This window comes from Homo sapiens, chromosome 12 (genome assembly GCF_000001405.40).
Source record: "Homo sapiens chromosome 12, GRCh38.p14 Primary Assembly".
Taxonomy (NCBI): Eukaryota; Metazoa; Chordata; class Mammalia; order Primates; family Hominidae; genus Homo; species Homo sapiens.
The window spans coordinates 91,025,249-91,097,337 of NC_000012.12; the positions used below are offsets into that span (position 1 = coordinate 91,025,249).

General features: G+C 34.6%; 1 protein-coding gene across 1 annotated transcript, besides 1 other annotated feature; it reads right to left on the reverse strand.

Annotated features, from left to right (window-relative positions):
• Nucleotides 15,889-16,429: an enhancer, noted in NCBI's record as "OCT4-NANOG hESC enhancer chr12:91434914-91435454 (GRCh37/hg19 assembly coordinates)". NCBI's record gives its function as "activates a minimal SCP1, AML or CMV promoter by ChIP-STARR-seq in primed H9 embryonic stem cells {active_cell/tissue: H9 hESC(primed)}" and the evidence as "EXISTENCE:reporter gene assay evidence [ECO:0000049][PMID:30033119]".
• On the reverse strand, nucleotides 25,243-32,776 carry KERA (keratocan). The gene is made up of 3 exons (NM_007035.4): nucleotides 32,496-32,776; nucleotides 30,148-31,041; nucleotides 25,243-26,270 (listed from the first exon to the last, which is right to left on the reverse strand). The coding sequence occupies exons 2-3, from the start codon at nucleotides 31,031-31,033 to the stop codon at nucleotides 26,098-26,100; spliced, it is 1,059 nt and encodes a 352-aa protein (NP_008966.1). The 5' UTR covers nucleotides 31,034-31,041; nucleotides 32,496-32,776; the 3' UTR covers nucleotides 25,243-26,097.

Sequence of the window (72,089 nt, forward strand, 5' to 3'; positions counted from 1 at the left end):
AATTCCTGTTTTAATTGAGTTTACTTTTCAAGTTGGGGTAACACACGAAAAAGAATATTTTAAATAATGATATAGTCTATAAAAAAAAAAGGTTAAAAGAAAAGTAAGTTACTGAGAGGGTGAATTTTTATATTTAATGTGGCTGGGTAAAATCAATATTCCCTTCTTGAAAATCATTCAGAGGCAACATGAGGGATACAAAATAGAAACATTAAGTCTCTTCTATAAAAATAAATGAAAAAAAGCACAGATGTATTAGCAAGAACCCTAACATATTAAAGAGAAGAAAGGATTGTCCAAATAGTGCATACCAATAGGGGTATAGAGAAAGTATCCTTGTGGTTGCAGAACTTAATTAAAAAGCCATAAGCATGGCTTACTGTTAAGTAAGTGGCACAATCCTAAGATTCAAAAGCAACAGTTTCTTGTTTGCCAAATTGGCAATAGGGTGCCTGGACTGATGGGAGTGGGGATGCTTCTCCAGGGCTGGCTTAGTTTTAAGAATGAAAAGATGCAGAATGGTGAGTGGGAAATCATACAGACAACACACAGGCAGGTTAGTCCAAGGGGGGATGAGAGATTCTTCACATCATTGTAAGCTGCCTGCCCCTTGTTAACCTCAATATTTTTTGATAAGTAAAAGCTAATAAATGTTTCACAAACACCAGCCTAGGGAATAAAAAACATTTCCAGCCAGCCTGGAATATAACACTGGTACATCCTTTGGAAAAACCTCCTTCAAATAATCAGGCTAGCAGAAAAATATGTTATTCACACATGAGTTATCATAATGGAACCAGCAACAATATAAACTCTAAAAACTCCAGGCTGCCTATTCTAATCCCTAGAGCAACCCCTAATAATACAACAGAAAAGGCTGGATGACTAAAAAGTAAATAGATACATTAAAATAGAATTTTAAAACACACTCAAATAATCAAAAAGAAAAAAATGAATAAGGAATAGAGGATAACAAAAAAACAAAAATAGAATACAAGCAGATCATAAAGAGCAAAAAAGTCATAGACCTAAAATTAAACACATCAATTCCTTTAAATGTGAATCAACTAAACAATTAAAAAGCAAAGGCAGAGGTTATCAACGTAGATTTTTTCAAAAAAGGAGAAAATACTACATAATAACAAAAAAGAATGCACTATTGGCAAACTCACATTGAAGCTGAATTTTTTAAAAAAGCATTATACTGATTTAAAGAAGCCTTATTTTTATTAGTCTGTTTTACGTTGCTCTAAATAAATACCTAAGACTAGGTAGTTTATATAGAAAAGAGACTTCTTTGGCTCATGGTTCTGCAGGCTGTACAATCATGGCACTGCATCTGCTTAGCTTCTGGTGAGGCCTCAGGAAGATTTTAGTCATGGCAAAAGAGAAGGGGAAATGGTGTGTCATATGGCAAAAGAGGGAGCGAGAGAGAGAGACAGGGGAGAGTTGTCACACTCTTTTAAACAATTAGATCTCACACGAACTCATTACCACTTGTTACTGCAGGGAGGGCACCAAGCCATTCTATGAGGGATCCATCCCCATGACCCAATATCTCCCACTGGGCCCCACTTCCAAAATTGGAGGTCACATATCGACATGAGATTTGGAGGGGACACACATCTAAGTCATGTCACTTATACAATGGATATATATTCTATGATTATATTCATATCAAATTCTAGAATAGGCAAATTCTCTCAGTCTGTTTGAGTTACTATAGAAAATACTTGAGACTGGGTAATTTATAAACAACAGAAACTTATTTCTTATAGATCTGGAGGCTGAAAGTCCAAGATTAAGGTGTCTAGTGAGGGCCTTGTCTTTGTTTCCAAGATGGTGTTTTGTTGCTTCTTCCTCTAGAGGAGACAATTGCTGTGTCCTCACATGGCAGAAGAGATGGAAGGAGGTGAACTCACCCCCTCAAGCCCTTTTGTAAGGGTCTCGTCTCAACCATAAGGACTCCACTGTCATGATTTAATCACTTCCTAAAGCCCCACCTCTTAATATTACAGGTTGAGTATCCCTCAGCAAAAACTGTTAGGACCAGGAGTGTTTTGGATTTGGGATTTTTTTTCAATTTCAGAATATTTGCATATACATAACTGAGGATGGTACTGAATCTAAACACAAAATTTATGTTTCATATATACCTTATACATATAAACTGAAGGCAATTGATATAGTTTGGATATTTGTCCCTTCCGAATCTCATGTTGAAATGTGATCCCCATTGTGGAGGTAGGGCCTGGTGGCTGGTGTTTGGGTCATGGGGGCTGATCCTTCATGAACATCTTGGTGCTGTCCTCATGGTAGTGAGTGAATTCCCATTCTATTAGTTCCCACCAGATCTGACTGTTAAAAAGAGCCTGGCACCTCCTCTCCTCTGTCTTCCTCCTCTCACCATGCAATGCCTGCTTTCCTTTCCCTTCCATCGTAAGTGGAAGCGTACTGAGGCCTCCACCAGAAACAGATGCTGGTGTCATGCTTCTTGAACAACCTGCAGAACTGGGAGCTAAATAAACCCTTTTTCTTCATAAATTATTTAGTCTCAACTATTCATTTATAGAAATGCAAATGGACTAAGACAGTAATTTTATATAACACTTTTAATAATTTTGTGTATGAAACAGTGTTGACTGTGATCCATCACTTGAGGTTAGGCATCAAATTTTTTACTTGTGGCAATGTGTCAGCACTCAAAAAGTTTCAGATTTTGGAGAATTTCAAATTTCAAGTTTTCACATTAAGGATGCTCAGCCTGTATCACATTGACAATTGAGTTTTAACATACAAATTTTGGAGGATACTTTCAGACTATATCACAAATAAATCTATAATAGAAAAAATTAGAAGAGTGGGTGTTTATAGGAAATCAAGGGCAAGAGACTGGGAAGGCCAATGAAGGAAATTTCTGGGCTGTTGTTAATATTCTATATCCTAGTAAGAATTTGATACGCAGATGTATATGTGTGTTAAAATTCAGCAAATGCACACTAAAGGTTTACATATTTCATTGTATGCAGACTTTAAAACAAAAGGAAAAATACCCTAAACTATAGATAATACTATAATATATAACATATATCAATATATAGTTATTACATATGCTGATATAATAATAATATCAGTATACCCATATCTGAGATTTATTTTGAGAAGTGACAAAAAAATGAAGTGGTTGATGGATGGCTAAAAGAATTTACATATGATAAATATAAAAACAAGTAGGTTAGAATGTTAGTTCTGAAATCGTGGTGAATATATGAGTATTCAATGTAAAATTCTTTCAAATCTCTAGTATATCTGGAAACTTTTGAAGTAAAATGTCATAACACAGGCCAACATGAAATCTATAGGAGGATAAAATTTTGAAGCAATATTGATAAACTCAATGTCCAAATGCATTTTTGGTGAATTAAATTGATATGGAAAACAGAAATAAATATTAGGATTTAGAAAATTTGAAGAACAAAATTGTAACAGCTAGCTTTATCACAACAATGTTACATAACAACCCACTGAAAATTTCATATCTTAAAATATCAGTTATTTATTATCATGGATCTGAGGTTGCCTAGGACTCCTTCGGGTTGCTTTCGGTGTAATGGCTTTGCCCTACCTTGGACGGATAAGTTAGATGGAGTATGCTTATTTCATGAAAATGGAAAAAGTACAACAAAACAATTGGAAATTTGTGAGATTTCGTAAGGCCTAGCTCCAAACTGGCAGACTGTTACTTCTGCCCACATGAAATTCACCAAAGCAAATTATATGACCAAGGCCAAGATCACCTGACAAAGACATACACTCTTTTCATGATGAGGCCATGAAAAAGATGAAGACAAAGAGAGGGAAAGAGGATTGGAGCTAACTGTGGAGTCTACTACAAATACAACAACATAACAAACATAGAACATTGCACCCCAAATAGCAGAATACAGATTATTTTTAGTTTCATACATCATATTTACAAAAATTGATTATTTGTTGAGCTATAAGGCATGTCTGAAGACATTTTAAAGCACCAAAATCATGTGGAATATAGTCTCTGACTAGACGAAGTAAGCTACAAATCAACAACAAAACAATAACTAAGGCAATGAGAAATTAGAAAATACATTTCTAAATGACTCATGGCTCAAATGAAAATATTTTGAACTCAATTATAACAAAATACTATATATCAAAGCCCATGGAATGTAGCTAGTCATTAGTAGGAGGAAATTAGTAGCCTAAAGTGCATATATTTAACCTGAAGAAAAGATAAAATATCAAGGATGTAAATATTTATGTAAAGTGTTTAGATACAAGGCAGAAAAGTTCATCAAATGAAAGAAGGAAGAAAACAATGAGAATATAAAATTAAATAATAAAGTAGAAAACGAAAATAGAAAAAATCAAGAACACTTAATTTGGTATTTGAAAAACTGATCAAATTGGTAAATTTCTTATGAATTTGATCAAGAAAAAATGTGAGAAAGGAGACACAAGATGAAGGATGAAATGGAAAAAAAATTACAGTTCCCATAGATGTTCAAAAACTAAATGAGGATTTTTAAGCACATTTATGTCAATAAATTTTGTTCACATCTTTCATCATTTAGCTAAATAATTTTCTATGTATGGTTATGCTTCTATAAAAATGTTTAAAAATAAATAAAATAACAACCTTGATAAAGTAATAATTAGTGACCTTTACTGAATGCTGATTTTGTGTCAAAAATATTTCTAATGTTTTGATTGACACATATCTCATTTAATTCTCACTAAACCCCTATGAGGTAGGTAAATTTGTTATTTCTACATTAAAAATAAGAAACCTGAGGCATAGAGAGTTTAAGTAATTTGAGACTAATTTGACCTAAGTCACAGAACTAAGCAGAATATAAGCAATCAAAGAAAAAACAGCAAGACCACAGAAGAGCAGAGCTAAGGAAAGTGAAAACATAAAATAAAATCAGTACCTAAATGAAGACAAAGTGAAAGCAACACAAAGCAAAGCAAAATAAGTATGACAGATAACAATAAGGGACAGAGAGGAATGAGGAAAACAGATGTATTAATCTGTCACAAACAAAGGGAAGATCGTGATTCCATAAAAAAGACATTGTGAATTAAGCAAAGAGGTTGCATCAGTTAAGGATTCTAATATACTATATGTAAAATACGGTTTTTATGTGAAGCTGTAGTAACAAAATGCTTCACCATCTCTAACTTTCTGTTCATTTTACAAGCAGAAAAAAGATGGAAGCAACAAAACAATGGATATGGTGCCTATATCTGTAAATTTTAACATACTCTGAATGTTGTCTTCAATTTCCATCTCATTGGTCGGACATCACACAAGGAAACACTACTGCATTGAAAATTAGGAAATGTAGCAGGTGGCGGGTATTGGATAGAACATTGCCACACCAAAGAAAATTGCAATTCTCTTTGTACAGAAGGAGAGAATAGATATTGGAAAGAGTATTAACAGCCACACTTCAAGTTAAAGATAGAAGTTAGCAACATGGATGTCCCTGGTGATAAACAGTTCCAGTAATATGGTAGGATTAGGAGCCAAATTAGAGTTACTGGGGTTAAAGGAAGGGTAAAGAGAAGTGAAGAAGTGTCAAAAGCATGCGAGGACAAAATTTTCATGAAATTTTACTCTAAAGGAAAGAGTAACTAAAGAAAATCTGAAGTACTGGATGAGCTTTAAGCACTACACAGTTATATAGACATACAATGTTTCACTTTTATTTGTTTTGTTTATAATGTTTTGAATTAAAATTTGTTCCAAAATCTCAAAATATGTTTATATATTCTCAAATATGAACATTAATATGAACACAAATGTGTATATGCATAGACATTTCTGACTTCAGCTGCAAAATTTTCTATTTCTTAAATTGCAAAATTAGGGAAAGTATTCATGAAATGAAATAGAGATCATGACTTATACAAAAAACAATTTACCACAAATGTTACCTTTGAGAATATTAATACAGCAGTGGCCTGTGGCCTGCTTGTTGACTTGAAACCATGTGGTCTATTGGGGAATCACTTTTTATTTCTCATTTGTAGAAGGGAATATGTGATCCCTACGTGAGTATTTTGTAAATATTATGCCTAAGAAATGAAATGATGATGTGGCACTGCTGCTATTTTAAAAGATTTGTATTGAAAGTGGCAAATTTTTAAAAATTGGGAAAAGTTGATAGTGACAGTTGGAGTCTTCTGTTGCTGTTTCCCACTGAAGGTAAGGGCTGTGGAACATTTCAAACATGTGGACTAGAATTGGGAAGTAGGGTGAACTTTTTATGAACTTTCTGAAAAAACTGTGTTTAGACAAGTGTTTATGATCAGTAGGTAGATCAGTCCAACCATATCTTTTATTGTAAGGAATGCATGAAGAATATTTAGTTGAGGAAAAATAATTTCCTTTTAATTTTACTGAGAAATTCAGAATTATTGAATATTTAATTAATAACTTAGATTTCCAAGTTAAGCCTTTTCTAGATTTAAAGACAGAACAGAAGGAAACATTTGTTCTGTTTTGTGTTTTGTTTTTTGAATGTAATACTTTTTCTATGACTTGGCATTCAAATCGTGATGCCCCAATTGTTTTGCTGAAAATACTTAAAGATAAGAAGGTTAATTTTACCCAGTTGGTATCCTATTTTGTATTAAAACCAACTAATTAAATATTTTGTGTTTTACTCTTTATTTTTCTATGCATTATTCTTCTCCTGTGCAACAATACTCAGCATTAAGCTCAAGATGTTTATGAGTCCAATAAATATTAGCTTATTTGATTTAAATATTGACATATCTTTATTGAACACTAACATTTGAAGTTATAAGGTCATTCAGAAGTTTAATGCACATTGGAGTTTAGTAAAAAATAGTAATATAGTTATTCTGTATGAAATTCATTCCATCTCTTCCTATGTTTTAGTGGTCATTTTTGCATAAGGGTTATCTTTGGTTTCCATAAAAATTTATAATTCTGGAATTGTTTAATTTTATGGAATGAATCACAGTCAGTCCAGGAGTCCAAAATGTTCATTTTAAAGAGACAATTTGTTGGATCCAATTATCTTACCTCTCCAGTCCAGCTAATTATTAACCCTAATCAAGTAAAGCTACACACCATATTATCATATTTATAAAATGTCAATATCTTATAGCTGTAGTTGTAATAAGTATTAAGGCACCAATGTATAAACATATTAAACAGAAATTTGAAAAGAGTAATGATATATTTGGCATTTGTAATAGAAATATAACCAACTGACTTTATCTAAAATAATATTTATTCAACTAGATATGACAATAATGATATTGGCCAAGCCCAGAACAACTTGTAAGGGAAGCAGGTTCACTCAGGGCTTTTATGACAGTGAAAGCCTATGCCAAATTTTGTACAGTGGGAAACCACTCATAAGCAATGTCTAGTTTTGTACAGTGTGACTTCTCTATGCCTAGTTTTGTACAGTGTGACACCACTCATAAGCACTTATTACCAGACTATGACTGAATGTTGCATCCAAGAAAAGCATATCCACGAGAGACTATGAGGGTGCTCCATGGAAAATGCTCTGAACAGCAACATAATCGTTGTCAGAATCTGAGTTAGGTACTACAGTGTATGGTTGCTTTCTTTTCTTTTTGTTAATGTCTAATAATTATTTCCAGATCTTTTTCTAGATATAGAACAATCTTACTTATGAGAAACCTGTTGAATATGGTTCAGGAGGGCCTGAAACTGGTCCTGCCCCCACTACTACAGGTATGACACAAAGATTCGTTCAGAGATGGGCTCATAATATGTTATGTCCATCAGAATCCTCCTTGAGGATATTATATTGAAGCAATTGGAATATACATTCCCTTCCATCTAGGTCACTATATGAAATGCAGTTCTAGAACTGGTAGTGTCAATCTAGTCCATTACATGGAACAAACTTGTTTGAGACAGAGAAAGAGATTATTTAAGCCCCTGTTACAACTATTCCAGAATTCAATAATAAACTTTTACATATCAGTTCTGTACACCAATAAATTGTGGTTTCTGATAATGCTAATTTGCTCTGGGTTTCTATTAACTGTAACTGCATGTATCTCAATTAATCCAGAACCTTTATTCATAGGCAAAGTGATCTGAAGCTTAAAAGGCACAGAAACATGAGAAATCATAAGAAGCGCAAAGTGAGGAGGAAGCAGAAGCAATTCAGGAAATAAGTTGGTTTTGGGGAAGGAATGAAGAACAGATGTCTAGAGATAGTAGCTATAAATTAAAGGCTAACCAGTACTGAATTATCTAAATCTTCTTAGAATCTAGTTTCAGTCTTTGTGATGCCTTGTACAACTATGATTTTTCTTATTCTAAGTTTGCGTGCCTTAGTTTCATATTTCCTCACAATATATTCCCCATTGGATCCTTGTAATAAGCTACCCCTGACCTCACTGTTTGCAGCTAACTTGAAAAATTATATTTTACTTGCATCTACAAGGGATAAATTAAGATAAATTATTTCAAAATTTTTAACAAAATACTCAAAATTTCCATGCTATGAATTGGTGTCGGTTATAGAAACATTTCAAACAGAGAAATTGTCGTTTTTTCTGAAAAATTTTATTTGATGGCAATCTATAAACAATACATTTTACGTAAAAATTCTCAATCTTAACAACTAAATTTATATCAGCATTTTTGTTTACATATTCTTTAGTCAAAATGCTATGAGACAAACAAAATTTTCAATTTGACTCAAATTTATGACTGCTAAGGTAATATTATGTAAATCACAACTCAGAGTCTAGAGGCAGGCCATGCACCAAACTCTGTATGATATATCACTCAATAGTGCAACCAAAGGCTCAGAATATATACAAATACATTTTAAAAAACAATGTGAAATAAACAAGTACTTACAACATACAACTTACTGAAGACCACAAAAAAAGAGAAAGAAAAGAAAAAAGTGAAGAAATTGGATGTGTCCGAGGTACGGTTAAGTTGATATATAATACAAGCTGGAATTTTGCTGAGTTGGGAAGAGTAAGAAAGGAGACCCCGAAAGAAGGAATAACAGAGTAAAGAGCCCCACATCTGTACATGTATTCCACCAAAATTATTTTCTAACTACTGAACTGCACACATACAGGGGAAACTTCAGAGAACTTAGTGAAAAGCAACAGCTGGAAGACTGAGATAAATGCATAGTTTCAACTGATGCCCACTTCTAGAAAATCAGAATTTTGAGTCTGAATCAAGCAAGTTAATAATTTATTCTACTAGAATACAAAAAATCTTTTAAAAAAAGGTAAACTGCAGTCTCTACAATGTGTTATTAACAATATTCACGATGCAATGAAAAGGTAGTAGACAATGGAAAAAATAAATTGCAACCCATATTTAAGAGAAAAAGCAGTCAACAGAAACCAATGGTAAAATACCTTGAATATTAAAATTAAATTACAAAAACTTAAATAATTATAGATAAAAAAGTTTGAGAACTTGAGCAAAATATGGTCATAATAAATAGGTAGATAAGGGATCTCTGAAAAAAAAAAGACACTCTAGAAAATAGCCCAATGGAAATTTTCCAAATGAGCAAAACAATATGTAGTATTAAAAATGTTGCTATATATGGCAGAATAAATGGTTACGAAGTTTGAGAATATGTGAATTTTAAAAATATATCAGATTTGAATAGCAAAGACGGAGGAGAAGTTGGAAATAAAACAGTAGTCTCAGTGATTTTTGAGATTATATCAAGGGGTCTAAGATATTCATAACTGAAATCCGAGAAGGAAAGGAGAGAAATAACGAGTTGGGGAGATGTTTAGAGGACATAGTTGTGTCCTTGGGACACAATACCACAGGTTGGGTAGTTTAAGCAACAGAAATTTATTTTCTTACAATTTTAGAGACTAGAAGTACAAGATCAAGGTGCTGGCAGGTGAGGGTAGGTTTCTGTTGAGGCTTCTCTTCCTGACTTGTAGATGGCCATCTTCTTGCTGTGTCCTCACATATGGCCTCTTCTCTGTGCACGTGAGAGGAGAGAGAGAGAGAGAGAGATCTGTGTTGCTTCTGTCTCTGTCTCTCTTTTTTTTTTTCAAGGCCATCAGTCTTATTGAATTAAGGTCCCACACTATGACATTATTTAATCTTTATTACCTCCTTATAGTGCCTGTGTCCAAATATAGTTATATTGGGAGTTAGGGCTTTAACATATACATCTGGGGAGAATATAAATTAGTCCATAACAGAGGAAAGATGCCTGAAATTTTTTCTAAAGGTGGTGACAAACAGCTACCATCATATCAAAGATTCTCAGCAAACCCCGAGCAAGATACATACAAAACACACACACACACATACACACACAACTAGTTTTATTAAGTGATAAACTGTTAAAAATAAAAAATAAAGAGAATATCCTAAAAGAAGACAGAGGAAAATATGTCAGATTTGATATATTATCTATAGGGGATTAACAATACAAATAACAACAGACTTCTGATAAAAAACAATAGAGGTCAGCTGATAGCGGGGTGACATCTTTAAGTGCTGAAATGATGTCTACTATGAAGTTAATATACAGAAAAAAATAATTATCCAAAAATAAGGGAAGTAAGCCAGGCAGAAAAACACAAATATCACATGTTCTCACTCATATGTGGGAGCTAAAAAAAAAAATCAAACTCACCAAGATAGAGAATAGAATGATGGTCACCAGAGGCTGGGAAGGGTCATGGGGAGACAGGGATAAAATGAGGATAGTTAATGAGTACAAAAATACAGATTGATAGAATGAATAAGATCCTGGATTTGGTAGCACAATACCGTGACTACAGTTAACAGTAATTTATTATATATTTTAAAATAACTGAAAGAGTGAAATCGGAATGTTCCTAACAAAAAGAAGAGCTAAATACCTAATGTGACAATTACCCTGATTTTATCAGTACACAAAATATCACATGTACTTTATACATATATGTAACCATCATATACCCACAATAATTAAAAATAAATGTAAAATAAAAGTAAAATAAAGGCATTTTCAATAAATTTTCAAAACGAGTAGGTCGGCAGTGTTCAGTACTTCTAGAAGAAGTGCTAATACTTTTTTTCAGTCTGAAAGAAAAGTTTGAAGCTGCAGAAAGAAATGTGGCACATCATAAATGAAAAATATATACATAAGCATGCAACAATATTTTATTCTACTTATTTAAAATAATTATATATGACCCTAAAGCAAAAATTATAATGCTCTTCTGTGGGAATTATAACATATGTAGATGTAATATATGTGATAACAACACACAAAAAAATGGGGATAACTGGAACGATACCCTCTGAAGCAGGAATCTAGAGTTTAGACATGCTACACTTCACTTCCCCCATCTCTTTGATTGGTTTATACTGTATCACTGCTTCTCTTTGTAGTCTGTGAAAAAGTCATTCAACTTTCAAGTCATTTGACTCTATCCAATGTACCTTCCTGAGAATTTTTAGAGTAAACAAGTGCTGTAGGCTTCATTAACACCAATGATGTACTTGTTCCATTGTATTGTAACTACCATATATGACAATCCTCTGGAGACTCCTTGAGAACAGGCACTATAATTCCATTGTTCTGTGTACATGCTGTAGCTTTTACAAATATATCTACTTCCTGGAAGACACTAAATGTTCAATGACTAAAGAGATGATTAAATGAAGGAAAAAATGATTGAATGAAAATATGCATCATTGATTAAAAGAGAAATTAGCAAGAATAAAGAACTTTTAGGGAAAAGAAGCTAAGTTTGGGCATACCAAACTGGTGGTGCTTAAGTAGCAATCATGTCAAGATGTTACAAAAGCTCTGCAACATGGATTTGAATTTTAAGAGAAAGGCAGAATTTAGAGATATAGCTAGTGGTGATAATTGAGACTAATCGCATTACAGGAAAATAAAGTGCACAGAAAAGAAACACTCTTAGAAATCTCTTAAAAGTAACCTTCTTTTAGCTTTAATCATATGGCTGCTAACCTCTGGCAGCCTAAAACTCTATCCAAAATTTATGTATTTCATCCAGCAAAAAAGATTTTAACTATATAAACTATGGTTGTCAATGGAAAAAATGTTTTAATATGTTACAGAAGGCTTATTGCCTAACCAGACTTGCTCTGGCTCTTTATTTTCATAAGTTAACTTCCTACTGTTTAAAATGCAGCTTTCTCTCTCCATGAGTTCTTTATTATCTGCTTTCATGATTAACATCTGGCATCAATAATATGGTATTTTGGGAAACAATTTTAATCATAAGTCTTTCTTGAGGATCTGGGTTTGTTTGGGATTTTTTTTATTACTTACACATGCTATCATTCCTTTTCTTTCTTTCTTTTTAAAATTCAAAATTAAACATTGAGTAACTTTTTTCCAAACCTTGAGGTAATATTGCTTGTACTACATGAACTATAATGAACATTTGTGAGCTTGTCCAATTACTTTAACAGATGATTTGTCTTCTCCTGTGGAGAGATTTTGTTTTAGCAGTGATAATTTATTCACTTTACAGATGGTTTCCTGACATTGGAAAGACATTCTGTTTTCTATTTAATGAAAAAAGGTAAATGTGGACATGAAGATTTTGGGGCCCAAACTAGAAAGAGTAGAATTATTGGAAACCTCCTAAAAATGTATTCAATCAAATACCCTTGGAACTTAGAACTGGAAGAGCAGTTAGTTTCATCAGTGTTTCAAGCTCACCATTATTTAATAAAAAAAATTCTAAGGCCCAGACAGAAAGACTATTCCATTTTGCTATCAGCAAGTGGCAAGGCCAGAATGAGTTAAAACTCGGGTACCCTATTAAATTCTGTACTGTATCTACTACCGGGACAAATTTGCAATGCTATATACACATTAAAGCACATATTTTAACATGACATTTTTCAAACTATGCCTTCACCTCCAATTACTCTTGATGCAGTCATGTTCAACTGCCCATTTTATAGAGAAGAGAAATTGAATTGGTAACAATGGGAGTAATTATATAAAGTCCATAGCTTCCCCACCCCACACTGGATATTTCCAAGAGGTGTCCTACATAGTCTTTCAGACAGCCCCCACTGTGTTTCATCCTCAGTTGTTGAACGTGGTACATTCATTACCACATTCTTCATTAATTTTTCTGGCTTTTCTGCCTCAATTACCCCTTAATTTACTCCAGGGATAACTTATATTAGCTGTCCACACCTAAATCCTTGTCTCAGAATCTAATTTATGGATATATAAAATTAGGACAAAGGGAGAATTGGGAAGTAAGTAATTTATCCTTTCCAGTCTCTATAGAGAAATGGGAAATAGAAACTGGGATTTGGGAATGGATTTTAGTGTAGCTAATCGATGATTTTTACTATAGCATCTGTTATTAATCACACTTAACTAATGAAAGCATTATAGTCTAGATATGTTATAAGGAGTCTGAAATCAGACAAGAAGTGAGTCCGTGCTGTGACTGACAAATATAATCTATTATTTACTTGTCAACAATTATAGGATGTGAGAACACATTCCCTGTGGCTAAAATAAACTAGAAATAGAAGTGGGTCAAATTTCTTTTGTCTTATTTGATTCTACAATTTATTTTCTCTACTTTGAAGACTGAGAATTAACATCTTTGATTTCTTATTTATAATAATTTTACTGGCTTATTTACATAGTTAAAGTTTCTATTACTATTTACTATTCATGGGCAACATGAATTAGATCCATGTATACTTACAAAGTTATCTATACACTTTCCAGTTTACTTTTGGTGATTAAAAACAGCATTTTTTTCTTTAAATTTATTTTTCGTTTTAATCTCAGCTATAAACTCAATGACTATACTACCCTCTTAGACAAGGGCCGAACTGATTACAGGAAACTTATTCTACTAGGACCTAAGACTCTGGTAGGAGTTCTAGTTTCTGATTTTTTTAAATGTCATATAGGCATAGCATAATATTTTTGACAAATTATCTTCTGCTCACTTTAGACTAATTGTTTTCTTTGCCCTTTCTGTCATCTTGATGATTTTTGTAGCCACTGTATTACATAGCTTTTCACACTCCCTTTGACAAAGTATATGGCTCAATAAATGCTTATTAAAAGAATTGTGAGTAGAGGCTGACTTTCTACTTAGAGAAAAAGAATACCGGTCTCTGAATATTTATTTCTTTTCAAATATACTATTAGATGTCACCCTATCAGAAATTAGTATCACCACCACCACCACAAAAACAGGGGGGAAAAATAGAATTTTAAAAAGGAACAATTCAGAGAATTTTTTTTTTTTGAGATGGGGTCTCGCTGTGTTGCCCAGGCTGGAGTGCAGTGGTGCGGTCTTTGCTCACTGCAAGCTCCGCCTCCTGGGTTCACACCATTCTCCTGCCTCAGACTCCCAAGTAGCTGGGACTACTGGCGCCCGCCACCACACCTGGCTAATTTTTTTGTTTTTAATAGTAGAGACGGGGATTCACCGTGTTAGCCAGGATGGTCTCGATCTCCTGACCTCGTTATCCGCCCGCCTCGGCCTCCCGAAGTGCTGGGATTACAGGCGTGAACCACCGCGCCTGGCCCAGAGAAGTTATTTTTTAAAGAGTTTTATGTGCTTGGAATAAATACAATTTTGATAAATGACATTGTGTAATATGTACCATCTGGAATCAAAATACTTGCCATTTAATAAAATAGATACAGAATGAATATTAGGGCATTTTTACAATATGATTGTAGAATAAGTATTCTTCTGATTTTAACAAATCATACATTAAAACAAATTTTGTTTGCCAACTTTTTTTGGAGGTACATAAAATATGAGAAATTAAATGTAAAACTAATTTTTCTTGTGAAATTTTCCTTTAGAGTTGCCAATAATGGAGACCATACAATTCTTTCCAGATTTGCATTGGTTTGATTTTGTTGTATATGTGTGTATGTGTATGTGCATGCATGTGTGTGCAGTAAAATATGCAAAATGGGCTATCATTTTGGAACATTCATTCTCATTTACCACTGTGCACAATTTAAATTTAGTAAAATTACAACATACTTTTGGCATGAAGTCCCTGAACTAATTATATGGTATTTAATTGCAAAGCTGATTGGTATATATTTACATGGCATCTGTAAAGATCATTTCAAATGACTGTGAGCTTATTATATTTTCTTGTGAACATGTTCAAATTCATAACTCTGTTTGAGAAGGAAAACCTTGAATATTAATTCATTGCCCTCAGGCCCCTTAGTCACAGCTGTTTCTTTTATAAACACAGAAGCTTTGATGTGGCAATTCTCATTTTATTCTGTTGAGATCTTTCACCAAACATTTGGAATTATTCCTTAGGGCCAAAATATTCTGTCAGATAACTTAGAAATTATTGAAATATCTTGATCGTTAGTGCTGAAAATTTACACTGATCATTCTTTTAAAAGTTTGTTTGCCTAGATTGTGAGGGTAAAAAGCTTCAATTTTCATAAGCAATGGATTGGTTTTACTCACTTTATTAATTAGTTTTATTTCTATCAGAAATTATGTATGCCTATATTTAAAGTTTGACATATTTTGAAGGATTGATAACTGAGGTTGAATCTAGACATGACTGATGTGTTTTCCTTTTTCTGGGATGTCTTGCCTTTAACCTTTTGAAAAAAACAAAACGATTGTATCAATCTTCAAACTACACCAACTTAATGTTGTCTGTCCTGTAAGCACTAAAACTTCTAGCATGAATTCTTGTGTATAGTAGTAATAATTGATCTGCCAAAATATGGGTAATACACACATGTAATCTAATTTTGTGTACCTTTGTTAGTTACTCAAAATGTTTAAATTAGTAAGTAAAGGAAACACTACATTTTCGGATGCTGTCTTAGTCCTTCTGAGCTGTTCTAACAATACTTGAGAGTGGGTAATTTACAAAGAACAGAAACTCATTTCTCACAGTTCTGGAGGCTGGGAGTCCAAGATTAAGGTATCAGCCGCTGAAGGCCTGGTCTTTCCACTTCCAAGATGGCTTCTTGTTGCTGCATTCTCCAGAGGAGGGAATGTTGTGTCCTCACATGTTGAAAGTCAGAAGAGCAAGAGATCAAACACTGCTTGATGTTCCTTTTATAAGAATCTTAATACCAATCACAAAGGAGGAGCACTCATGGCTTAATCACCTCATAAAGGTCTTTAGAGTGGGTCCAGTTTGACTCTTGTGCTTACAAGCGGAGGAAATTTGAATATGCTGAGAACCCCCAGGGAAGTGCACATACAGAAAAAAGACGCTATGAGACACAAAGAAAGACAACCATTTGCAATCCAAGGAGGGAGGACTCAGGAGAAATCGAACTGGATCCTAAATTGTCTAGATCCTAATTTCTAGATCCTAAATTTTCAGAACTGTGAAAAAAATACATTTCTATTATTTAAGTCACCAAATCTGTGATTTTGTTATGGCCGCCCTAGAAAGCTAACACACCTACCATGTTAAAAAAATCTATGAATTCTAGTGTTTTGAGAAGAAAGAAGCACATTAAACAATACATTTGGAAAGCAGTTGTTTGGAGTTCCACAGATTTGAAGGAAAACTGGAAAGCAACTCAAAGTAGTTTCAATATTTAACTGAAACAAAAAATCTCACAATTAGAGGAAAGAGGAATCCTACTACTATTAGGCATTAGAGAGTGAAAGTATAGGGAAAGGAGGTGTGGGGGTGGTTGTTGGGTTATCAGTGGGACATTTGAGCAAAGTTTCTTATGTAGACCAAGTGGAGAAATAAGACATTTCTAAAAGCATAAAAATAATATTCACTGAAAGGTACTTACCTCTCAAAAGTGAAATTAATATCTACCTCTACATATGCAAGTCCAAATGTAGTCAGAATTCATTTAGGTTTAGTTAGCTCAGTTAAGCGACCCATGGTACCATACATAATCGCTTTCCCTTCTGTCTGTAGCTCTCTTTTGATGCTTTACTCCATGCACCTTTACCTTTAACTCCCTATTTTTAACACTTTCACAAACACTTCTCCTTCCTTTTCCCAGGACTCATGAAGATATTTCAAGTGGGAGGTATCAAACACCTGCATGGCATTAAGTCTTTAATCAAGGTAATAAAAAACAGAGAAGATGCTGTCTAAACATATTTGCCTCATATTCCTCCTAGAATCTCACCGAAGTCATTGTGCAGAATTTTTATAAGGAATAAATCCATTACTGCAAAGAGAATTGAAGGGGAGGTCAACGGTGGAAGACAGATTTCAACATCTCTTTGGATGATAATGGAAACAAGGTGGAAATGTGTTAATTCGTTAATTAGAGAGGACAAGGCTGCAGTTTAATGTCTGCTCAGGAATGAACACAGAAAAGGGATTCAATCTCCTATTGGAACCCAGGAGAAAAAAAACAATATTTAGATACTCATACTGTGACTGTCCTTTTTTTAATCTTTCACATTTTAGAATCAATTTATAGGAAATGTATTGCAAACCTCATTGATGCTTTAGTACAGTATAAGTTTGAACAACTTTGACCACGAATATAAAGGTATATCTGACAAAAGATGATGTCAAAGTAGACAGGATGGTTAGAAAATTACCTCCTCTCACAAAGAGAACAATTGAGATGGACTTGTAGAGTTGTTGCAACTGGAAATAGAAGTATGAGAGTTTTTTTTCCTCCCAAAGTTTATTAACTAAGTTAAGAAATTCAAGTATTAACACAGCTATCAAAATATAGAAAGAAAGAAGGAAATAGATAAGTATACGTGTGCTCAATGATCTTCCATAACAGAATCAACACAGGTTGCTTAAAGCTGCCAAATCAAGAAAGATAAAAACATATTATTAGCAGTATGTAGATAACTTCACAAAAACAGTAAATACTAAGAACTGTTATTTCTAGGGAGTAGGACTGGGATAGAAAAGGTAGGGCAGTAAATTACTGTTCTCACTAGAAGCTTAGCTATTGGACTTTTACAAAGCTCACGCATCATTTAGAGACAAATTTAACCTTAAATTGGAAATGCTGTACTAATTTCATAGCATTAGGTTTTCATAATTTATCAATTCCTGTCACTAAAAAGATATGCAAAATATGAATGAATTATTCATGATAGACTGTTATGATGTAATGACATATACTACAAAATTCAGTGGCTTAATACCCCCCCTCCAACAAAAGTTAATTTCTCTCATGTGGTACACGTTCTTGTATCAGTCAGCAGAGCAGGTCTGCCTTATGTAATCTCTCAGGCAGCCAGACTAATAGAATGGCAGACCTTCTGCCATCTGTCACCTGAAACGTGCAGACTTTCCCTCTCTCCACAACAGTGGAAAGGAAAAGAGAGTTGCACCTGAGCAATGCAATTCTTTGACCCGGAAGTAATATCTGTCACTTCCAGTTACTGCACAGTGACCAGAAATATTCTTATGGTTTCTTTGTTTTCTTTCATGAAGATGAGAAAGTTTAATTCCACGATGTGTCCTGAAAGAGAGAAATATGGTCTGAGTAAACACTGGACAGCTTCATTAAAATAAAGAAATTTGCATTTAAAGATTTTAGGTAAGTACAGTATTGTGATCAGTATTTGGAAACCTGTACAAACCACTAGTATATTATAAGGGAAAATAACTAATACATTATCAAGTCTTTTTCTCTCTATATATATTTTTTGCCAAACTTTTATGATAAAACTTTTGAGACAACAAACTTGAAAGAATTTTACAATGAATACCTATATACCAAGCACCTAGACTCTAATATTAGCATTTGACTATTCTAACTCTGTCACATATTGTTCCAGGTATATGGCCATCTAAAATCTCTTCAGTGCATCTTTGTTTAAGAAATTCAAATGTTAATAATACCAATAATATTAATGATAATAATCTTGTTCATCAGCACCTAGTATATTTAGGCATCTTAACTACACTATTACTCTAAGAGGACTCTCAGGCAAAGCATATTATTCTTTGCCTACTGTAATTAAAGAACCAATGTTGCAAGTGTTTAATTAACTTGCTCAGTTCCTTTAGCAGATAGAGAATTCAAACTCATTTGTATCAGAGTCAACAGTCTCTATGCTCTTCGAAATATACCTCGCCATCCTTGCTTTTTGATACGCTGGTGTACTAAGTAACTCAAAACATTTTGTCTCTTTCCTCTTAGCTATATAAAGACCTTGTACATGATCTTACTATGCAGAAGTAGCTTATCTTGTGTAGAAATCTTGTTTGTTCCATGTCTGTTTCCATTTCTCTGAAGGCAGAGTCTCTACCTTTGAACCTGAATCATGTACTTGGTTTATACTCCCATTAACCAACAGCTTTTTTTATGTCATTTTTAATGTAAGTGAGAGGCCAGAAAATTGAATATATGGCAGAACTCTTGCCCTATTGGAAACAAATCCTGGCACCATAATATAAACAATGGATAGCTTTTCAGATGACTTTTGCAAAACACAGTTCTGCTAGTCATTTTACGGTTCTGATCTTTTTCCAGGACAACTTTAACTTGTCTTAAGAAAGCGTTAAGAACTCAAGACAATGAATCTTTTTCTACACTTGAATTTTGTTTGCTCAGCTGAATGTCACAAAGAAAGTAATATTTTTGAGAGTTATAAAAACAAATACAAAGATAATAATTCTGTGATTTGCCAAATCATGTTATATTTGCTTCACAGTTTTTTCTACAATGTGCTCATATATTATTTGCTTTCTTTTCCCAGTATAGAAATATTCTCGGCAAAATGTCCTGAGATCTGTCACAGCTGCATAAAGAACATAAATTCTTTAGAATTTTTGGTAAATATGACATTTCACTGTTTTGCTAAGCCATAAATCACCTTCGTTATAGGCAGTGCTGCAGATGTTGTGCAAACTTTCATTCAATGAGACAAATAATTTTTAAACAAGTGTTTTAATAATTTCTATGTATTTATATGTATTATCCTATAATAATCCTTTAACTTTTTTTCAGTTATAATGACATATTTTATCATTAGAATTAGTATAACATAGTGGTCAAAAACAGGGCCTCTGAAGCCAGACTGCTTAGGTATGAATCCTGTATCTGCCTTTCAGCAGCTATGTGACACTGAACAAGACATTCAAACTATTTGTTTTCAACAGTTCAAAATTTTCATCATTTTGTGCTCTCTTCTTTCCTGGGTTCTAAAGTAAATAATGATCACTTGCATCAGAGATTCCTACCAAATCCGAGTTCCTTGATCTTTTGACTTCGTGACTTACTTCCTCTTAATTTTGGGAGTCCCATCCTATGACCACACCCAGAATCTTTTCATCTCTCAACATTGAGCCTGTTAAGATATCTTCAGCTGTAGGCTCCCAGGCTCAGGTTACTCTTTTTCTTCCAGCTTATATATGCCCTAATGCCTCTCATACCCGTACTTCAACCTACTGAGCCTTCAGTATTTTTCTCCCAATTGTCTGTCGCCTCCTGATCTCATTATTTTTTTCACTATCCAACTTCAACTTCATAGTTCACTAGCCCCATTCTATCACCCTCAACTTCACTTGTCTGTTTACCCATGCATTGCATAAAAATTTAAAACCTTTGACATGGATGAGTTCACCATTTATTTTTCTCAGTTTTTTATTCATAAAATGGTCTGATCTGGTGGAGAAAGTCTATGCAATTGTGTGTATCAGAGTCCCTCCTAATAAAAAAATTCCAACCTATCATTTATTGGGTATTTTCTATGTGTCAGATGATGAAAAGTTTTACATCTATTCTCTCTTAATTCTCACAGCAACTGTGTAAGATAGATGATATTGTTCTTTATTTTACAGATGAGGATGCAATTCTTAGAAATGTTAAGACATTTACCAAAGATCAAAGAGTTAGTAACAGCACAGGGTGGATTTGAAACTTCATCTTTTCCCTCCATAGCACAAGTTCTTAGCCACTGTACATGTAATTACCAATATATGTAGGTTGAAATGTACAATTTTACAACGTGCTTTCTACTTGTTTTTTTTAACTTTCTGTTCTTCCCTTCTTTTGGATTCCGTAAATAACTTTTCACTCTTTTTTTTTCCATTGTATTAGTTTGACAGTTATACGTTCTCTACCTATATGCTCTGGTTAACTTTGAACAAAAAAATGCATCCATCCTTTATGACATATAACCTAACTGTAACCAATAAACTTTACACTCCTCCTAGGCAATGCACCATTCTTAGAGCACTGTAAATTTTAAGTATCTTTATCTACCCATCAATCTATCAAATACCCATATTATGATAAGAAATATTAGTGCATGTATGTGTATATGTTTGTGTGTTTGTGCATATATATATACACACACATATATATACACATACACATGCACACAATAATAATAAATAACACTTAGTAGTTACCATGTGTGTATATATATATACACAGAGAGAGAGAGAGAGATTAATGTCTTGGCCCTTGGCTTCCAGATATAGAGCTTCTAAAACTCTTGTAGATGGGGGCAATAGGATAATCTTTTGTTCTAATATTTGGTTTTTGATCCCAGTTATTGACACAGCTCTTAAGATCTCTGTAATTTTCTGAATGATAGGAACACCTGATACAGAACTCCTAAATCCTTTGATATATCCTGGGTGATTGAAGCATCTTTTGTTCTAATGAGGCAACTCCTTGATAGCCTCTGGATGGAGGCTAGTTGCCCAGGAAACAACTGGCTTGCAAGGGTTTAAACTTTCATCTGCCATGACCGTCGGTGAGGAAAGAGAGGCTTAAGGTTGAGTTGACCACTAATGGCCAGTGATGCAATCAATTATGCCAACATAATGAAGCCTCCATAAAAACTCTTAAGCACGCAGTCCCAGAGCTTCCAGTTTGCTGAGCACCTGGAGGTGTCATGAGGCTCCATGCCCCTTTTTGTATACTTACCCTATGCATTTCTTCCATCTGGCTATTCATCTGTATCCTTTGTAATATCTTTTATAATAAATCTATAAATGTAAGTAAAGTGTTTCACTTAGTCTGTGAGCTACCTTAGCAAATTAATCAAACCTGATGAGGGGCTTGCGGAAACTCCAATTTATAGCTGGTTAGTTGGACATGTAGGTGAAAATCTACTATTTGCCTTTGACGTCTGAAGTTGGAGCCTGGGGCAGTTTTGTGGGACTAAACTCTTAACCTGTGAGACCTGACACTGTCTCCAGGTAGGTAGTTCCAGAATTGAATTGAATTATGGAATACCCAGCTTCTGTCTGCCAGAGAATTAGTTTTTGGTGGGTGGGGAGAAATTCCCTCACATTTTGGTGACCAGAGGTGTAGTGTTCTGTTGAATGTGTCAGAGTAGGAAAAACACATTTCTTCCCACTTCTTAAACACACACACACACACATTTTTACACTCAATTATTTTGATGATTTGCTGAATTCTTTGACACAAGTCTTATCAAATATGTCATCTGGAATTTTTTTCCTCCATACCATTTGTCCTATCTAGGTTTTTTAAGGGTATTTGGAGGAGTTAAATAAGATAATTCTGTTGCAATATTTTTAACCACCAAAAATCTATCTTAATTTTTTAAAACATCATTTGCAAATAAATTGCTCAGTCTATCCTTGTATATTTCTTTTCTTTGATTTGTGCCCTTTTTTCTTGCTTATGAATTAAGTTTATGATATTTACGTGGAAAGATTATAGATAATATTATTTTGTTTTGTTTTGTATTGTATTTTAAGTAGGTCCATTAAATGATGGATTGAACATTTATAAGAGCCATAATTTACAAAATGGCTTGAACTTATCTCCTAGTTATTACTCCTGAGTTTTAAGAATGATAGTCACATTGTACGTAACATCAAGAAAGAGAACAGTATATCATTTGAAAGCTTCAGGGAACCTATAGTAGCTTTGTACATATGTCAAAAAATTGTATGAAGAAAGTGATTCCATTACTCTTAGCTTCACATGTCAATACTCCGAATGATGTCTGTATTCTCCTAATCTGTCCCCTGTCTCTGACCAGTCTTACCTCATGGGAGTATGAATGTTTAAGTGCAAAATTCTTCCAAATTATTGAATAGATTAACAAAGTCTAGAAAATTATACCACATGTTTATATATTCATCCAGACCTCTTTCAATAACTTATATGACATCTTCTTCTGGATCAATCATAGTTTGAACTTGTTCAAACTATGTGTAAAAACAAACTCATAATTCTTTCTAAATGTATCTCTATTAGAAAATATACTGCCGTCTATTCTGTCATGCAAGCCAGAAACTTTAATACCCTCGTTCCTCTCACTCCCCTTTATACAATCTGCCACCAAGTCTTGACAATTTTACCTTCTAATACTTTCATATTTGTCCACTTACCTCTAATTCCACCACAACCTTATAATCCAAACTTCCTTTTTTTTTTTTTCTAGCTAGTACTGTAAGACTGAAGTTCTAACCAATCTCTGAACATTTACTTTTGGTTCCCTGCAAACTGTTTTATTCACAGTGCCAAGGAGAAACATACACATGCACACAGTAATAATAATAAATAACACTTACTTAGTATTTACCATGGGTCAGGTGCTCTTCAAGGGACTTTACATATTTCAACTCATTTAATCCTCACGGTATGGTAGATGCCATTACCTGTCTCCATTTTACAGATAAGAGAACACTGAGGCATACATAATTTAAAGGTTCTGCCCAGGATATGAAGCCAGTAAGTGGCAAAGCTGGGATTTGAACTCAGCAACTTTAGCTTCAATGTTAGTGTTCTTTACCACTGCATGATGTTACTCTACAATGAAAATAATCCCTTATGATTTAAAACTCTTCAGTGACTTTCAAATTATTCCTAAGGACTAGAATCTTTAAATTCGGCGTGGAATATTCTTCCCTTCTACCTTGTGCTGCTAAGTACTTTTAGTCTTTTATATGTTTCCTTAATCATTATTTCTTTAGGGAATCCTTCTCTCAAATCACTATTATTAATTCCTTCGCAGCATGCAGCTGTCTGTTAATATTTATCACATATGAAATTGTACATATTTTTTGTGATTTTCAGTTAATTTGTGTCTCACTGTAGAATAAACCATAAACAATATTATTTCATCTGTGTGTAATACAGTCATATATATGGTACTCAAGAAATATTTAAAGAAGGAGGGAAGGTAGAAAATTCTTAGAGTTGAAAAGTTCTTGGAGAAACATACCATGACAATGTTATTTCCACATAGGACTCCATTTTATACTCTGCCTCTTGAATTACCACTTATTCACTGTTTGAAGTCCAGAGGTGGGTAACTCTACCTCAAGAAAAGTTACTTCCATTGCTGGGTGACTTGGAACAATATCAGAAAATTCTTTCTTAACTAGAGCCAAAATATGACTTCTTATCAATTTTAACCATATGTTCTACTCTTCATTTTGGGGCTTCCTGGCATATGTTTTGTGCCCTTTTCAAATGGCATGTTTTCAAATATTTAAAGTTATGTTCCCCTTCACATATTTTTTCTCAGTCTAATGATATCTGATTACTTCTATTTTTATGACATAATTTTTATAATTTTATTTATGTGCTTTGAGGTCATTTAAAACACTTTTCTTTTTGTTAATGTCAATTGATTTGATTTATTACTTTCAGCCAGCATTTTAAAAACTATGTTCAAAGTTTGTTGATCGGTTCTCCTTTCTCAATCTCAAATAAGTTTTGGTGTAAAAATAAGTAGTAAGTTTTGTATAAGGTTATAGTAAGGATTGGTTCTTCTTCACCCTCAAATAAATTTGGTGTAAAAACGTAGTTGCACATTATATTATTTTCTTGGAAATTTACATTATAAAATAGCATATTACGTTTCTGAGAGGCTTTGAAGTAAACAATTGGACATTTTTAACCTAGTGTTTTACAAATATATATAATCATTTTTCTGTGGAAATATGCCAGATTTGTAGGATTTTAAAGAATACTGTTGGGAAAATGTATATAAAGGCATCCATTGATCTTTATGGAATACAGATTGCTTATAACATATGTTTGTAAAGTCATAAGGCTAATGTAAAGTACACGGTACTTTGTTACTTAATGAAATTCTGTTTTTCTTAATTCACAAAAATCAGAAATATGTCAAGTGATTAGAATAAAAACTTTTTTATGTTTTCTGGAAGAAAAGGAAAATGAAGGTAGGAGTAAACATATTTGAATATATTTATGCCAGAAAAATGAAAATAATTTTTACTATAACACATTTTTATTAAAACATGTTCTTTAATGAAGCTTGCTAATTTCTTTGAAATATTCTGTTTTGTTAGAAAGCATTCAATATTTTTATTTAGAAAATCCAAAAAACACAATCAAATATAAAGAACAATTTGCAGTTTAAGTGGATTTCAAATGTTAAAACACTAAGATTCCACAAGAAATGCATTATAATAAACATAAAATTTAGAACTTATAAGAATGCAGTGGACTATATCTAAAAACAACAGCTACAAGAAATGGTAATGAACTAGAAGTGACTGCTGTTTCATTATTTGATATTAAATAACAAGAATTCTTTAGTGATGAAGTATTTGATTCATTCCATACCCATTCTCAAGCTAAATATCAAACTTGTACCACCAACAGCTACTTAGCAATCTGCAATTGTTTTATTATGATTACAATTAAGAAATATTTTATTTTCTCATTTTCTTCAGGTCGTTATCCTCCTGTTTGATTATTACATTTATACTGTAAATTACGGTATCTGCATAAGTAATTTTAAACATACACAAATGTGTCCTTTTTATTGTATAAGAATGTAATTGTTTTCTTTAGTGTTAATAAGCTATGGAAGAGACCAAAATAAAACTATCTTTGAGTTGATAAACTATCTTAACTCTGTGTCTGTTTTATTAATTAAAAGAAAAGCAAATTAATGCAGGCTGTGATGCATGTAACTGGCAAAAGCATCTTTGAATAGAAAAAATACACTGCACAAATGAAAATGGTGGCCGAGAGCAATGGGGAATATGACTTGTGTCCTAAACCTATTAATGGTAACCACATTTCATGTCAGAAACAGCTCATTAAACTAATTTTAGATTTGGTGAGAATGTGTTTAAATAATGACAGCCTGCAGAAGTCTGAAGCAGGTCATTAAAGCCATTGGAATTGGTGGTTTGATTTCATTTCCATCCAGACGGAGGTAGCGAAGATGAGGTCCATAACTGAAGGAATCTCGTTCTGCAGGCAGCATGGATGGGCTGGGACATATTACAGAGACATTCACACCTACAGTGACAAAGAGAATAGATGAATGAATTGGAACACAAGAGAAACTAACAGTGGGAAGACCAAAAAACTAATGCCATGGTCCTATGGAGGGCTTAGTGGCCTAATATATGAAAATAGTGGTTATACAAAACATTTGTGTCAGTGAGAAATTGTGCCTATCTGTTTCCCCCAAACAAAAGTTCAGCAAACTTAACAGTCATCTCAGTCCATGTTCTGCTACTTAGTATAGAGCACTAGTAAGGAAATACTGTTAAGATCTGTGATAGAAACAAATGTGTATAAGACGTCACTTGTTTTCTAAATTTGCAGGTAAGATAAAGCACATTTAGATTGCTGTAGGTAGGATTTAGGGCATCAGAGGTGGAGACAACAGTTCAGATTTGGGACTGAAAGAATGGGTAAGTACAAGAGTAGATGGATGGATGGATGGATGGATCCTGGATGGGTAAGTAGAAAATCAATCTAATATAAAAGAAAATGCTTGAAAATTACCTTAAAAGATGCAAAATAGTGTGCATAACATGATTTTAAAAGTACAATTAACATAACTTTACATAAGCAATACAGAAAACAATCTTGAATCTTCATCTTCAAATTTATTTAATTGGAAACTAAAATTTTGCTAAGAATTGAATGACAAAGAACTCAAGCCAGAAAATATCCCAGCAGCCTTTTCATATGGTTAGGATGGGAGTAATTGTGCACCTGCCTTGGATCAAAGCCCTTGGCACCAATGACTATGCTGAGATTTAGGAACATACAGGAGAGAAGGCCAGTTAAACTAGCAAAATTCAGGGTACTCTGTAACAGCTGATTTCAACCATGAATCCATATATTACCTTTAAATTCCTTTTCAAAACCATTCCAAACAAGAGATCTTCCCTGATTAGACCCACTGAACTTGGGCAATGCCCCTCCTCTGTGGCCTATTGTTTTATATAGATTCATATTGTAGTGAATAATTTTATGTTTCCAGCAAGGTTGCTTTGCTTTGAATTTATGCCATTTTGTAAACTGAATTTAATAAAAATAATGACTCATTTGAATAGCAGTTTAGTTGTTATAAAATCAGGTTCTCTTTTTTTACATACATCCAAGTATCACCTGATCATCTCACAGGCTTTATCAGCCAATATTATTATTCTACATACCTGGGCATTTTGTGGGAATTCTGGTTCAGAGAAATAAGGAAATGCACACAACTTATTTCAGAAAGTAAGTGGCAGAGCTGAGACCTGGCCGATTCTTTCTAATTCTACAATGTGTCTCTTGCCCAAAAGAATATGTCCCTTTCGATGTGCAATCCCCTTATCCTCATCAAGCTCATGTCCCATAATCAATGTATGTCTGAATAAATGAATATAAAAAAGAAGTATTCTAAATTTAATTACATTTTCATAAATTACAGTGTTTCTCAGGGAACACCAGAAAGTAATGTAGTTGAGTAAATAACATTTTTACCTAATCTTAAATCCCTGAAAGTTTTCAGAAAAATAAATATTTCCATCATATTGCTTAAGACAAGTTCACTGTCTCATAAATTTTGATGTCTTTTCATAGAGGAGATATGTTTCTTAGAGACCACTTTGTTACAACTAGAGTAGATGATGTGGCTAGAAGAAGCAAGTACTTAAACAGTTTTGACACAGTGTGATATTATTATATCAATATTCTCTCCAGGGAAACTCTTATATTTATTTTCTTAAATATTGAAATGACAAAATTTGATATCTACATTAAAAAGTAAATAACTAGATTTCTCTTTGTTGCTTTTCTACTGATAGAATTTTTTAAAAATTTGTATTCATGACAATGAAGGAAAGTATTGTTATTATACTGTATGAGTGAAAAAAACACTTCAGACTCAGGTTCTGGCTATTGCATTTACCCTTTGTCCTTGGGCAAATATCCTCCCCTAGCTGATCTTCAGTTTCTCTCTTTCAGAAATTCCTAATAATATCACACAAGTTTCTCGCAAGGATTAAATAGTAGTTCTCAAATCGTGAGCCAGCAACATCAATACTATTAATACCTGGGGAGTAAACTGTGAGGCCCAACCTCTGACCCAGCAAGTCAGAAATTCTGGGGGTAGGAAACAGCAACCTGGGTTTATAAGATCTCCAGGTGATTCTGATGCACACTCAGATTTGAGAACGATAGAAAATTAGAAACCTATGAGAAAACACTTTGATAAAACTCTAAAATGTGGGTCTATACTACACACATAATACTCCATAAGCTAAAGTCTTATACTTCTCAACTGTGTTTTAAATACTGCTGCCTCACTCCTAAACACCCTAATTCACAAATGCTCAGGATGAAATGCATAATTTGTAAGCAAGGGCTCTATGTGGAGTCACTTGAAGTTTACTTCCCACATCAATTGTCCGTGGGGCTTTTAAGGAATGTACCTGTAATATACCTGTAGAAGCACAGAACACTCGTCAGGAAAAATTATGTATTTAGGTCAATATTGTTGTTGTTCTATTTGATTCAGCTAAACAGATTCATCTCTTAACATTTTTTTTCTGTTGCATCTTTTGTTTTTGACTACAGGATTAAACAATACATTTCATCACCATGGAAAAATAACCGCTATGATGGCAGGCTGCCATTTAATTCCTGGATTGTAGACTCAAGTACACTGTTATTTAACTCCCCCCACCAAAAAAACAAAAATTCTTAAATAACTGAGCAGTTCCCAGTGGAAAAATAGTCTGTTCCTATAAATGATATGTTTATGTGATTATTTGCTTAAAAAGCTTTAGTGAGTAATACCCAGGCAGCACAACCTTTTGACAAATTATCTTTGTTATTCTCTTACAAACTATCCTGACTGAATATTACTTTTGGAATGCATTTTCTTAGGTTGTCCTGGAGAAATCTCCCCAGAGTTATTTTTAAAGGGTCTACTCTGAGTTTGAAGATGCATAGATAAATGCCAGGCTAGGTATCGTACCCCTGTGGCTGGACCTATTTTTACACCAAGTCCAGCCTAGTCTCATGCATAATTGTGAAGAAGCCAAGTTTGTCTCTAATGTGTCCAACATCTGCTTTCTATAATCACTTCTTCTCTTGATGATGCCTCTGCCTCCAAAAACTTTGAATTCATCTCTCACTCCCTTATGAAAAGCTCTTTTCAGGAAAGGAGAGAGTATTCTACCTGACGATTGCCTGTAAGTCCCAAGGAGTTGCCAGCTACCAGGGAAATTTCTTTCCATTTTAATTAATAAAGCCTTAAACTATAGTAGTGGTTCTCAATGTGTAGTTCCCAGAACATCAACTGGACGGCTGTTAGAGATGAAAATTCTCAAGTCTCACTCCACATCTACTGAATCAGAAATTCTGGGGGTGGAGTCACCAGCCTTTACACACTTGTTTGAGACTCCCACTGTAATTAGCGGAGTTTAATTAGAGACTCCAATTAGGAGGGTTTCAGGCATCAGCTGTCATATAGTGTTTAGGACAAAGATGCCTTCCTAATGCCTCTTAAATCATATTTTCTTTATTACTAGTCATGAGGTTGTTTGTGCCTGGTATGGTTTCTTAAATAAGCCTACCCAATGGGGCAGAAATATTGGAATCTCCTGGAGTAAAAGAAGATAGAGGCATTCAGTTTCTCTAATGGATAATAGTCCTCTGTAGATGACTCAAGTCCACTTTTTAGTCTTCAGTTTGAAGATTTGGACTTCTTGGTTCATTAAGACTGTCTGCGTATAGACAAAATTTAATACTGAAAATTGAAAACACACTAAAAATCTAAAGGAACATTAGCGGGGGAGGGGGCAACACATTTGCTCTTCTTAATGAAAATAAAGATACATTTAATGACCATGAGCCCTTTAGTCAAAGACATACTCTGCAGGTTACTTACTTTTAATTTTGTTATGATCAAGGTGAAGGTGCTGCAGATGAGCACTGATTCGGGGAACCTTTGTGAGTTGATTGTGCGACAGTTGAAGATCTAGAATTGATGATACATCAAATCCTCTTGATGGGAGACCCTCATCTGACAGTTTGTTGTGATTTAGTCTCAAAAAGGCCACTTTAGGAATCACATTAAAATAATTTTCTGGTATTCCTTCAATGGAATTGTTGTCTAAAAACAACTGCATTGTATTGGCTGGTAATCTTGGAGGCATATTCCTCAGGGCATTCTTGGCCATGTTTAGCTGCATGAGATTCTTGAGTCCTTTAAAAGTGTCTCTTTGAAAGGCATTGTCCACTAATTTGTTGTTCTGTAGGTCAAGAAGGGTCAGGTTCTCCAGATTGCTAAAGGTCCCTTGAGGAATTCTGGACACCTTATTTCTAGCTAATTGTAATTGTTCTAAACTTCTTGGCAATGGAGAAGGTACCTCCTCTAGCTCATTATCTTCCAGAAATAAGAAGAGCAACTTCTTCAGCTGGCTTAGGGCTCCTTTTTCAATTCCGTAGTTGGTTATTTTGTTCTTGTTTAGATTTATCCATCTTAGCTGGGTGGCATTCTCAAATGGCTTTTCAGGAATGGTTTCTATCAGGTTGTTTTGAAGATAAAGATACCAAATTCTTGAAGGAATAGCAGGAATTTCTTTGAGACCTCTATTTTCACAATATAAAGCAGTAGGAAAACTGGGTGGGCAGAAACATTCCATGGGACACTCGAAGTCATGAATAGTCCAATCATCTGAATCATGTACTTCATAGACCTGCCTCACACTTCTAGACCACACAGTGTCTGTTATGAATAACACCCACATGATGAAACAGATTGTGCCTGCCATTATAGCACCTACAGAAAAAGGAACACAACTGTTAGATATTTGAAGATCTTGACCTTTAGATAATTTTATACATCAAAATGATCAGTAAACATTGCTTCTTCAGGGAAGAGGTGAAAATATGTCAACATTTCATACACAGATCTTAATTAATATACATTAGTTAGTAGGCACCATATGCAAAGCATTTTGCAAACATTGAGAATAATTCACCGACTTGTAGCTTTCTGGTTGTAACCCAAACACAATAAAAGCCGAGAAATGGAAAGAAAATTTTAGCAGCTCTAAGTGTTTTTCCATTTCAAGCTATTTAATTTAAAGAACTGAACTGAAACCAGTAGTTGAATATGAGAGTACAAAAAAGTGATCTTTTAAAAACTCAAACTGGGAATCTGTGTTGTTCCTGAGAGGAAAGCATATGCTTTTACTTTTACTCTTAAATGAGCAGAACATCTGGATGAGATTTCCTAGGCCTTTTGGCCCTTGAACCAAAGGAATGAAGGGATCAAAGAACATTTTAGCACTTTATGGTGAAGGAAGGTTCTAGGATCTGAATAAAAATGTAATTAATCTGTTATTCTCTAGCTCAACCTCTCAAGTAAGTTTTTTGAGGGTGGGGGAAGATGTCTATAATTTTAAGCACACAATTAAGTTGTTCAGCCAAGCTATTGAATTATCAATTCTCTCTCTCTCTCCCTTTCTCTCTCTCTCTCTCTCTCAGAGAATATGTATATTCTGTCTCTATATATGTATATATATGTATATATAGAGATAGAGTTTATTATATAGAGTTGAATACATTGTGATGTATAGCACAAGTACATGAGTATTGTATTCAACTATGCCATTATTATGGTTGATAAGAAACAAAAACAACCAAAAACATATTTAGGATACGGGTGGAGAATTTCTTTATATTCATATTATCAGTGTGGATAATGGAAAGTAGGTTAGCGTTTACTAATATTTGATACATTTAAAACACATAAACCCTCCCCACTGATCATCAAAGATTATTGGTACAAATAATTATTTTAACAGGAAATATACATATATATTTTAATAATTTATAGCATACATATGTTACATATATATTTATATATATATATATATATCAGTAACATTCTGACCAATGTACATTTATTGAACTGATTGATAATAGGATGAAATAAATTTTACTGATTCCTTAGGAAAAGATAAAGTCAACTTCATTTATGAAATGCTGATCATTCAATTTTGCCATTAAATTGCAGAAAACAAGTGCAGAACTGCTTCTGCAAGCTGTCAAATTTTCTAGGATTGCAGAACGCTGCTCTGGCCATGTTCCAACAAAGAAACATCATTTTTTTTTTTCTTTTTCAGAATAGGGTTTTGGTTTAGTTATTGAAGTTGTAACCCTGCGTCTGTTGAATAAGTACTTTGCATGCTTAACTTTAAGAGTTTTTAAAAGTGCAAAATAGTTTACCTTGCCTTCCAGGAATACACCGTTGAGTCCTGTGTCTCAGTCTGAGGTTTGCTAAAAATCAGTTAAGAGAAAAAAAAAAACTTTGACGAAAATAATTTGTTTTTACTTTAAGCTGTCAAGTCGTCTATGAGAAACAGTGAAACCTACTCGTCCCAGTCACCATGAACACCTTTGATCTATTGTTTCCACTTTGACAGGGCTTCAGAAGACTGCTTACCTCAGCCTTCTTGGATCTTCTTCTTCCTTTTCTATTGGTCACTGCTTGTACATGGTAATGGATTGACCCAGGCTCCACTGTCGTGTTTTTATGAATCCTCGGTAAAATATATGCACTAGTAGATCCAAATTTAACCCCTCCAACAACCACGGAATCTTAGTGCCTACACAGCCCAGCAAAGGAAATTCTTACTTTAATCCTAATAACTCATAAAAAAATTTCTAGGCAATTTTCATTCCTAATTCACAGTTCAATTCATTAGTATATGTTGTCATGTACTGATATCCAGACCTTATTTACCAATAGGCAGCTGAAGGCAGTTTTAAAGTATAACAAAAAGATATTTTAAAAGATTTTAAAACATTTTCCCTAGATGATCATTTCTTAAAAATTGAATACAAATAATTAAAAGCCAATGTCTTCTGTTTATATGGACATATTTTATCTGTTCCTGATATAAAATAGATGCTGTAATGTGTTTGACTAAGGGAAAAATAAATAAATATATGTATTTGAAAAAATGTAAATGTGATATCTGGAAAGCACTACCTGATTTTGGTGCTAATCTTGGTATTATGCTTTTTTTCAGAGAAATAATTTTTGTATCCCTATTTCCTATTATATTTCTTTTAACAATTTATTCCAAGTACCTGCTAAGGTGGGATAATTTTTTATTCATTATAATATAACACATGTTTTGCATATAGTCCCTTATGAGACATTCTGTTACACTGCTACTTTTTTCTTTAACACATATCTAAAGTAGTGTGTCCTCCACTTCTGATACTTGATGAAAAAAAATTATGCTTCTTGAGAAAAGATGCAAACAAAAAATATTTCATTTAGGTGTTATTATGTGGATTGATTGTTGTTTTGTTTTTCAAAATCTCTCTTATTCTAGCTTCAGTGAATGTTATATGACTCATTTAACAGCTCACATGAGTATTGTCAAAGAGCACCGTGAAGAGGATTAAGCATTGGATTCAGAGGACCTTTTGTGAACCACCTCTTTCCTCTCTCCTAACCATAGGAGGGTAAATTAAAGTTCAGTTTTGTCATCTACAAAATAGTAATGGATTGCTTCACAGAGTTAGGTCTAGTTTGTTATAAACAATTACAGAAATAATAGCCTTATTTGGAATTAGCCCTACACTCTCAACTGGAAAATGCATTTATATTAAAGGGTTTTTATAGATTGAGATCCTATTTTGACATGATTTTTTACTAGTCCTATAGGTATGTAGGTGTACTCACATCACATTTTAAGAAGACAACCAAGTGTTACTTGCTTTCTCACAACAATTGTCTCCTCTCTCTGTTGCATTTCTCCCTCTCCTTTTCCTAAACCCTCAGGATTTAAACAACAGATGATCTTCAAATCTGCATGGCCCTCTTCCAGCTATTGTCTTACTGTTGATTTTTTTAGCCAAACTGATTTTAGTCTTTTTATAATTTTCTTATACAAATGTTGCTACATGTTCATTGTAGGAAAATTAGAGTAGTATACTGGCTGCCTCCAATCTATTTCCTCTTCACCATTCCACTCATGATCTGCCAACCAAAATATGACTTCTAATTCTGCTTCCCTAAAATGGTTCTGACAGAAAATCAGCAATGATCCTCACATTTACTAATCTGTTGAAGTCTTTTAGTGTTAAGCATACTTGGCCTTTGACAATACTGACCCACCCCCTTTTATTAAATGTTCGTCTTAGTTGTTCTGACATTACTCTTTCCTAGTTTTTCCTCCCATTTTCTGGTGACTTCTCTCTGTCTATATCCCAAAGCTCTATTTCCTCTTTATAACATTATTTAAGAGCATTTCTAGCATTTGGAACCCTTTGAGATTCTGTCCTCTGCTTTGTGCTCTTCTTGCTCTATACACATTTCCTGCATGATTCTATGGTTCCAACCATCTCCTCCATCATGGTAACTCCTGAGTCTGTATCTGCAACCCAGCTTCTAGAAGACCTGCTTTCCAATGTGTGTGTATATCTGCTTTCTAGACATCTCCTGTTGCATGTCTCAAGGGCATATATGTAAAACGAAATTCTCTGTCTCCTTTTACTTCTAACTGCTCCTGTCATTTTATACTTTTGAGACTTTTGTCACATTCAGTCTCCCAAACCACAAATCTGGAAATCATTCTTAACTCTTCTCTCTCATTCTGTGCGCATATGATAATAATCACATTTTAAGGACTTTGGGAGACATGACACAAATAAAAATGATCATCTACAATGCTTGCCGAGTTTTAATATCATTGTTTCCAGACTAAAAACATAGAATTGTTTCCACTGTCAGGGTAATCACTATCTGTGTCTCGATTTTTCCTGTAACATTCTAATCTACTTTTCTTCGATTATTGATTCTTGAAGAGTGGGTACTTTAACTCTTCTCTGGAACTGTTTAAGTTGAATAAATTTCAGAAGTTAGTAAGAATGTCTGAGTCATATGAACTGATATAAAAATTAATAAAAGACTCTGACTAGTCCTATCTGATATTTCAAAAAGGTAGAAAGGAATCCTAAAGTTTAATAAGGTGGCTATGGCACAATCTATCTAGTGACAATTTGATATTTTAAATGTCTATGAGGCTTTGCACATAGCAAGTAGTCAACACATGTTTACTGAAGGAATAAATGAGCAAATAAACATATAAGGCACTTGTATCACTTTTATAGCCATGAGTTTTTGATCAGCATAATTGTGTAAGTAGGAACATAATGGAAAGCCTTAGATTTTGATATTTTAAAAATGTGAGTTTGAATTTTCCTTTGGCAACTTAGTAGTTGCTTGGCCTTGCATAGGCCATTTAACTATCATGAGCCTAAGTCTCCCGATAATGTATTTTCCCTGAGAAGTGCTCGAGGTCATCTTAAGATCAAATGAGATAATGAAGGTGAACATGTTGGATAAGTATAGACAATTTTCATAGTGAAAAATTCAAAGTTCAAGGGGATCTTACAAATCATTTCTGCAAACTTTGCTTTCACATATGAGGAAATGATGCCAGAAATTTATTTCAGAAGAGAATGTGATAGTCGATAATTTTGCCTTCCAGACATAAATCCTTTCAGAAATTTGATAGGAAATAAAGCTGTTGTTGTTGTATTTTTTGTAACTTCCCTCCTTTTTTTTTTTAGCATTTTTTGTTTTAAATTTACTTATATTGCTTCTACTTCTTCCTACTAAAAAGGAAGATACTTTGCTAAACTGTCTTTCACTAAGGAATTTAGCTTGTCACATTCTTGAAGACTATTGACATTTAGAAAAGAAGACAATGCATGAGTGGATAAAAGACATGAAATTTCAAATTTGCTGGCACTTGTATCTGACACATCTGTTTTCAGCGATGGTTGGATGGACTCCTTAGGTGCTCCTGGGAGCTTTGTTTATTTAGAATTGATTGAACTTTTGCTAAGAAAAAGAATTTTCTCTTAATAAATCAATTTCAGCTTTGTTTGACTAAACTTTGTTATATAATTTTTTAAATATAAAAGGAATCCACTAAAATATATATCTAACACACATATACACACACATATATATAAAATCTTAAAATGTCAAAGTAAGACATTTAAAATAGTGTAATGATAATTTAAAAAGTCAAGACTACCACAAAACTCATAATGAAGGTAATAATTACCAACCCCACCCATTTCAGTGTAAGCCCTGCTCCCAAGAGGCCATTATTTTTAACTTTATTCGAAAGCTTTTTTTTAGTATTTGCTTTAATATTCCAGCTTATGTTATTTTTTAATTTGTCAATTTAACCTTTTTAATTAAGTTAACATTTAACATGCTTGCTCAGTCCCATATATGCATATCACAAGCTTTTATTAAATGAATATTTAGTGCATACTTTTTTATACAATATAAACATTGTCTACTACTAAAACATTGCAAAAGTACTATAGATTCTTTATTGTAGCACATTTATTTGCTTTCTCTCTGTATATGTAACTGTACATAATACATTACATATACAAATATTTCATTCATATTTTCCAAAATCTCAAACAGAATTGTAAAATCATTTGAAAAAATTGTTTCCACTCAGTGAATAGAGGCAAATGGCATGGTGCTTAAAGCCACACCTGCTTGGGTTTGAATACATCTCTGCTATTTAGTGGCTGTGAGATCTTAGACAATTATATTTCTAGTTTTCTCTGCCTTAGTCTCCTCATCTTTAAATTAACAATAATAATAACAATGATACTAATATGTACCTCATAAAGTTGTGGTGAAGATTAAATGAGTCAATATTTTGAAACGACTTAGAACATTTTACAATTGTTGATTAAAAAAAACAGACATATTAGATTCATTTTTTTCTCCTGGGAGATAGTATTTCTCCTGAGATGTCATAACTTCCTACTTCAAGGCAATTTCCTTGCTGTTAGAAAGCAACCTAAGCTAATTTGGTAGATCACAGTTATTAGGTTCTTTATGTGACATTTCAGTTGCCTTATAGTTATCAAAGGCTATAAGAATCCTCTCTTACAACGTACGTGGAGGTGTTTTGATAAAAGTAAGTGCAACTCAATTGTATCTAATATAGTAGACATTTACTTGCAGCAGGCATTAAAAGAATTCATGTAGTAGGTCTTCATTATAAGTTTTCTTCCAATGTTAAGTAAGCTTCCCTAAGGTATAAATTAAAATTAACACAAAAATAAATCACACTGTTTCTCTTGAATTACTGCCTTTTAAAGTGAATGTATGGATATTATAAACCTCGCTTTCTGGGTCTGTCAGCGACGGTTATGGTCCTGGACTTCCCTTCACCCAGCTTCTCTGTCGGATTCCTTGTTGCTTCCACCATCTTGTGTTTTCTTGGTTAACACCACAATATTGGCAGAGTCTATCCTCTAATCGCTTCACTTCCTGTTACCTGGGATATGTTTTTGCCTTTTTTTTTTTTTTTTTTAAATTCACGTTTTAAAATGTGTTTATTCAGCCTACCCTCCTACCTGGTATTTTAACTAAATAGAATTTTAATTTAAAATAGTGTTCCTTCAAAAGTTTGACGATATTCGAAGAAGCAATTGTCTTGGAACTTTTCGAGTTGAGACTGAAAACGTTGATAAAATGATGGCCTGAGTCTTCAGAATGTGACCCCTTTCCCTCTCTGAAAACCCTTAGGATTTTTTTTTCAATCTTCACTTTCTGTAATTTTATAATAGTGTGTTTTGAAAGGGTGTATTTTACTCACTCATGGGGCATTCAAAAATTCTTCCAACCTGGAAGTTCATGTTCATATAGTCTATCAATTTTTTTATATTCTCTTTTTTTAAGGCTTAAAATAAATCTGATTAGATTGTCTAATTCTATCTAGTCTTTTCTAATTCCCTTCTCAAAATTGTTTATGATTTCTGACAGATTTCATCTTCTGGTTTTTAAAATTTTCTATATCGTATACATTTACTCTTAGTATACATCAACTTGTTCTCTGATCTTTTTTACTAAAGCATTCTTTTGTTTCATGTAATTACTATCTCTATTATCTCACTTAGGATTTTAACTAAAGAGTTTTGCTGGCAGTGCGAGGTTTTTGTCTTCTTGCAATAATTTTGTTTTCTTTGACTTTTTTCTTGGTTTTACTTAACCTCCAGAGATATTTTATATTAGAGTCTTTCCTCATATGTCTGTTAGTGCTTTGCTGAACATAGATTCATATTTAAAAAGAAAGTCCTTATTAAAATATCTGTGAGAATTGATAGCACCAATCAGCTTTACTCTAGAATGAGTAGGTATGGACTTTGCTATTTTATTGGGGCAAACCAATCCCCAACTCAATATCTATATGTCTTTTTCTTTGTGACTATTCAGTTTCTCCAGAAAAATGTTCTTCTCTCTCTCTACATGCATACACACACAGACACACACAAAATGTATATACATGCTTATTTACATACACACATATATTATGCAATTGTACACACATATATGCATGTGGGGGTCTGCATATACTGAATATAAGTTGACAAAGAAATGTCAATATTTTGCCTTTCACTGCACTTTGTATCACTATGATTTTTTATTAATACTGGTAATAAGAAATTTTTCTGTCATTATGAATAAATAGTAAATAACCTTCTGTTTACAGCTTACTCTTTGTGTCTAAACCATCCTGAGGCTATGCTGATTCCAAAACTAATATTAAACTAGTTATAAACTCTGCCACTTCTAAGCTAGTTATATTTTGATTCAACTGGCATATTTATAACTCTTTTGTGCCAGTTGCTCCAGGACTCCACAGGAAGGCTTTCACTAGCTAATTAAACAATAAAAATAAATACAGCCTTGTGATTTTGGGGAGAGCTCTGTTACCAGCTACCCAGATCACTCTTATCTAGAATCATTTTCTTCCTGCTTCTCAAATTCTCTCCATTTCTACCAAGTTAGCCTTAGAACCATTGGCCTTCAGGAGATATTACCACAGGAGGCTAGCAGCTTAGACGCCAATCAGTTTACAGCTCATCTCCAAAACACTTCAGATGAGCTCTCATACAAGACACAATGTCTTCAGAATGCTGAAAAAAAATACTGTTAGATTCATAATATCTCCAATAATGTTGAGATTTCACTGAATCCCAAATGTATTCTTGTATATCCTTATCCTTGTTATCCTTAACATCTTAACATCTTACAAAACTGCCCTTCCAGGCCATCCAAAATCAGAGCTATATTTTTGCAATCAGTTCCTGCGTATTATATCTTGTCAACTATCATCAGATGGTATTTATACTCTTTCAAGTTATAGAGAAAACCTCTATGAGGTCATAAGTGTGATTTACCAGAAAGGCAGCAGTGCCATAGGACTAGAATCCGTTTGGTCTCATTTCCATTTATATCATGTACTTGCTGAATCAGCACTGCTGGGCAATTCAGATTAGGCTAGATAGACCAGACAATACTGAGTTTATGGGCAGTTAACATCAAATTATTGTTCAGTCTCCCCTAAGGTCCGAAAAGGATAATAATTACTTACTAAAGATAGCATGCTTTTATTTTGGAAAGCTGGAGGTTGAATCCTCCTATTAAGGCTCACCACTGGCTGCATCTAGCTGCCATATATTCTTTGAATATCGTTTAATCAGATGAGTGATAACCAGTGAAATCACTGTGACCACATCTCTCTGGAGAACCACTTCTTGCCATGGGACAAACTGAAAGCTTATACTTTCTCAGTAGTGGATTCGCATGTGGTTGTATGTGGCCTCCACAATTCAAAGAGACTATGTTTCTAGTGGTAATGGATGTAGGGTTCAACAAAATGTCTCCACTGTGAAGGGATATCTCAACTTGTCCTAGACCCTAAACCTCTATAATAAATCAATGAGTTGGCCACTTACAGCCTTCTATTTTATTTATCTCCAACATTTCTGACATTCAAGTGAATGTCAGAAAGTATCTAGCTAATACAGTTTACCCTCTTGATTGTATCACACGATGTCCTGTAAGACAGTATTTCTGCAGACTAAAATATGGCACAAAGTCAAGGAATTAACACAATCCAGGAATAGTATAGCAAAATTGTATTGCTGTTCTTGTCTGGTAAAAGAAAGCATACTGCTTCTGGTCATTTTGTTTATTGGAATAGAAGGAACAGACATTCCTCAGATCATTTGCTTCATACAAGGCACTAAGAGCTGTAATGATTTAGACTACATATGGCACAGCAGTTGCAACAGGAGTTGCCATGTAATTAAACTTCGGAAAATTCATTTTTATCCTCTAAGACTATTTGTCCGCTGTACTGCCAGGCACTAGTTTAAATGGAAATCTGCTGGGAATCATTAATTCTGCACTTTTAAGTCTTTGAAGGTGGCACTGATATGTCTATTTTTTTACTGACATGACCTTGCTATTAATCCAATATTTTTATAGAAGTGAGGAGCTCTGAAATATTTGAGTTTTTTTTCAATCAGAATGGGTCCTTCATTTATGGCTTACAGAGACAGTATGAGAAATCTATCACTTTCAAAGCTCATTAATTTTAATTATACATACAATTACTTGGGAAATATAAATATGAAAAGGGTATAACCTAGAACAAGATAAATTATTCACTTGTCCCATCTTAACACCAAACAACCCTTATAAAGTGGCTGATGACCCCAGGAATTAGTTTTGCCTCAAAGCCATATTTTCCTCTTCAGGGACTAGGTTTAAAAATATATATAGTAGCAAACACTTGTGATATCATTACAAAATACATATTTAAGAAAAAATGCTCTATCCTTAATTCTGGCATTTCTAGGTCCATGATTTGACTGAGGTTTAAAAATTCAATGAAGGGCAGAAAGTCTGCCTCATATATTGTAATGACTCAATTCAGGGCTCTGATGAGTGGTTCTGGAGTTTTACAAATCAAATAACAAGATGGCGAATTTCACTTCTTCATTGCTAGAAATCTAATTTGCAATTGGCCATTATTAAGTTCTCTTTGTGACGGGTGATTCTGATTTCATGCTGATCCTAATACCTATAAATAAAAAATATAGTTACTTTGCTCATTGGCAGTCAAGTGACACTACTTGATCTCTTCCACTCCAGCTTTGCTCTTCTTCACTAAAGGGGATCAATTTTCATGACTCTGCCTTCTACCTACACTATGGTCTGAATTTTTGTGTCCCTTGGAAATTCATATGTTGAAATGTTAACCCCCAAACTGATGTTACTATGAGGTGGGGCCTTTGGGAGGTACTTAGGGCCTGACAACAGATAAATTGGATTAGACCCTCATAAAAGAGGCCTGAGAGATCCCCCATCTCTTCCGCCATGTGAGGACATGGCAAGAAACCACCGACTATAAATAACAAAGAAGCTCCTGTCTGACACTAAATCTGTCAGCACCTTTACTTTGGACTTTTCAGCCTCCAGAGCTACAAAGAAAATACATTTAAATGGTTTATAAGTCACCCTGTGTATAGTACTTTGTCATAGCATCTCAAATGAACTAAGACAACCAGCAACCCATGGACATCACTAAAATCTTTTAAAAGATGCTGGTACTCCCATCCCTAATATCGGTCTCAATGCTTGGTGAAAGTATAATAAATCCACTACAAAATTTCATTTTGAGAAAGTTCTGATTTTGTGCCTTTATAATCTACCAAAGGATCAACTTCATTTAATGTAAGATTCCATTGAGTTCCATTTTGTGATAAGTGGTCCACGAAACTATCAGACTCCCACCTACTTAAACTAGTATAATAAATCCAGAACCTCTAATATAATAAATCCGGAACCAGAACCTATAAGTATGCTCTTATAACTAAAGCTAGTCTGCTCTATTTTTATTGCTCTCCCTCCTTTGTTGAGTATCCTAAAGATCTGTCTTTCCTAATGTGTAGCTAGTATAGATTAGAAAATTCTTATAGTTCATTTAGAATAATGTTTTCATCCCTAGATTTTACTTTTTAATTGATACCCTGTTACTACCTCTCATATTGAAGATTAAGGGGATGGGGCATGACAAGAATTATGTTTCCCCTAAAGCGAATGAATGCCTGAGTTGAGGAAACAGTCTCTGAACAAGTAGAAATTGCTTTACAACTCAAGAAGAGTGGGGCTTTTCAGCAAGCAAAGGAGCTTCAGTGAGGATTGGGGAATCCTTGGCACACCAGTGCATCTGAATCTTGTTGTATAATCCCTATTCCATTTCTTGGGAGGGAGGTTCTGTTTCCAGATCAATGCTCTAACTTTTTATAAAGAGACAAGTTGAATAGTGCATTCATTACAATTCAGAATAGGCTTTTTGATTTGAGCTCTCTTCCTGCAATGGGTAAAAATAAAGCCTTTACAGTGTTAAAATAATTTTATAACCCCCTAGATTTATAAAACCCTTAGATAAAGCTCTTCCAGAACTTCCTATCTATCCTTATTTACAAATTCACTGCTACAACCTTATAAAACACTTTGCAATTTTCTGAACTTGAGCTGAGAACACAGGTATCTGAGTTTCCCATTCTCTTTTTTCCAGCTGTTCCATGGGCCTTTAAGCAGCTACTCTACCTATTAATTATTTCATGCCCTTCACCTTTTTCTGTGACCATAGATACATTGTTCCTCAAAGCCTTACCTTTAGGAGTTGTGTCTTTCAGGTAACTATATGTTTCAATTTTATGAATCACTGTCTTCCAGACTTTCACTCCCAAATAATTTCAGGGTTTTAACCATCTTTTACCTAAGCTATGCAGATAGCCAATGTTGAAGTCCCTACATTGGCCAACAATCTGATGTATTAGGCTATTCTTGTATTGCTATAAAGAAATACCTGGAAAACGGTAATTTATAAGAGGTTTAATTGGCTGATGGTTCTGAAGGTTGAAGGTGAATCAGAATCTTGCACATCACATGGCAAAAGAAGGAACAAGAGAGAGAGGTGGTGGGAAGAGGTGCCACACACTTAAAACAACCAGATCTCACAAGAAATCACTATCATAAACACAGCACTAAGTCATGAGGGATCCTCCCCCATGATCTAATCACCTCCCACCAGACCCCACCTTCAACATAGGAGATTACAGTTTAAACTGAGGTTTCCTGGGGACACAGATTCAAATCATATCAGATGTCAATAACCAATTTCTGTTAATGATATCCTTGTTAAACAGGCTTCTAGAATATAAACACCAGAGGGTAACTCAATGTTTTCAGCAAAAAATGAATTTCTTTGAAGGAGATACGTGGAATTGAATAAGTGAAAGTCTTTCCAAATACAGTCTTTCCAGATACAGTCTTTCTTTCCAAATGAAAGTCTTTCCAACTACAGTCTTCTGGCTGGAAGACTGTAGTTGGAAAGCAGGCAGATGACAAAGAGGCTCTTGACAAAGAGAGATAATCTGACCAGGCAGTCAGTCATCACTACTAAACATAACTGAGACTAGAAGCTCCCACTGACACAGTCTTCACTGGCGGCTACTTCAAATGAATCCTAAACCAAAAACAAGCATCTGCCACAAGGTTTCACCCTGGATTTACAGGGATAAAGACAGAAGAAATACTTGTGGGCTACTGAGTCCCAATAAGACTACAAGCCAGGTCGGTTCAGTATGCATAGGAAGAGTCTGAAGTTGAGACAGGTAAAGAAGTGATTGTCTTCTACCCAGAAATATATAAAGACCTGATTAAAAATAATAATAATAAACTAGGCTTCTTTTTTTGTGCACAGGAATCTTCCCCTTGTTTGCCCCTCCAGGACTCTTTCCTACCCACAACTACAGGTCTCCTGCTGCAACCTTATCAAATTTTGTGCAGTTTTCTGAATTTACTGGTATGTCCTCAGCCCCAAGCCTTGGCTGCAATGAAATTTCTGCCAGAAATGATCTTACCACACATCTGTCCACAAAACACATATTTGATATAGCAATACTGTCGCCATGAAGGTTTCCAATATTTTCTGTCCCCCACTTATAGAACTAAGCACATACTTCTTTCAGAAACTACTGTAGACTAAAATAATTCCAACTAAAACAATTTGCAGTTCTTTCCACGTATATCTCCTAGATTGCAAGTTGCTTAAAGCCAGGCATTTTTTTTTTTCAATGACTAGCACTGTGCTGCCCTGTCATAGGTGCTTATGTAATGAGGAAGAAGAATTAAATTTGGTAATAACACGTAGCCCTAGTCAACCTTTACATTCCCCCAACAAAATAAGCTACGTGTCCTCTTGAATTTTAAGTATCTAGTTTCTAACTTTTTCCTCTATTGTGAGAATTGGATATAAAAAATAAAATTATTTAATATTATTAATATTTAGCATATTTATTCTTTATTCCAATAGGAATTTGCAGTTCCACCGATTAAAACTACTCTTTGAAGCTGAATATTCTAATTAATTTCTTCTCTATAATTAGGTTTTCTTTCTTTCTTTTGGCTAAGTATATCTATTTCTTCTTTCTTAAAAATTTTAACACAGACCTCACCTCTGAATAGGGACTTTTTGTATTTACCTCAATAATTTAAAATATATTTGGGCAAAATTGTTTTAAATAAAAATATGATGTACTAGTTTCCTCACTCATGGATAACATAGTTAAAATTTTTTTAAAAGACAGCTAGCTAAAGATACTATACAATTGAATATTAAACACTGACTTCAGCTATACACAGAATTTCAGTGGGAGCTGAAGTCTAAAGGTTAAAGCAGGTATCCAGAATCAGATGGGCAATAAGCTTGTGACCTTGGATAATTCACCTAATCTTCTTCATTAGTAAAATAAGGACAATGATGACACTTACGTCATTGGATCATTTTTAAGATTAGGTATAATTCAACATTTAACACGTTTAGAACATAGGCAATCATCAAAGGTTAGCTTTTATTATTACTACTGTCAGAAGGAATAAGAAAGCAGATTGCTAGGGAAAGAAAAACCTCTAACTGGAGTTGTAATGAGAATTTGTCTCAAGATACATCCATTAAAACATATCTTAATGAAAGCAGGATTTCACATTCATTTAGCCATAACTCAGGCATAGATGATTGTCATAATTTTCCATACAAAGCTCTTCTTCTGTTTTAATGATGTTTTGCATTTTTAACCATTCCTTTTTTATTTTATGCCTCTCCTCATGCACCATACTTTTAGTATATTTAAATACATCTTTTGGTTTATATAGGTTCCTGTAAAATGTTTATTTTTTAAAATATACATAAGCTTGTATATTTTAAATTTATTTAAATATTGTTGTTTATATCTCATTGGTTTTGTTTTCAACCAAAATTTATTTTTATGTTTCAGCCTTGCAATGTGTCCATCTGGTCCATGACCTCTAATTGAGAACCTGATTTTTCATGGAGGTATCTTTGAGAAATAGCTTGAATGTTCTATAATAATTTTCTTTTCAGTTTCTTGTTGGAATAGTCATTCATGTTGCTGGCTAAAGATCACATCCATATTTTCCATATTCATAATTTTGGATAAGATGTGATTTCTTTTTCTATTAAAGGGATACCCTTCTTAATTGAGGCATTAAGAAAGATGTCATCTAAAAAACTATAAAGAAAAAATGTCTGGTGCTGTTGTATTACCACAATAACTAAAGATGCTGAAGAAGTATATAACACAAACCTACTTTTCTTGTGTGTAATTCTTGAATAGAACCAAAAAAGTATGTGTTTGTTATTCTGTGTTTGGTGCCAGTGGATAGTAATGGAGATTCCAGAAACCACTGTGAATTTCATTTGTTGAATCTGAAGAAATAAACTGCACTGATGGTAACACAGCCAAGTTTTCTTCACCCTCTATCTCCTAAATTAGGGAAGCAGAAATAAAGTGATTACAATTATATTGTAAACACCTGAATCTGATGCCTTTTGTTCTGTATACAATTTTTAAAAAGACTTTTGCTAGTAGAAAGAAGGAAAAGTTATCAGCTACTTTTTGTTCACTTAAATTATCTCATTACTAATATTTACTGCTCTTAGGATGAAACTAATTTCTATAATCTTATATACAGTGTAATTTTTTCTGGTGAAAATACAAACAAATTAGTATATAAATGAATAAAAGAATAAAACCAGGAAAAAAGCTGTGTGATTTAGGCATTCAAAAAAAAAAAAAAAACAATTTTCAATACAGGTGCCTATCTGTGTTCAATACTTCAGAAAGTTCAAGGAGAATAACAACCTTGAAATAGTCATTGTCATTGGTCCTTTACTTTGCTTGTAAGTAATTTATCACTTGATGGTAAGTGATGGACTTAAAATTGTTATTTGGCAAAGAAAAACAATGCGAAGGATTATGGTAATTTAAATAGTAAGACATTTGCAGGGATTTTTTTGTTATTTTTTATTATGTGGATAACTGGAGCATTTTTTTTTTTTTTTTTTTTTGACACGGAGTCTTACTCTGTCACCCAGGCTGGAGTGCAGAGGGACCATGTTGGCTCACTGCAACCTCCATCTTCTGGGTTCAAGCAATTCTCCTGCCTCAGCTTCCTGAGTAGCTGGGATTACAGGCGCCCAGTACCACGCCCGGCTAATTTTTTTTATATTTGTAGTAGAGATGGGGTTTCACCATGTTGGCCAGGCTGGTCTCGAACTCCTGATCTCAGGTGATCCACCTGACTCGGCCTCCCAAAGTTCTGGGATTACAGGCATGAGCCACCGCGCCTGGCCTGGAGCATGTTTTTAAACAGGCAAATTTGACAATATTTTAGTTCTACATCAATATGAACTGAAGACAATAATCATTTACAAAAAGTTATGATATACCTTAGTAAGTGCTGTAAAAGGTAGTCATATAGAAGAGATGCTCTACTATAGAGTTCATAAAAATTCAATTAGGTGTCGGGTGCAGTGGCTTACGCCTGTAATCCCAGCACTTTGGGAGGCCGTGACGGGTGGATCACGAGGTCAGGAGATCGAGACCATCCTGGCTAACATGGTGAAACCCCGTCTCTACTAAAAATACAAAAAAATTAGCCGGGCGTGGTGGTGGGCGCCTGTAATCCCAGCTACTCTACTCGGGAGGCTGAGGCAGGAGAATGGCATGAACCCGGGAGGCGGAGCTTGCAGTGAGCCGAGATCACGCAACTGCACTCCAGCCTGGGCGACAGAGCGAGACACCGTCCCCCCCCAAAAAAAAAAAAAAAAAAATTTTCAATTAGGTGTCAAATTACTCCTCCATCCATTTGTCAATTGATTTGATCTCTCAAAAATAATTTATTGTAATAAGCTCAGTCAAATCTCTGTGCCATAATTTGCATTTAAGGCTATGATGAAATAGTTACATGCATTAATACAAACTGTGTGCTAGTATATTAGATGAACTTGGAATAAATCTTATGTGAGACTATTCTTACGTTTTATAACCTCAAAATGTCGCACAATCAAAACTTCCCCCAAATGTAGTTCAAACATTTGGATTTTTTAATACTTAACTTTTATACTATGAAGATTCCATGGAATTTTATCTATCACATCATTTTAACTGTGTCTATTAATTCTGAAGATCTTATTTCTAGAATCCTTAACATTGAAGTCTTTGTGTGTATATGATATTGCTATTACTGAAAATGGGTTTCTCTTACTGAACAAGAAGGAAAAAAACAATATCAAATTAAAATTTTATGCAAGTTTACACTGTAATTCTGTCTAGGGAAACATGATCCACTAGGCGCATGAGATTGCACAGTATCAAATGACCATCTGAAGCTCTTTGAAATATGCTTTGCACAATGAAATCAACCACAACACCTTAACTAAAGGACCGCTACAGAGGGTTTTTAAAAGATGTGTTTTCTTGCTTCCAAAAACCACAAAATACTTTCTTCATATCAGTTGAAATTTTGTAGTGAGCTCAAACATTTTGTTTACAGAGGTCTGTATCCAAAATGACACAGCCTTTATTTATATCTTGTATATTTTCTATTATAGTTGAAGTTATTGTTATATTTGCTTAAAATCTGACTAAAGATTATAAAGTTATAGAAGGAAAATGGAGGGAGGGAAATTGAACAAGAATGCACATTTTATAGAAAAGAATTCTTGTAAAGTAAAGCTGTTGGATTCTAAAGTGATTTGGCCAGGAATATGTACCACTAAGCACTTTTCTCCCTCATGTAGAAAACTGCAGATTTTATTTCAAGTATTTGAAAGTTAGAAAGAACTGGCCACATAATCTACTATACATTTTACAGATTTCTCCAAAGCCAGCAACTTAATTCTAAACATTGTTTTCAGCCAAAGGGCAATAAATATCTTCACTGTTAAATTTATTTTCAACTGCTGAAAATGGCCTTAACCTGTTGGCTTCATAAATTGAAAACTCACTCTCTACACTCATTTCTAGGATTTCTGTTCAACTCTATAAACTTCATGCAAGACTATTTGAATTCTTTGGCTTTTTAAGTCATTTAATAGCCAACTAATTGCATTACCTTTAACATATTCACTCTCTTAATGTTCAAGATAGTGCCCCAAAGTAATTTTTACCATATTCTTTACAAATTTCTGAATTCCTAGAAGACAAGAACAATAATCTAAACTCGGATTTCAAAAACAATGTTTTCTATTAATAATCCCCACAAAAAAATAAAAAGAAGCCAATTTTTAAATGAGGGTTCCTTCTAGAATATTTTAATATCCTTTCACTACCCTTACCTAAGGAATTGTTACAGTTTAGAATCATCCTGACAGCTTGTCAAAATTTCATGTTGCTGAGCCCTAACTTCAGAGGTTCTGACTTAGGCTTGTGAGGGAGCCTAGAAATTTGCACTTTTATCACGGCTCCAGGGTGTTGCAGATTCAAACTGGCCAAGCATAACACTCTGAGCAAATCTGCTCTACATTTTTTACTGAATTATGACTTCTGATCTCAACTATTTTTCCCACTGCTTCTTGGGAGAGCAGATCCTAGGGCAGAAGTATTCAAAACTGTTCTTTCTGCTATATTACAATATGTTAGTCAGGAGTTACTTGAGCTTGAAGTGGAAGGCAGGGCATAGAATTTCACTCTGTCACCTCTGAAATACAGCCTTGTTGTCCTTTAAAATTTAGAACTTTCCATAGCCTATGAGATGAGAGAGAAAAAATAAAGAAACTCCAAGTTTACTCTGCTGCCAATTGGCTGCTATGCCAATGTGAGGACGGTGACGAAAAACCTTTGTCGTTTTCTTGCCATTTTCACCAGATGGACTCTATCGTAACAATCAATTTTTTAGAAAAGCCCCTAAGGGTGGGTGGGGTGAGTCGTAGACAAACTGTCAGCTCCAGTGTTGACAGGATCCTTATTTCTGGGAGTTGCATTTCTCTCTTGGAAAACTTATAACCGCTGTTGCAAAAGCTATTAATTAGCCTTTACTATTAATTCGTTATGCTCATTTATTTGTTAACATGAGTTTATTCCCAGGGCATAGAGAAAGGAAACTTCACTCTTCTCCCAACTGGTCTAACATAACAGATGCCTTAGCACATTTAGCAGACTTGAATTGCAGGTGGAAAACCACTTTGTGTTCCCCAGACCTAGCACATTTTGGCAAAAGTCTTCTGCTCAGTAATCACTTGAATAAATGGGAGATAAACACCACTTCCATAAAACTCATATTCTAAATGGATGAGTAAGAGATGTGTAAACAAACGTAACATAAGGTACAAAGGGGAATGTGGCATGAAGCAGGGGTAAATATAGAGTTCAGATAAAAGAAAAGAAGAAAGAGAGAGAGGAGAGAGAGGGCAGGAAAAGGGAGGGGAGGGAAGGGAAGGTAAAGGAAAAGAAGGGGATGAAAAGAGAAGAAAATCAGGGCAAGAGAAGGTCATTTGATTTTATAATGGGAGACAATAATGACTTTATGGAAAAAGTGGCATGGAAAGTGACCCTAAAGTGTTGGTACAAGGGCCTGGGAACGTGGGAAATATTAAAAGTGATGAGTGGTCAGACTGGGTCTTTAAAGGAGTATAGTTAGAATTATTGCTAATAAACACCTCACTAGATCCTGCATTTGGTTAATCAGTATTTAGTCAAGTAGAGGTTCTCTAGGGCATTGAAAAGGCTTTATTGGGCTGAAGGGAGCAAGAGAGTATTTAAAACAAAACAAAAAAGTTTGCACCAAGCACCTTTAGAGTTTGTTACAAAAGATAAACTTCTCTTATTTCACCTACCTAATCATTTAAGAGACCGAGTGAAAAGTTTTCTTTACTTTCTACTCAGAAACAAAAAAAGCAAGCCAAGTTCGTCTCTAAAAAAAAAATAAAAGATTTTTTAAAAAGTCTTGCAGGTACTACATTTTCCCCCTCTTCTAGGTGTGTTTCAGCTTCTAGGAAAAGAATACATACCTTGGTAAAATTATCTTAAATATCACAACTTATTGATACTATTGTAGTTCCTGTAAGCAGAAAAAAATTGCATAGGTTCTCCCCAAATAAACAAAAAGTGTTGTGTCATTTTCTAGAATTTGTGCACATTTAATTTATGCCAAATAAATTGTATTTATTTTATTTATTTTTATTTTATTTTATTTCTTTTGATGGCGTTTCCTTGCATACTTTTTCAACAATGCAGGAAAACACATGGAATAAGGAATCTGGCCTCTATCAAATTATTTCTGTTTATTGTAGATTTTTAACATTTGTTTTTCCTTTTAAGTTTTCAATTTCCTGTATCCAAGGAGAAAAAGATATTGAATGATGGCCACAACCAAGGGATCATCCTGTCTTTATTCTGTCCTGCATTCCACTCCTCTTCTCCACTCCAGGAATTTGGAGAATAAATGCACAGAAGTCAAGATCATACAAATACACATTTCTGAGACTTTTTTTTCCCCCAGTGTTCCTCAGTAACAATGTTGACCTGCAGAGAAGGCACCCTTTTCCTAGGCTATAGGCGGGCATCAGAGGCTAATAACACTAAAGGCAGCCTTAACTTTTCCCCAAGACCATACCTAAATGTTAATTTTCTATTTTATATTATTACAAAGGTGAAAATGGTGAGCCCTAGACAAAGGTCTGGAAGGGAAAATTTCACCCTGTGCCTTCCCACTGAGTTGTCAACTTATAAGAAGGCAAACTAACAAGCAAATGTAGCTTTTGTGAGAAAGAGAAAGAGAGAGACAGGAGACAGAGAAGACAGATGATGAGGAGAGGAGGGAAGGGAAGTGCAGGGAGGAGAGGAGGAGAAGGAGACGGAGAAGGGAGGGAAAAGTAGGAGAAAGGAAGAGGAGAATGAGAGAGGAGGAGGCTGGAAGGGGAGGATGAGGGGACAGGAGAGGACAGGAGAGGAGAGGAGAGGAGAGGAGAGGAGAAAGAGTTCCTTAAGAGATTAGAAATCCTGAGAGATATAAATAATATCCCAGTACCTTTAGTACCATAAATGTCTACAAATCTAACAAATAACTCCTAAGTGAGTGCCAGAAACTATTCTAGACCCTGAATATATAGCACTGGGAATAACAGACTACAATTTCTGCTTCCATAGGACTTATATTCTATTAGGAGTAATGTAATAATAAGAGAATATAAGTAAGTAAAATGTTTATGTTAGATGGTGACAAGTGCAGGGCAGTGAGATAGGGTGTGAAGGGGTTTAAAATTTAGTTAAAGGAGTCCAATTAGGGGGATATTTTGTAATTATATGAATGAGGCAAATCATCGAATCAATTTAAGTTTTGGGGGAATACTATCAAAATCAACTCTAAACATAGAGGAAGGTTTATTAGGAAGATACCGAGGTCACTTGCATAACTAAGGAAGATAAATCAAAAAAGCAAACATGTAAGAAACAAACAAAAATTAAATAATTAAACAAAAAATGTTCACAGTTGTAGAAGAAACCACCAAAGAGAAATCTGTGGACTTCTACCCCGAGACTTGCTGGATTTAGTTTGCTGCTTTGGAATAGCTTTCATCTCTGTGTCTCTTATGGGGTTTCTATATTTTTAGAAGCGAGAATATTACTGACTCATTTCAGGTCATAAGAAAATCAATTGCAACCAAGAAAGACCTAGAAAGTCTTTTATTGGGGTGAGGAGGTTCTGCAGGGATGAGGTCACTGAAAAAGGGTAAGTAATGTGGACTAGGCCACTGAAATAAGGAAGGATAGAAACCAATTTGTACCTGCAACACTGAGTTAAATATTTCTTCAAAAAAAATGGAGGGGGGAAGAGGGTTATTTTCTGCCTAGGGTGTCCTTCTTGGTATCTCTAAGCAGCCTTCAGGTAGGAAGGATAAACTTACTAGAGTTTGAGCAGACAAGTCTGGAAGCTATATAGAGAGGCAGTAAAAGGGGAGACACCCATGGCAAGTAAAAAGGAAGTCAGGAGTCTAGCACTGTTCTGCAATTGCCTGGGTTACCTCCGTCTCTGTTTCCTGCTTATCAATGGAGAAAGACAGACAATCAAGGTAGCTGGTGATGTCAGTGTCTAACTCTGTAGCCTCAAATACACTAAGGAGCGCAGAATCTTAGAGCCCAAAGGACTGTAGGGTCTAGTCCAATCTTTTTAACTTATGGATACGGAAACCAAAGTTCACAGAGGTAATCAGTCATGAACATAGAGGCAAAAGTGTGACTCTAATACAGTTCCCTTTATTCCTCACTTAATCTTCTTGCCACTCTATGAAATCACCTGCTAAGCCAGGAAACCCTGCTTCATTTTATTTTGTTTCAGAAAATGTGTACTAATGTCTGTGGAACAGTTCATAGTCTTTTGGATGAGATAGAGCTGGGTTTAAGTGTCAGCTGCAAAACTTACCATCTGTGTGAAATTTGACCAATTTAACTCTTCTGAGCCTCAGAATTCTGGTTTGTAAAGTGAAGATGAGATCTATCTCATAAAACTTGTGTGATTATTAAAGGAAATAATCATATGAAGGTTTTGAGGAAAAATGTTAATGGTTGAAAAAACAACTTGTTTGGGTTGTTTGATATAAATTGAATTATTTGTTTTGTCAATATTGTGTATGTTTATTGTCATATCTTATGTAGTCCTTGATAAAGATGAAAGCAAAGATGAAGATGAGGAAAAAGGACAGGAAGAAAAGGAGGAGGAGGAGAAGGGAGAGAAAGAGGAGGAAAAGGAGGAAGAGGAGAATAAGAATAAGAATACAGTGAAGAAGCAGCCATCACCACCAAAACTCACACTTTAGATAAACAATCAAACCTTTAAGCTTTGTTCTCACTCTAAACTTGAGATTGGAAAGGTATGAATGAAAGAGAATTTTTCTATCTTAAGCTAAACATTCTCATCTTCTCAGGAGACCTGGACTCAGGCAACTGGAATTTTCTTATCAGCTCAGCAGGTGCTAAATGGGTTTACTTGGGAAACAAAGAAAGCATTTAACTTCTACATTAAAAGAATTATTTGGAACCTGACAGACTGCTGCCTGATATTTCATCTCTGAAGTAAGAATTAGGTACAGTAAAAAATTCAAGAATGAAAGACTTCTCTGGAGCCGAGTGTAGAATAATCTATCATGGTTACAAATAGCACTGAAGTGTATCTCCAACAGCTTTTTCAAGGTTTCAGTGAAATCTAATTCCACTTGTTTCTTATTTCTGGGGAAAGATAAAGAGACTAGAGATAAAGGCAAACTCAAAATGGTTGTCTTGTTTGAAATTGAGAATATTTCAAAATATATCCGTTGCATAAAGGTAAGATAATGCTCTCAACTTATTTTCTGGCATGTGTTAGTCTTATTTTTAGGTACTTTTCAATGTGATTACCTTTTAGCTTAATAACTCAAATAATGAAATGAGGTTAACAGAAAAAAACACAGTAAGTGTTCTTTTTGATGTGTTTTGTTTTGTTTTGTTTTTTGGAGGGAAAATACAACCAAGAAATAGCTAAAAGAAGGCTAGCAATAGTTCAGAAATATCCGGCCTTACATAAAAATAATATAATGGACTTTGGGGACTGGGTGAGGCAGGAGGGGGAGGAGGCATAATGGGAGGGGGCTGAGGGATAAAAGACTGCACATTCAAAAAAAATTAGGAAAAGAATAAATATTAGGTACCCAGGAATATGTCTAATAAAAAGTGTGTAAGGCTTCTACATAGACAAGTATAAAATATTACTTATAAAATATTACATACACAAATGTAAAATAAGGAAATGTTTAAAAGTCTAAATAAAAAGAAGAATATACCATGAAAAAATAAAAAATAAAAATCTGGCCTTAGCAAGAGCTGAAACATCAGTGAAAATGGTCTTGTATTGGAAGAAAGAGGTAATGTTCAAGAATGTAGTTTTAAGAAACTCTCCTGCAAGACTCTTTAAAGATATATATCTGGAAAATATTTCAAATGGGTATGTAAGTTTCTGAGAGTGTAGCGATTTATTTGTATCTATGACAGTCTTTCCTGTTAAATTTAAAATGTGTATTTACTGGGCAATGGCCCTCACTCAAATGATCTGATTTATGGTATCTAAGCCATGACTAATAAGTCTAGCAAATGGCATTTGATTTCATGTTGTTTGTTTTTTTTTAATTTAAAAAATCCTTTTTAAGCAAGTCTTGGCCAAGAATTTAGGCAGCACCTTGACATTTCAAGAATAGGCATCTGAACACCGCTTCATACATCCCAATAGCCATGAAGTCATAGTTCCTGTGGTTTCCACCTTTGACAAATAAAGGTCATTGTTTTCTCAGGACAATAGAAGTTTAATAATAAACTTAGTATTAAGAGGTTTTTACTCAGGATTCCAAGCCATTAAAAATATGAAATAAAATTTTTATCCCAGATTTTTTCTGGGAAATTGCCAAGGAATAAAAATGGGATGACATATGGAATTTTTATTTGTATTTGTTTTATGCCAATGAGTTGATAAATCTGAAAAGTAACTGCAAAATCTTGGAAAGCTGCCGTCTGACCTAATCTAAGAGAAAATAAGATATGTTCCTATCAACAAAATGCTCAGGTTCCATAAGAATGGGCCAGGTTTTCTGTCTGTGTATTTGTCTGGAAGAGTAAACCTACTCAATAGAATAACACTGGTCAAATGTAATTAGCAAAACAAATGATCTCTTCAGTCCTCCCAATTATCTTCTTACAGCAATATTTAAGACCAAACTGATGTAGAGCAGGAATCTACATGACACCTAAAGGAGAGTGAAATGCCTCATGATCTGGTCATTTCAAGCCAGGGCCCTGTTGGTCTGTGAGGGACTTTAGAACGAAAGGTTCCTTGGGTAGTGCCCAACCCAAATATGTCAGTGTTGTTAAGCATTGGCCGATGAAATAAAACAAGTTACCCAAGATCTTGTTAAGGAACAGAACTAACTCTGGGAAACTGATAAGGACAGTGTACAAGTGGTTGAGAATATAGGTTCTGGACCCTGTCATTACAGAGACCTCCAAATAAAGTCATTCTGAGGTTCTGGGAGTCAGGACTTCAACATATGAATATATGGGGACATAATTCAACTCATAATATGGAGGAAGAGAGGAAGCAAAAAGACTTCGAAAACGTTGAGGTCATTCATGTCAGATTAACTGAAGGTTGCATTGGAAAGGTGCATTAGCCTATTCTCACACTGTTATAAATAACTGTTTGAGACTGGGTAATTTATAAAGAAAAGAGATTTAATTGACTCACAGTTCTGCATGGCTGGGGAGGCCATGGCAAATGGGGAAGCAGGCATGTCTTACATGTGTGATGGAAGTGAAGGGGGAAGAGCCCCTTATAAAACCATCAGATCTCCTGAGAACTCATTCAATACTACAAGAGCAACTTGGAGGAAATCACCCCCATAATCCAATCACTTTCCACCAGGTCTCTCCCTCAACACCTGGGGATTACAATTCAAGATGAGATTGGGTAGGGACACAAAGCCAAACCATATCAGGAGGTAACAGTGGAGATGCGGAGAAATAAATAGATAAACTTGGGATCTATTTTGGTGACACATTCATTAGGAATTGCTAATGAAATGGATGTGAGGTATGAGAGAAAGAGAAGAATCAAGGATGCCTGCTAGTTTTTTGTTTTCAGCAACTATTGAATGCCATGTATTAGCTGTGCAACTCTAGACAAGTTACCTCACCTCTTTCTTCCCAAATCCTTATTTGTAACTTGCTGATAACAGCATATATAAATGCATAGGAATGTTGTGAGAATTAAATTTGCTAATGTATGTATAAAGTAGTAAAATACATATTTGTATTAGGTATTATTTTCTATTGATTTATGATGCATAATATAAATTCATTATTTTTAAAACATATAATAACACTCATGGGTTCAACATTCAATTCAGCAAACAGAACATTGCAAGTAACTTCCATCTGCCTATTTCCTTCTCCTTATGGCATCACCCTGCTGTTCATCCTCATTACGAAAATATTACCTTAATTTAGTGTTTATCATGCTTTTGGTTTTGTTTTCATAATTGTATCCTTAGTAAAGAAAATAAAATTTCTTTCTTTCACATTTTAGGTTCATGAAAGGGGTTTCTATAGTAAAAGACAGATTAACAAGAGAAAAGCATACAAATTTATTGAATATACATTTTACATGAAAAGGGAGTCTTCATTAGGAAATGAAGACCTGAAGAAACAGATAAACCTGTGTATTTTTTTGTGTGTGCTAGGTTTGAGGAAAAGTAGAAAGTACTGGAGATACATTATTAGAGGACAAAAGTGTAGGATCTAATGGTAATAAACTGAGGAAACTTATAAAGGCCTATTTGTTCAGGTTCCTCATGGCATCTGTATGTCTTTAGCTCTTTTCCTTCAGGTATAGGGAGAGCATCTCTTGAATAACTGTCTTATGGCTTACTTCAGGTGAAGATCAGAAAATTCTTCCTGGATTTTATGACCTGCTTCAGGGAAGAAGGGTGACCTTCCTGCTTGTGCTGTTTTCTCAAATGCTAAGGTTCCAAGATGACATATTGTCCCGAACCTCATCATACCTATACTTATGCATAAATAAATATGTCTTAATTTGTTTAATGTTGAACTTTGTAAAAAGTATATCATGGTATTCTCAGGATTGTTTATCCACTCAGTGTTCTATTACCAAGATTCATGCATGTTATTGTGTTTAGTCGCAGTACATTCATTTTTACTGCAGTAAAATATTCCATTGGACAACGCAATTTGTAATCTATTCTATTAATAAACGTTTGGATTATTGGCAGTCTTTTGCCATTTGTAAGGGTGTTTTGTATACATCTCACATCTCCTATTGCCCAAATGCAAAGTTTGTATTGGGTTTATCTTGCTACTCAAAGTGTGGGTTGACAGGCTGCATGGGCATCACCTGGGAGCTTGCTAAAACTATGTAACCTCGGCTCACACCTGAGAGTTTGCAATTTAGCAAGATCCTTGGTCAATTAATATGCACATTAAAGTTTGAGAAGCATTGTAGGAAGGGAATTGCTGGATTATATGATGCATGAACATTAAACTTTCTTGATAATACCTAGGGAGTTGTACCAATTTATACCAGGTAAGATTGTTTACCTGTGTAGTTGTACTAATTTATACCAGATAAAATTGTTTATACCCCCTTCGATCTTTAAATTGCCAGACTTCTTAATTTTTGGTAACTGAATAGGTAAAAATAATATAATTTTGTAGTTGTTCCTTTGCTTTTTTTTAATTTCTAGTGAGTTGAACATCTCTTTATTTCTTTTGGTATGTGTACTTTCTCTTTGTTCATTTTAAAATTAAGATGTTTCCCGTTTCCTATTGGTTTGGATTCTTGTTTTTAATTATCTGTAGGCTATATTTATTGTAACCATAATCTCTTGGTTTATGTCTTTTCATCTGCTTTGTAATATTATTTGATGAATAGAAGGTCTTAATAGTACTGCAGTCAAATTAATTAATCTCTTCCTTGATATTCTATCTTTGTTAAGGAACCATTCCTTGTTCCATATTGGAAATGTAGTCACATATCAATTTTTTCCAAATATTTTAGAGTTTTATTCTTGATATTTTAGTCTTTATGGGGAACAGATTTTGTAAGATAAAGAATCCAAATTCATCTTTTATTTTCTTTTGGATTACCAATTTTTCTAGTTATTTTTATTGACTAGCTCCTATATTCCCCAGTGATGTGCAATGACATGTCTCTGATGATATGCAAATTTCCATATTTGTGTGAATATGGTTATAGATTTTCTATTCTATCCAATTGGTTAACGTTTTTATTCTTTGACAGTATCACTTTGTCTTAATGGCCATAATACTTAATACATACTTAATACATAATAATTAAATCTTATAGTAGGACAAGTTCTCCATAATTTCTCATCAAGAGTGTTTTGGATATTTTTGGCCCATTGCTTTCCATATACATTTTAGAATTAGTTGCAAACCAAGTAACTAACACTGAAAGTCCCTTTTCTTCTTTTATATTTCAATTTTCATGTAGTATCTTCCCAGTCCTTTTTCTTCTTCTATCTTTTAATTTTCATGTAGTGTCTTCCCTGACATACTCCTGCAGGCAAAGGCATCTTGGAAAAATAGTTTGCAAAGTTCCACATCCAACATCACAGAATATAAAGATACAGATTTTAATCTGAGATTCTATAGATAAGTAAATGGCACTTTCATTTATTATTTCTAATAATGCTTTTATAGAGTCCATTGTGTTATGTAGACAATCATAAAATTGGCAACAATTGCAATAATTCTTTTCTTTTAATTCTTTATTTTATTTATTTATTTATTTATTTATTTTTATTATACTTTAAGTTCTAGGGTACATGTGCACAATGTGCAGGTTTGTTACATACCTATACATGTGCCATGTTGGTGTGCTGCACCCATTAACTCATCATTTACAATAGGTATTTCACTTAATGCCATCCCTCCCCTCTCCCCCCACCCCATGACAGGCTCCAGTGTGTGATGTTCCCTGCCCTGTGTCCAACTGTTCTCATTGTTCAATTCCCACCTATGAGTGAGAACATGCGGTGTTTGGTTCATGCAGTCCATTTAGTCATTCACCATGATATCAACAGCAGACTGCATATACACTGGTCCCATGAGACTAATAGAATGTGTATAGAAGCTTAATAAATGGCACTTGATATTAACATTGCAGAACAGGAGGAAAGTACGGAAAATGATTGATATTCAGTAATGATGCTGAGACATTTGGTTTACCATTTGAATATATATATATACACACATAAATAAAAATATGTAACAACTAAATTAATGTAAGTACACTCTATGATGTTCACAAAACAACCAAGTTGTCTAATGACATTTCTCAAAACATATTCCTATCTAAGCAATGCATGAATCTATTTTTCTTTTCAAATTGTGTTGCCAAATTCCACCAATAAACCATTGAATAGAAGTGGTGATAGTGAATATCTTTTCTTTATTTCATATTTTAAGCAAAATAATTCTAATTTAAATTGAATGTATACTGCATTAATTCCCAATGCAATAAGCAGACTTAAGGCTATATATTATACTTGAATTACTACTTTCACAGAATCAAATTAATTTTATATACAATGTTTTTACTATTCTTTTTATCATATTTTTAAAGTCTCTATTCTGATTTCTTCCTTGACCCATAAGTGTTTTTAAATTGTCATATGAATTTCGAAAAATATGTGAACATTCTTTATATTTTTTGGTCATATTCTGGTTTATTTTGTGGATGGAAAATGGGATCTATATACTATCTACTGTTTGAAATTTGTTAAAACAAATTTGGTTTTGTGGCCTAGAATAAAATTCTTACAAATGCTCTATTTGAATTTAACAAGGCTGTAAATTATCTCATTTTTGAATGTAAACTATCTACTAAATGCAGGTTGGAAATTTTGTAGCTCTAACATTTTATATTTTAGCTAATTTTTTTATCTGTTTGAATATTAATAATTTAAAGGTCTGCTTAGAAATGTACCAAAATGCTATTTTTTCTTCCTATAATTATATTATTTTTCTCTATATATTTTAATATTATCTCAGTTGCGAATGTATTTTAAATTATGGTATGTTTTTCTGGCATATTAAACTTTATGTTGTGCCATTATGAAGTTTCTTGTTGCTAATGATGTTTGTTGTCTTAAAGTGTATTTTGTCTGATACGATTAGAGCTGCACCGGACATTTGGCTATTATTTACCCAGTATGTATTTTTTTTCACCCTTTTAAATTTGACTTCTCTCTGTGATCATGACAAATAATGTTTTTCAGCTGATAAATTTGGTTTTATTGTGAATGCTGACATGCTGAGACTCTATTCTATTATCATACCTTTTGATTTCTACTGTCCCATTTTCTTTTTTGTTTCTTCTTTATTGTCTTCAATTTTTTTTCTTCAACTTTTATTTTAAGTTCAGGGGTACTTGTACAGTATTTGCAGGTTTGCTACATGAGTAAATGTGTGCCTTAGTGGTTTGCTACACTGGTCATTCCATCACCTAGGTATTAAGCCCAGCATCCATTAGCTATTCTTCCTGATACTCTCCCTCCCCGGACCCCTACCACCAACAGGCCCCACTGTGTGTTGTTCCCCACCATGTGTCCATGTGTTGTCATCATTCAGCTCCTACTTATAAGTGAGAACATGAGGTGTTTGATTTTCTGTTCCTGTTTTAGTTTGCTGAAGATGATGGCTTCCAACTCTATCCATGTTTCTGCAAAGGACATGATCTCGTTCTTTTTTATAGCTGCATAGTTATCCCTTGCTGTATAAGTACCACATTTTCTTTATCCAGTTTATCACTGATGGGAATTTAGGTTGATTCCATAACTTTTCTACTGTGAACAGTGCTGCAATGAACATACATGTGCATGTATCTTCATACTAGAATAATTTATATTCCTTTGGGTATACGATAGGCAATGGGATTGCTGGGTCAAGTGGTGTTCCTGCCTCTAGGTCTTTGAGGAATCACCACACTGTCTTCTACAATGGCTGAACGAATTTACACTCCCACCAACAGTTTAAAAGCATTCCTTTATCTTCACAACCTCACCAGCATCTGTTGTTTTTTGACTTTTTAATAATAGCAATTCTGACTGGTGTGAGATGACATCTCATTGTGGTTTTGATTTGTATTTTTCTAATGATTATTGATGTTGAGTTTTTTTTCCGTAAGTATGTTGGCCACATATAGGTCTTCTTTCAAGAAGTTCGTGTTCATGTCCTTTGCCCACTTTTTAATGGAGTTATTTTTTTCTTGTAAATTTGTTTCAGTTCCTTATAGGTGCTGAATATTAGACCTTTGTCAGATGATTAGAATGCAAAAAATGTTCTCACATTCTGTAGGTTCTGTTCACTCTGATGATAGTTTCTTTTCTTCTTTTTTTTTTTTTTTTTTTTTTTTTGAGATGAAGTCTTGCTTTGTCACCCAGGCTGGAGTGCAGTGGCATGATATCTGCTCACTGCAACCTCCGCCTCCTGGATTCAAGCGATTCTCCTGCCTCAGCCTCCTGAGTAGCTGGGATTACAGGCACGTGCCACCATGCCTGGCTAATTTTTTGTGTTTTTAGTAGAGGTGGGGTTTCACCATGTTGGCCAGGCTGGTCTTGAACTCTTGACCTCATGGTCCACCCATGTAGGCCTCCCAAAGTGCTGGGATTACAGGCATGAGCCTGTAATTATGGTGTAAGGAAGGGGTCCAGTTTCAATTTTCTGCATATGGCTAGCCAGCTTTCCCAACACAATTTATTAAATAATGAGTCCTTTCCCCATTGCTTTTTTTTTTTTTTTTTAAGGTTTGTTGAAGATCAGATGGTTGTAGGTGTGTGGTCTTATTTCTGAGTTCTCTATTCTGCTTCATTGGTCTATGTGTCTGTTCCTGAACCAGTACCATGCCATTTTGGTTACCGTAACCTTGTGGTTTAGTTTGAAGTAGGGTAGTGTGATGCCACCAGCTTTGTTCTTTTTGCTTATGATTGTCTTGGCTATTTAGGCATTTTTTGGTTTCATATAAATTTTAAAATAGCATTTTTTTCTAATTCTCTGAAAAATATCAATGGTTGTTTAATGGGAATAGTATTGAATCTATAAATGACTTTGGGAAGTATGGCCATTTTCATGAAATTGATTCTTCCTATCCATGAGCATGGAATGTTTTTCCATTTGTGTCCTCTCTGATTTATTTGAGCAGTGGTTTGTAGTTCTCCTTGAAGAGGTCATTCACTTCCTTTGTTAGCTGTATTTCTAGGTGTTTTATTTTGTTTGTAGCAATTATGAATGGGAGTTCATTTATGACTTCGCTTTCTGCTTGCCTGTTGTTGGTGTATAAAAATGCTAGTGATTTTTGCACATTGATTTTGTATCCTAAGACTTTGCTCAGGTTGCTTATAAGCTTAAGAAGCTTTTGGGCTAAGATGATAGGGTTTTCTTGATACAGAATCATGTCATCTGCAAACAAAGATAATTTTACTTCCTCTCCTCCTATTCGAATAGTTTATCATTCTGTTCTCATGCTGCTATGAATACCCGAGACTGGGAAATTTATGAAGGAAAGAAGTTTAATTGACTCCCAATTCTTCATGGCTAGGAAGCGCTCAGGAAACTTACAATCATGGCAGAAGGCACCTCTTCACAGAGTGGCAAGAAATAGAATGACTGCAAGCAGTGGAAAGACCAGATGCTTATAAAACCATCAGATCTTGTGAGACTCACTCAATATCACAAGAACAACTTGGGAACAACTGCCCCCATGATTCAATTACTTCCACCTGGTCCCTCCTACAACACATGTGGACTATGGGAACTACAACTCAAACTGAGATTTGGGTGCACACGTAGTCAAACCATATCAAATACCCTTTATTTCTTTCTCTTGCCTGACTGCCCTAGCCAGAAATTCCAACACTACATTGAACAGGAGTGGTGAGACAGGGCATCCTTGTGTTATGCCAGTTTTCAAGGAGAATGCTTTCAGTCTTTAAGCCCATTCAGCATGATATTGGCTGTGGGTTTGTCATATATGGCTTTTATTATTTTGAGGTATGTTCCTTTAACACCTAGTTTATTGAGAGTTTTTAACATGAAGGGATATTGGATTTCATCAAAGGTATATTCTGCATCTATTGAGATAATCATGAGTTTTTTGTCTTTAGTTTTATGTGATGAATCACATTTATTGATTTGTGTATGTTAAACCAATCTTGAAACCCAGGAATGAAGCCAACTTGATTGTGGTGGACAAGCTTTTTGATGTGCTCCTGGATTCAGTCACTAGTATTTCATTGAGGATTTTTGCATCAATGTTCATCAGGGATATGGGCCTGAAGTTTTTGTTGTTGTTGTTGTTGTTGTTGTTGTTGTTGTTGTATCTCTGCCAGGCTTTGGTGTCAGGATGATGCTGGCCTTATAAAATGAGTTAGGGAGGAGTTCCTCCTTTTCAATGGTTTGGAATAGTTTCTGTAGAAATAGTACCAGCTCTTCTTTGTACCACTAGTATAATTCCTCTATGAAGCTGTCTGGTCCTGGACTTTTTGTTATTGTTTTTGGTAGCCTATTTATTACTGCTTCAATTTCAGAAATCATTATTGATCTATTCAGACATTCAATATCTTCCTGGTTGTCTTGAGAGGATGTATGCATCCAGGAACTTATCGTTTTCTCCTAGATTTTCCAGTTTGTGTACATAAAGGTGTTTATAGTATTCTCTGATGGTTGTTTATATTTCTGTGGGGTCAGTGGTAAAATTCCCCTTTATCATTTCTGATTGTGTTCAGTTGAATGTTCTCTCTTTTCTTCGTTATTAGTCTAGCCAGCAGTCTATTTTATTAATTTTTACAAAAAAAAAACAGCTCCTGGATTCGTTTATATTTTGAAGAGTTTTTTGTGTCTCCTCTCCTACACTTTAGATCTCATCTTGGTTATTTCTTGTCTTCTGCTAGCTTTGGGGTCTGTTTGCTCTTGTTTCTCTAATTCTTTTAGTTATAACGTTAGGTTGTTAACCTAAGATCCTTCTAGCTTTTTGATGTGGGGATTTTAGTGCTATGAATTTTCCTCTTAACACTGCTTTAGCTGCATCCCAGAGATTCTAGTGCATTGTTTCTTTGTTCTCGTTAGTTTTAAGAACTTTTTAATTTATGTATTCATTTCATTATTTACCCAAGAGTCATTCAAAAATAGGTTGTTCAGTTTCCATGTAGTTGTGTGTTTTAGGGGAATCTCTTAATCTTGAGTTTTAATTTGATTGTGTTGTGGTATGAGTTTTTTTATCATTTCAGTTATTTTGCATTTGCTGAGGGGTGTTTTGCTTCTGATTATGTGTTCGATTCTAGAGTAAGTGCCATGTGACAAGGAGAAGAATGTATAATCTGTTGTTTTGGGGTGGAGAGTTCTGTAGAGATCTATCAGGTCCACTTGATCCAGAGCTGAGTTCAGGTCCTGAAAATATCTTTGTTAACTTTCTGTCTCAATCTGTCTAATATTGTCAGTGGGGTGTTAAAATCTCCCACTATTATTGTGTGGGAGCCTAAGTCTAGGTCTCTAAGAACTTGCTTTATAAATCTGGGTGCTCCTATATTGGGTACATATATATTTAGGATAGTTAGTTCTCTTCTTGTTGAATTAAGCCCTTCACCATTATGTAATGCCATTCTTTATCTTTTTGATCTTTTTAGGTTTAAAGTCTGTTTTGTCAGAAACTAGGATTGCAACCCTGCTTTTTTCTATTTTCCATTCGTTTGTTAAATTTTCTTCCATCCCTTTATTTTGAGCCTATGTTTGTCCTTGCACTTGCGACATATCTCTTGAAGACAGCATACCAATGGGTCTTGGCTGTTTATCCAGGTTGCCATTCTGTGTCATTTAATTGGGGCTGTTAGTCTGTTTACATTTAAGGTTAGTATTGTTATGTATAAATTTGCTACTGTAGTCATGATGCTAGCTGGTTATTTTGCAGACTTGTTTATGTGATTGCTTCATAGTGTCACTGGTCTGTGTACTTCAGTGTGTTTTTGTAGTGGCTGGTAACAATTTTTCTTTCCATATTTAGTGCTTCCTACAAGAGCTCTTACAAGGCAGGCCTGGTAGTGATGAATTCCTTAGCATTTGATTGTATGAAAAGGATCTTATTTCTCCTTCCCTTATGAAGCTTAGTTTGGCTGAATATGAAAGTCTCATGGGTGGGGGGTGGGAAATTATTTTCTTTAAGAATGTTGAATATTGGTCCCCAATCTTCTCTGACTTAGAACCTCTAAGTGTTTCCACTTAGAGGTCCACTGTTAGTCTGATGGGCTTCCCTTTGTAGGTGACCTGGCCTTTTTCTCTGGCTGCCCTTAACATTTTTTCTTTCTTTTCGACCTTTGGGAATCTGATGATTATGTATCTTGAGGTTGATCTTCTCATAGAGTATCTTTCTGGAGTTCTCTGGATTTCCTGAATTTGAATGTTGCCCTGTCTTGGTAGTTTGGGGAGGTTCTCCTGGATGATATACCAAAGTATGTTTTCCAACTTGGTTCCATTCTCCCTGTCCGTTTCAGGTACCCCAATCTGTTGTAAGTTTGGTCTTTTTACATAATCCCATATTTCTTGGAGGGATTCCTTTTCATTGTTTTTTATCTTTTCTTGTCTGCCTGTCTCATTTCAGAATGATAGTCTTCAAACTCTGAGATTCCTTTCTCTGCTTGATCTATTCCCCTGTTGATACTGTGATTGCATTATTAATTTCTCATGTTGTGTTTTTCAGCTCTATCAGGTTGGTTGTGTTCCTCTCTAAACTGACTATTCTGGCTATCAGCTCCTGTATTGTTTAATCGTGATTCTTAGCTTCTTTCCTTTGAGGTACAACATGCTCCTTTAGCTCAGTGAAGTTCATTATTCCCCACCTTCTGAGGCCTAACTTCTGTCAATTCAGCCATCTCAGTCTCAGCCCAGTTCTGTGCCCTTGCTGGAGAGGTGTTGCACTCATTTGGAGGAGACAAGGCACTCTGGCTTTTTGAGTTTTCAGCATTTTTGTGTTGATTTGTTCTCATCTTTGTGGGCTTATTTATCTTTGATCTTTGAGGTTGCTGACCTTTGAACGGTTCTTTTCTCTTTTGTTGATGTTATTTTCTGTTTTTCTTTTAACAGTCAGGTCACTCTTCTGTAGGGCTGCTGCAGTTATTTGGGGGTCCACTCCAGACCCTATCTGCCTTGGTTTTTTTCAAACCTAGAGATATCACCAGTGAAACAGTAAAGATGGCAACCTGCTTCTTCCTCTGGAAGCTCTGTCCCACAGGATTACTGACCTATTGGCTGTACAAATGGTATAAGAGGTGGATGGAGACCCTTGTTTGGAGGTCTCACCCTGTAATGAGGAACAGGATCAGGGACCCAGTTAAAGAAGCACTCTGGTTGTTTATTGGTAGAGCAGCTGTGCTGCTTTGTGGGGGACCCTTTCTTTTCTGGACCATTTGGAATCTCCAAAGCTAGCAGGCTGGGATGGCTGATTCGACCAAACCTCAGAGATAGCAGCTGCCCCTTCTTCACTGGGAGCTCCATCCCAGGGAAAGATAAGAACACTGTCCATATAACCCTAGGTGGAGTGGCTGAAGCCTATGCAGGGAGGTCCCACCCAGTGAGAAGGAATGGATGGGGGTCAAACTTAAAAAATCAGTTTGACCACTATCTGGCAAAGCAGCTGTGCTGCATTGTGCGGAACCCTTCCTCGTTTGGGCAATTTGGATTATCCAAAGCTGGGAGGCAGGAATGGCTGAGTCAACCGAACTGTAGAGATGGCAGTTGCCCCTACCCCCAGGAACTCAATCCTGCCTCAGGCAGACTCCAGCCTGTTGCTGTTGGCTGGCTGGAATTCCAAGTCAGTAGGTCATAACTTGTGAGCTGCTGTGGAAGTGGGGCCTACAGAATGATGCTGCTTGACTCCCTGGATTCAGCCCCCTTCCTAGGAATATGTATGGACGGATCTCCTGCCTTAAAGGGGATCCTGGGGCCACAATATGTAAATCTCCTGGGTCTCTGTGTGTGACTGAGTGGCTGCTCTGCCAAGACTCCACACAGCTCTGTGGATTGGACCCAAGGCCCTAGTGGCATGGGCTCACAAGGGGATCTCCTGATCTGTAGATTGCAAAGATTCATGGGAGAAGTGTGGTTTCCCAAGTGTGGTTGAACAGTCATTCACTGCTTCCCTTGGCTGGGTGTGAGGGTTCCTTCAGCTCCATGCTTCTGGGTGGATCGTCACCCCACCTTGCTTTTCTTCATTTTTCATGGGTCAAGTTGTTTGTCTAATCAGTCCCAGTGGGATATTTCAGTTGAAGGTGCTGAATTCACTCACATGTTTTCATTCCTCTCTGTCCACACTGCAGACCACAGCTGCTTCGAATTGGTCATTTGGCCCTGAACCCCTGCCTTCAGTAGTGAATGTATGTTTATTTTTCTTTATTCCACTTTTTAAACCTCTATTGATTTTTAATTTATAAACTTCATTAAATTTTCTTACTCTTAAAATTTTATCCTACAAAATTATCTTTGAAAAAATAAAGTAAAACAACATATTTATCCTCTTTTTTCTAATGATAAGAGGATTTCAAACATCTTCATTTATGTTTCCTAACTCACATAATTTTATTTACCTATTGCATGCAATATTTCTATTCTAGCCTCTTAAAATTTATACACATTAAACATAATCATATAATTAGATACTTAAAATATTTATTTTGATTAATCTAATATTTGTCATTTAATTTGTTCAATTTTCATCTTACTCCTTAGACAGTATTTCTGAGATCATTTTCCTCCTTGAATATCATTCTTTAGAACTTTCTAGGTGGTAAACTATACATATCTTTATTTGAAATAGTATGTTTAAAAATAGTTTTCATATATAAATGTTAACAGTTATTTACTCTAAGTGCTTCAAAGATGTTACACAATTATCTTCTGGCATGTATTGGTTTTAGTAGAGAAATTTACTGTCATTCTAAATGATTTTTTTGTAAGCAATTTTTTCCTGGATTAATACATTCATATTTTTACCAATTTGTGAAAAATAGTTCTCTCTTCAGATATTTCTCTTCTGCATTATTTCATTTATTTCTTTATAGGTCTTCATTTAGAGCTATATTAAAAATACTTGGTCTTCCTATGTCTTAATCCTTTTTTGTTTTTGTCTCCTTATCTCCTTTAGCAGAGCGCTGCATAACATTTCCGCTTAAATATCTTGTAAGTCATTTTCTTTCTAACTGTACTTAATCTGCTCTTAATTTATAGAGTTGTTTTAAATCATATTATTAGTGAACAGAGATAATTTGACTTCCTCTTTTCCAATTTGTTTGTCTTTTAGTTCTTTCTCTTGCCTGATAGCACTGGCTAGGTCTTCCAGTATTGTATTGAATAGACGTCGTGAAAGTGGGCATCATTGTCTTGTTTCAGTTATTAGAAGGATTGCCTTCAACTTTTCCCCATTTAGTAAGATGTTGGCTATGGATTTGTAGTACATGGTTGATTAACATAAATGCAAAAATTGTCACCAAAATACTATCAAACCAAATACAACAGCACATCAAAAAGAAAATATGCCATGATCAAATGGATTTTATTTCAGGGATGTGAGGATGGTTCAACATATGCAATAAATATGATTCATCACATACACAGAATTAAGGAAAAAACACATGATGTTCTTAATAGATGCAGAAAAGGCATTTGATAAAATTTAGTATCACTTCATAAAAAAAACCTCAAAAAATTAGGCAGAGAAGGAACATAATTCCAAATATTCAATCTCTTTTAAATCACAAAGTATAGTAGCAAGAGCACTGCTTTTAATTAGAAACCCTAACAACAATAAAAGAGTTAAGAGTGAGCTTCATTTCTGCATCTCAATGGTTACATCATGTTAGCAGATTATTTTCTCTCCTCAGTTTCAGTTTTAAAGTTGTGATGTTTCATACTGGTGAAACTGTTCACATATAGGTGAAACTGTTCCACAAAGTATAAAGTGCCACATAAATGGAAGATTAATTTTTTATCCCACAAAAAAGTTTTGAGAACCTACTGTGTGCAGGCATATTTCTGAAGACTATGGATTGATCTTGTGGGGAGGAAAAGCATGTGCTTTACTTGGGTGGAATTTTCTTTGGATTGTGACAGTATGAATAATATATACACACACACATACTGTGCACAAAACAGTGTCAGATTCTAATGAATACTACAACAAACAAAGAAACAAAACTAAAGCAAGGTAAAGGGTAGAGATCAACATGGGGTGCTTTTTAACATGAAGTGATTAGCAAATAACTCTAATTATTTTGAAAAGAGACCATAATTAAGGAGGAAATGAACTATATCACTAGCTGGGGAACAGGCAGAGACAAATGCATAAAAGCCCGGAACAATGATATTTATTTGGAATTTTCAAGAAACAGGGAGATCAGTGTGTTTGGAGAGGAGTGGGCAAGAAGTGTAATAAGGGAACATTACCTTGGAGGTTATGATAAAGGCTTTTAAGTTTGATGAGAAGACATTTCAGGTATTTAAGATGAGACAGGGCATGAGCTGATTTGTATTTTTCAAGCCTCACCCTGACTTTTGTTTGAAAATTAACTGCAAGATTCCATGCTTGAATATTTTCTGAAATAAATTTGGAGGTACTATATTAATACAGAATAGAGGTAATAGTAGATTGGACCAGTAGTGGTAAGTAGTAAGATTTGTGATATATTTTTAAGATACAGCCCAAAAATTTGTTGGTGAATACTATGGTTTGACTGTGTCTCCCAAAGTTCTTGTGTTGAAAATTTGATCTCAAATATGAATGTGTTAAGAAGTGGGGCCCAGTAGGAAGTGTGTGGGTCATGACGTCATCACCCTCTTGAAGGAATTAATGCTGTTGTTTCAGGAGTGGTTTCCTTATAAAAGAATGAGTTTGGTCTCCTTTTGTTTCTCTCTCCCTCTCTTTCCCCATCTACTATGGGATGATACAAAACAAACAAGCAAAAATGTCCTTGAAAAATTCCAGCCCCTCAATCTTGGAAGTCCCAGCTCCCAGAACTGTGAGCCAGTAAAGGTCTGCTTATTATAATTACCTAGTCTCTGGTGTTCTGTTAGAGCAGCACAAAATTGGGCTGAGACAATAGATTAAATATGAGTAAATCAATTCATATGAATTAATATGTCTCTATTCAGTATCCCAAGTTATGAGGGTAGACAATACTCTCTGAAAAAAAGATAGAATACTGACCGCTAACATCATAGTTAATGGTTAAAAGCTGAAAGCTTTTATTCTAAGATAACAGACAAGATAAGCATGCCCATTCTCACCAGTTCTGTTCAGTGTAGTACTGGAAGACCTAGCCAGAGCAATTAGACAAGAAAAAGAGATAAAAGGCATCCAAATTGGGGAAAAGGAAGTAACATTGACTCTGTTTATAGATGATGTTTTATACAGAAAACCCTAAACATTCCACTAAAATAAGTGTTAGAATTAATAAACAAATTCAATAAAGTTGCAGGATAAAAAATCAACACACAAAAATTAGTAGCACTTCTATACACTAACAATGAATGATCCAAAAAAGGTATCAAGAAAACAATATCATCTATAATAGCTTCAAAAATACTTATCAATTGACTGGGTACAGTGGCTCATGTCTGCAATCCCAGCACTTTGGGAAGCCAAGGTTGACAGATCACGAGGTCAGGAGATCAAGACCATCCTGGCCAAAATGGTGAAACCCCATCTCTACTAAAAATACAAAAAAGTGAGCTGGGCGTGGTGGTGCACACCTGTAGTCCCAGCTGCTCTGGAGGCTGAGGCAGGAGAATCACTTGAACCCAGGAGACGGAGGTTGCAGTGAGCCAAGATTGCGCCACAGCACTCCAGCCTGGCAATAGGGCAAGACTTTGTCTCAAAAAAAAAAACAAAACAAACAAACAAAAAACAAAACAAACTTAGCAATTAATTTAACCAAAGAAGAGAAAGATCTGTACATTGAAAACTGTAAAACATTAGTGAACAAAATTAAGACACAAATATATTGACAGATAACCTGTGTTCATAGGGAAAAATGTAGTGTTGTTAAAATGTCTGTACCACCTGTTTTAGTCCTGTCCTGTGCTGCTATAACAAAATACTTGAAACTGTGTAATTATAACAATTTATATATATTTATTTATGTATTTTATATATTTATAAATTTTATTTATAACAAATTATTTATTACCAAAAATGAATAACTTTATAAAAATGTAATTATAAATTAAAATAAGTATGTCAATTTTATTTCTTACAGTCCTGAAGACTGGAAAGTACAAAGTCAAGGCGCTCACATCTGGTGAGGGCCTTCTTGCTGTGTCATCTCATGTTGGAAGGGTAGGAGAACACATGCACATGTGCAAAATAAGCCAAATTCATTTTTATAACAAAACTATTTCTTCCAATAATGAAATTAATTCATTTATTTGGGCAGAGCCCTCATGACCATGACCAAATCACCTCTTATTAGGTCCCATCTCCCAACATTATTGGATTTGGGGTTAAGTTTTCGACATATGAAATTTGGGGGACACACTTAAGCCATAGTACTATCCAAAAAAAATTCAACACAATACATATGAAAATTACAATAACATTTTTTACAGAAATAGGAAATAATTTCTAAAATTTGCATAGAACTAATCAAGATCCCAAATATCCAAGGCAATGTTGAGCAAAAAGTTAGAGGTCTCACACTATTTGACTTTAAATCTACAGCAACCAAAAGAAAATGGTATTGGCATAAAAATATACACATAGGGCAAGGAAGCTGAATAGAGAGCCCCAAAGTAAATCCATGATATTATGGTCAGTTAAGTTTCAACAAAGTTGCCATGAACACAAAATGGGGAAAGAAGACTCTTCTTAATAGTGTTGAGAAAACTGAATATTCACATATAGAAGAATGAGATTGGATCCTTAGTTCATACCATACAAAAAATCAACTCAGAATGGATTGAAGATTTAAACATAAGACCTGAAATTATAAATCTACT

What these genes read in the sequence shown, in the direction of transcription:
- KERA (NM_007035.4), bottom strand. Translation starts at nt 31,033, where the DNA reads ATGGCAGGCACAATCTGTTTCATCATGTGGGTGTTATTCATAACAGAC. An exon ending in TGATCATAACAAAATTAAAA is followed by an intron (nt 26,271 to 30,147) that starts GTAAGTAACCTG and finishes TTGTCACTGTAG; the next exon opens with GTGTGAATGTCTCTGTAATA.